The sequence below is a fragment of the Solea solea genome, chromosome 11 (assembly GCF_958295425.1).
Source record: "Solea solea chromosome 11, fSolSol10.1, whole genome shotgun sequence".
NCBI classification, from domain to species: Eukaryota; Metazoa; Chordata; class Actinopteri; order Pleuronectiformes; family Soleidae; genus Solea; species Solea solea.
Window position 1 is genome coordinate 13,454,889 of NC_081144.1, and position 53,319 is coordinate 13,508,207.

General features: G+C 40.0%; 3 protein-coding genes across 4 annotated transcripts; 2 read left to right on the forward strand and 1 right to left on the reverse strand.

Annotated features, from left to right (window-relative positions):
* Positions 1–16,029: 16,029 nt before the first annotated feature.
* gpr61 (G protein-coupled receptor 61) lies at positions 16,030–20,123 on the forward strand. Of its 2 annotated transcripts, none has more exons than XM_058641807.1 (2): positions 16,030–16,304; positions 17,981–20,123. In XM_058641807.1, exon 2 carries the CDS (start codon positions 18,236–18,238, stop codon positions 19,652–19,654), a length of 1,419 nt encoding a protein of 472 aa, XP_058497790.1. In that variant the 5' UTR covers positions 16,030–16,304; positions 17,981–18,235; the 3' UTR covers positions 19,655–20,123. The 2 variants fall into 2 exon arrangements, with proteins under 2 accessions (XP_058497790.1, XP_058497791.1); XM_058641808.1 differs by having other exon boundaries at positions 18,002–20,123.
* A 5,170-nt stretch (positions 20,124–25,293) lies between these two features.
* Positions 25,294–40,597, forward strand: gnai3 (guanine nucleotide binding protein (G protein), alpha inhibiting activity polypeptide 3). Its single transcript, XM_058642378.1, has 9 exons — positions 25,294–25,884; positions 32,362–32,404; positions 32,889–33,030; positions 33,118–33,275; positions 34,806–34,934; positions 36,273–36,402; positions 38,005–38,158; positions 38,796–39,003; positions 39,949–40,597. The coding sequence occupies exons 1-8, from the start codon at positions 25,767–25,769 to the stop codon at positions 38,984–38,986; spliced, it is 1,065 nt and encodes a 354-aa protein (XP_058498361.1). The 5' UTR covers positions 25,294–25,766; the 3' UTR covers positions 38,987–39,003; positions 39,949–40,597.
* Positions 40,598–42,337: 1,740 nt separating this feature from the next.
* On the reverse strand, positions 42,338–48,671 carry gnat2 (guanine nucleotide binding protein (G protein), alpha transducing activity polypeptide 2). Its single transcript, XM_058642379.1, has 9 exons — positions 48,566–48,671; positions 45,635–45,677; positions 45,092–45,233; positions 44,839–44,996; positions 44,601–44,729; positions 44,340–44,469; positions 44,091–44,244; positions 43,751–43,962; positions 42,338–43,139 (listed from the first exon to the last, which is right to left on the reverse strand). Exons 1-8 carry the CDS (start codon positions 48,669–48,671, stop codon positions 43,772–43,774), a joined length of 1,053 nt encoding a protein of 350 aa, XP_058498362.1. The 3' UTR covers positions 42,338–43,139; positions 43,751–43,771.
* Between the last annotated feature and the right edge of the window lie 4,648 nt (positions 48,672–53,319).

Sequence of the window (53,319 nt, forward strand, 5' to 3'; positions counted from 1 at the left end):
ACATTTACCCATTCACACATATTTATACAGTGACTCTACATCGCATGTGTCAAACTCAAGGCCTGTGGGGCCACGTCCGGCCCGCTAGATAATATGTCTTTCCTGCTCCTCCATTGACACACATATTAGTACCACACATCAAGTTACCTCACCTGTATCAGAAATAAATACATTAAATGTGCTTCATCCTATCTTTTAGCTTTTTACGTGTAGTGAAACGTATGAGTACAGCAAATTATTGGCTAAGATACTTAGATGACTAGATGACTTCAGGCCTGCATGAGCTCTTCTAAATGCGGCAGAGGAAAACAGGTACGATGGATGGAAATTACTATACATTACTATACTTCTGATTTCAGTGGGGAATCGTTCATAAATGTCAACAATATTTATGCACAATGGCAAAAAAACGTCTTTTAATACCACTAATATTTTAATCATGCACATGTGGCTTCTTCTTCTTTAATCTGGACTATCTGATTATAGTGCCTACAATGAATAACAAGACACATCTTTCATTTCAAATTTTATCCCTTTCTTTCTTTTAATCTATAAGCTTGCTTTGTTCTGAATGTTATATTATTTGTGCTCATCGACCCTCGACCAGTTTTTCATTTCAAACCCCTCTGTCATTGAGTATGACACCCCTGCTCTACATATTTATCTGTTCCCATGGTCATTTTATTGAATCACACCGAGACAAAATATAGAACAAAGCACAAGGCAGCATTAATTTGGTATTCATTTATCGGTTAATTAAAGTAGCTGCATTATAGTATTTTCTTCACCCTCTGTGGAGAAATTAGATAAACTCCAAATGATTATCTCCATCCTAAAACTACAAGTATTACATTATTGGTGCAACCTAGAAACACTGGTAAGTTCAACTGTAGTCAATCATGTCTGAAAAAGCAAAGCCAGAGTGGAAACTATAGCCTTTGTTGACTTACTGCTCACTGAGAGTTTACCCATTTAGCAGACACTGGGCATGACAAGCATGGCAGAGTATTAACTCAGTTGGAGCTGGAGTTGTTTTGAAAAGACGTGCTTGGACTGGCAAAACACATCATTGAAACAGAATGAACAGCAGGCAAAAATCCCTCAAAATCAGCTACATACAGTTGAAGTTTTTTTTTTTTTTTTTTTTAGCAACAGATAAGTCCTTTGAAATACATTAACCAAGACAAATGAAGTGGCTTAGACTCCTCATACACAGTGCTGCAGTAGCTCAGACTTAGCATGTAACAGGGGACAAAAATATGACATTAATTCTCAGACATGTGTTCCTTGAATCACATGCATGTACCTGGAGATGTTTCTGTCTAACTAGGCCATGAGTCAAATCCCAGGATATCAAGGTATGAATCAGTGTGACTGAACATCGTGTGAAACCTCTGTCTGACCAGAGCATTGTGGCACACTGACTCTTGTGGGATTGAGCTGAAAGTGATTTATGTGCTATTTGACTCCACTTCCTGCTGTGATAGGGATAGCGTTGCCTGGCAACTGCCTGCGGCCTTTCCTTTGACTGTTTTGTCTACGTGGTAAATGTGAGGTGGCCTTGCCATCTCTTCTTATCCATGCACCTGATAAGAAGGGGGTTTCTAGATGGATGTCTCTGGGTAAAAAAGAATTTTTACATAACCTAAAATATTTATTTGTTAAACGTGACAGAACCTTTTTTTTTTCCAGTCAAAAGCAGACATAAATCCTGACACCCTGACCGCTCATGTTTTTTCACAAATGACAACGTATGGAGTTACAACACACTCAGCACTTTAAAAGCCACTAGCCTCAGCTTATAAACACTATCAGTCAGATCTGCAGTGACGTCTTTATGGTGCCCAATCACAACAAATGTAAATGATGTTTACATACAGACACACTCTCTCTGTGCTCCACCTGGCGTCTCTGTTGGCACAGTAAACACACACACACACACACACACACACTTTTCTCTAGGCTGACTGGTTTGCACAACATACACAGGTTTGTTTTTGCCTGATTATTCTTAACAGTTTTTGTTGTATCCTGAAATGATTGTTTGGCCAAACAGTGGTTCATTTACATGTTTACATGAGTAGTTCAGGGACATCATTAACATTCACCTGCAGCTAGAGCCATGTCTGTGTCCACCAATTCCAATATCCACTCTGAAGGACTATACCGTATGTGCCAATATAGTCACGAGTTATTACTGGTGCCTGTAGAGGATTTTCATTGGAAACAGAGCAAAACAATGAGTTGAAACTCACTTTTAAACTCTTAATGCAGCCTGATTGACAGTTGCATCACTATAGTTCATATATTGTTTATAGGCAACTCCAGCTGTTTTTCTACACACGCCTAGATATGTTCATCAAAGTTTTCCTCATGTAAATGGACTCCACGGAGTGTGTATGCGTGTGTGTGTGTGTGTGTTTTACATCTTATCATGCAGATAAACATCAGGACAGCTTACACAACACATCTGACAGCATGTCTGACACAAGTAACCACAAGTTAGTGAGTCAAGTTTCTGCTCTCACAGTGTCACTGGCCCCTGGCTTGAAAAAAACAAAAACAAAACCCGGAGACATGCAGTAGCAATCTCAAGAGAAAAGAAGAAGAAGAAAAAAAAAGCTCACCATAATCTTTGTTTAGCCCATGTCTGGACTATTCTTGGTTTCCATGGCAACACATTTGGTTGTGTGTTTGATTTGAAGTGTGGGGATGAAACGAGGTCACGGAGCTTAAATAATCTCGTGGCCACAAATGCCCACACGGCTGGCACATGCCTCAATAATCTGGAAACGTCTTGTTCCTCCATCTCCAAAGCAACAGGCCGCGCTTCAGCCATGTGCCCCGTGATGACAGAGACCACTGCTCTAAATCATGGGTAAAGGGCTGCAGGTGTCAGCCCACACTGAGGCACAGAGAGCGTTAACAATGGATGTAATCAGGAGGCTGAGCACACATTGTTTTCTCTCACTAATTAAAGCTGTCACTAATGCAGTTACAAGCTTTGCTGGAATAAATGGGCATAATTAACCCTGTCAGGTGAAACTGCCAAGACAAGGACCCATTACTGATGTTTATAAAGCGTCACCTAGGCAATATTACATCTGCAAACAAATGTACCACACACACACACACACACACACACACACGAAGGATATAGTTTGGTGTTGTTGTTATTGATAGAGAGAATGAGAGAGGGAGACAATATGCCAATGGAAGACGAGGCATTTTCCACTCGGTACCACTAATTCCTTTTAATCCACTCCTTAGGGTAAAGATGCATTGTGGCTGTTGACAAAGGGAAGAGATGATGCTCGACTAATTAACTATGTGGGAAAACAGCGATAATCCCCTGTCTTTTCAGTACGAGCTGTGCTCCTGCACAAGGTGAGGTCACCTAGAGAAGGCAGAGGAGGAAAACACCAAACTGTCAATGATTCACTGCCTTACAAATGTTTGGCTTCCTCTGTCAGAAAACATTAAAACATGCCTCGTTGGACATGAGGATTCACGCGCTGCTGCTGCTGAGAAATTACAGCTGCAGTTTTAGCCCAAAGTGCATCGTGTTTATCAGCTGCCAGCCCACATGTGCATCTGGGTTTTCTCCGCATGTGCAATTTTCACTCAGTGTCTCTCATAAGTCCCTGAAAGAGGTGCAGCAGGTGAGGCAGCAGCAGTCAGCCCATTACGTGGCAAAGAGGACTTCCTTTCCCTTGCAAATGAATATGCACAACTTGGACTCCGTCCTGTTATTATTGCTTAGAGCCCATCGAGCCAAAGTGGGCAGCTAAAAGTACTGACCTGCAGGGCGTGTGTCCTGAGAAGCTCACTTTTCACTTTTAAGTGCCTTTGTCTGTGGCCAGTGTCACGAGGTCATCTCCACAACTCTCCAGTCAAACGGCAGTGATTGTGCCCCAGAGGGAAAAAAATAAAAAGGAATCAGCATTTTTGGATGTGGTGTACTGCAATGAGCCTGAGAGAAAAGCATGCAGAGAAGAATATGTATATATATATATATATATATATATATATATATAGTTCATTTAAAAACTACCTCAGCAGACCAAACAATACAATAAATATAAAAAGCAGTTAAGTCAGAAATAAAACATTGAGATAAGTGATTTTAAAATAAGCCACACATGCACAATAAAAAAAAAAAAACAATCTGGTCTGTAAAATAAGAAGGTGTCATTCTAAAATACACAGGATTTACCTTGGCCAATACAGGTGGGATATGTTTGCAGTTTTTTGTTCTAGAGAGGTAGTGGGGTCTTCACACTGGCAAAGAGTCTTAACTGAAGGTTTATTATATCACATACTATCATAATATTATATTCCCTGCAACCTGGATCCTGACGCATCAATGGCACAGTTGCAACAATCTAAAAGTCTAGATTGTCCAAATAAGATCATTTCAGTTTTGCCCTAGATGTTGTTGTTGGCATGATGTGATACACATGTTACTTAAGTGAAAAAAAACACACAGAGCAATAACAACATGGCAATAGTGTGGCAATCATTTTGTAAAACGAAATGATATTATGGTAATATCATTTTATTACAAGGTATTGCTGCAAACAATCCACCTACATGTTTTTTAAATTGGGCCGTTAACTAGTTCAAGATGCTCAAAGTATTCAAACTTGAAAGTGTTGTGCTCAATTTGGAGATTATTGCTTGTATTTTTCTTTTATTCTGGGTTTTAAATTTATTGAAAACCTATTCAAAGACACAAATGTTCTACTACTTACTGGTTTCCACATACGTCAACACAGAAACTTCATCAAACGTCAAAACGTTCATAAAAAGTGAAAGTTTCCTCACTCAGTTCGGCTCTTTAATGACCGTTGCAGATTTTTCACACTTACATGGACATTTCAGCCTATTCCAGAATTTGACATTGGAGTGTACTGTGGATGATTCACTTTTAGAGTGGATGACATGACACCCTAGAGTGGAGAGTTTGTTCAACTCTTTATAAAGTGTCTCTTCAACTTGCTCTCCAGTTTGTCTACGTTCATTAAATGTGACTGCAAAAGCACACTGGCTTACAGAGATTCAAGTGCATCTCCCTGAGTGAGAGGAGAACCATCCAACCTCTCCAGAGCAACATATAAACGGACTTCTCCTACTCTTGGGCAAAAACACAAAGGTCCCCAATTTGAACAACAATTTCTTAGCCATTTTTGACTCTATCTTCACAAAACCTGCACCAGGGTCCTCAGGCCAAGCTTTGTGACTCACACTGAAGACATTTCACTCCAGTCTTTGGTTTACAATGAGTAGTTTGGAAGCTGTGTCAGTGGCGCTCTCTGAGTAGTTTTTAATGGACCTGCTTTATTATATTTATTACATTATGGATGTTAGGCCTGTCATGGTAATGGATCTTTCACTGCTGTTCAACCCCATTCAAAAATAATATGATATTACCATAAATAATCAACCTAAGTATTATACTATTTACTCAAGTGGTAGCAAAAAAATGATTTATTCATAAAAGATACAGCGTTACACAACACTACAACAGCAGCAGCAAGAAAATTGTGCCTAACGTGCAATCATTTTTCTTCAAAAACTATGAGGAGCTAAATATAGAAACACAGCATTACACTGGGCTGAGGGCCATATATATATATACAGGAGAGGGCAGTAATTGAGAGTGAGTGGCTATTTCTCAGAGAGACGGAGGAACCTGAACAGACAAATCTGCTGCACCTTCACATAAAATGCTAATGAAATGTCCTCCAAACCATAAAGTAGGCAAACATGAATCATGAGCAGGGGGCAGAGAAAGAGAGGAGACGCAGAGCTGAAAGGGGAGATCATTGATTGTAGGAGAAGGGGAGGGTGGCACAGTGAGTGTGAGAGAGAGTTGGGCAGAGTGTCCTCCTTTAAGACAAGTGTCTAGTTGCATCATTAGATCAGGGGTGTTTACTCCGCGTGTCTTTATTTATTCAGTCTTAGGCTGTGAATAATGGAGTGGAGGATTCCTACTAACAGCAGGTGAAAACACAGTCAGATATGGGGCATCGATTCTCTATTTTTCCACAAGTGCAGTGTGTTATACACCTCGTCAATACACCATGCCACTGCCTCTAAAGATTTACCTATTACTGCAAATTCAAGCGTTGCTATTTTCCATTCCTGAACTCTGGGCCTTCACCGCGGCAGCCAAAACAAAACGGGACTGGTTGCATAAGGCGCACACCACACATATGAATGCACTGCAGTGACTCCAGTATTAGTGAGATATTAAATCCTCATTCTCACGCTGTCAGCATGTTGTTTGCACCATAGAATGATGCACTGCAGACAAAAAAAAAATATCCACTGCAACAGCAGCTCCAGACACGCACGGTGTTTGTGGTCATTATATAACGGCTGTTGATGCGGATGACAGAGACGAACGAGCGGGTTTCTTTGGTGCTGGAAGATGTATCTATTATTCAGGAGCGGCTTTGTGGGCTGCTCTGCTGCAGGACCCTCACCTCTGTGCACTGGACACTGCACTGAGATATAATCTGGGGTTGAGCACACGAAGAGAGAGAGAGAGAGAGAGAGCATGTCAGCTTCAATGATTCAAACAACATACCAACTCACAAACGGTCAAAAGATTCTGGCCAAATTGCGGTCAGGATGTCATTTGCTTTACATCCAACAATTACGTCCAAAAGTGTTTTGGCTGCGCATCAAATACTAAAGACAACAACAACTGAACAGCTGGCCAATCACCGTGTGACGTGGGTGTGAATGTCTGTCAGTTTCACAACATTCCAGGAATAACACTAATACTACGTTGTTGAGGCGAGGAGCTGCTGCTTTATTTCACCAGTCGTAGAGGCAGACTGGTCAGAGTAAACATTTTTTACCAAGCACATCCAGCTAAACTACAGCAACACCACCGTTCATTATGTTACACATTTCTCAAACTGTCACTAAGTCACCACAGAGTTGAGAAACACAACAGTATAAATACTGTAATATTATAATAAAAGCAGATATATCAGGGCAGCTTTACGTTAAGTTTAGAATACAGGACATCAATGTTGCTTCCTTGACTTGCATCTACATATCTAAATGCAGTACTCATTCCACCGCTTACAGCATTATTATTTTCTCCACTTATTAAATTCACTTTGCTTTCATGTTGTGATTCACTGGATGACTCACACACAAAGCCACACTGCTGCTGCTACTGGTGACATTACATCTCGTGGCCGTCCCGCTGTGTCATTAAAATGGCTGTGCATGGTCCAGGGGGAGTCCCACACACGACAACCAAAAAAAACCCCAGAATTAAGAGAAAGCGCCTGGTATCATCAGTGGATCATGGGAGGCAGAGGAGAGGAGAGTGCTGCTGTAAATTAAACAGATTTGTCTGGTGTCTGTAATAATCTGCCGCTTTGGGGAAAAGCCTTGTGTCGAGCTTTAAGGGATTTTAATGGCTCCGCTTCTCTTGCCGTTGTCTCTATTAATCACAGCCCTCTGCGGTGTCTAGTGAGCGGACATTTTCTTTAATGCCGGGTCATTAAGATGATTCCATCGTGTTTCGGTGTCACAGTGGGAAGGATGCCTCACTTGGCTTATGCTGTCAGAAGTAGACGTGTATTTTTCTCTTCTCAATAGATGTGCACAATGTTACTTTGCAGCTTCCAAATATTGTAGAACCGTTGCTTCATTTGTTCATTGTAAGTTGTACAGACTTTAATCCCATTTGACAGGCTTTGTGTTGAGGTTCCTTTGATACGCCAGTGGATACCTTTGCAATGGAGACACATGGATGAATGATTACTGTCAAAAATGCGAAGAAAACAGTAATTCTCGTTGTGGTGATTGACAAGGGCGATGACTGTTTTCCTAATTATTAAGTTATTATTGGAATTGTTATGTCTGTAGAATAAAAGGAGGGCAGATGAGTGTGTGTATAATTGTGCACACACATCTGTGACATTCTGGCATTCTGGAGTTTGATGAGAAAATGAATATCACGCAGATATTTTCATGACATTCATTTTACAATCCATTTTAAAATCCTGCTTTCTATGTACAAAGCCTTCAATGGTCTTACCCCATCTTACATCAGTGATCTTTGACATGCATATTAACCGTCACGATCACTGAGGTCTGCAGAAAAATCCCTTCTTGTGGTACCTGGGTTTTATATTTTTTTATTTATATGTTTTATATTTTTATTTTACTCTGTGTTTCATATTCTGTTTTTATTGTTGTATTGCTTTTATCCTGTCTATTTTATGTATTTTTGCGACATACAGCACTACAACTCTGTTTTTAAATGTGCTATGGAAATACATTTAGGTTGGATTGGAACAGACCTCAGAGCATCATTGATTGAACATTTAGAAAGAAAGCTGTCAAAGTAAATATAAAGGTTTCTAGGTCACTAACAAGTAAACTGGTGCATGTGCTGCTGTGGCATAACTTAAAACAAATTTAGTTTGTTGAAGTGTGGTTTTTGAGTGAGCTTGAAGGATAACTTGGCTGATTCAGGAGAGTTTTGTCACTCTCCTGAATGCTGACAGCTGCTTTACATTATTAAGTGAACAGCATCTGTCCCCCGCTCCTCGACTCTCTTTGGCTATAATGAGGATAGAAGATGTGCACGTGGAGAGAAAGTACAGAGGTAAGGGTTATAAGCAAAAAAGGAATGACTATATTTCTGCCAGCAGCAGTACTTTGTGTCCTGAGCCTCTGACAGAATCACATTTGAATCTTGCGCCTGAACGAGAAACGGACAAACTGCAATAAAAAAAAAGGAAAGTTGCTGCATCAATATTTCACTTCACCAGACCTCTGGCATTTGTAATGTTCTCATGAATATGTATGCCATGACTACTTCTGTCACCCCGTGTTCATTTGGGCAGTTACAGTGAGTAATGTCCTTTCGCCAGCTGTCAAACCACAGAGAACTACGTGGCCTTTTATATATTTTTAACGGCCCTGTATGAAAAGAAGTCACACAATTTTTTTTTAAACAATGGTTTTTAAATCAAAAGAAGTGGAAATGAGGTTAATTAAAGTTTTTTTTTTTACTTTTTCCACAGATGTGTATGAGGAAAAGTAGTTGAAAGGAAACATTAATGTGCTGAAGTTCCTTTTTGGGCCATAATCATGAGAATCACAAGCTCATTGACACTCACAAATAACGTGCTCACAGGATTCTCTGAGGTTAATTTAAGATAGAGGTTCGAGAGTTGTCATCGGTCACGAGTAACCACGCCCAACTGTGATGTCACAGGAACAGGTCATCACTGCCACTTTCCACTGGAGGTCAGCAGAAACAAGATTTTAAGGGGACGTAAAGTTTGGGATCTTTCCTCTGCTTTGACGCTGCCGTTTGCAAATGCTACGGTAACCCTGCGATGCAACTGCTGCTGGTTTAAGAAACATGTAGAAAATGTGAGCTCTGCTGCCTTTAAACCCTCATGTTTGAAAAACACTACAATCTCTGCAGGCTGAGCCTTAACAAGGTCAGATTCCAGACGCAAAACATCAACTCTGTACATTCTGTTCACATGATTGTGGGTGAAAACATTTTTCTTTTCTTTTTTTTAATATACATATACATATATTTGTTTTTACACATTTCAGTAAAATAAGTTAAATCAAGGAACAGGATTTATTGGGATTATGTAAATTGGACACTCTAAAGGGATACACCCACTCCTGTAATATCGTAAATAATACTAAAAACAAAATCTAAAGGATGAGCTGAAGAATATGTTAGCAGAGAGGAGTGCAACCCAGCGAGTGAAGGGAACATGACGGCCTTATCCCTGGTCCTGCCTGGATGATGCAGAGATTAATCGACTGACTGCCTGCACTGTTTGGTTGTTTTATTTATTTATATAATTCTTTTCACAAGGGGCTGTTATAAGTGGAGAGTGCCACGAGCTACATACTGAACTTTTGCCTCCGCATGAAGATTAGTCATGTGTTACACTTTCACAGCAACTGATCTACAGAATACATTGATACGGATACGGAAGATTTGCCATACAATAAGGACTTCTTCTAGAACAATATTAATGTGTGCAGTCACTGCAGCCAGTGAACACAAATGCTAAAACATAGTCACGACCCCATGATAGTATATCCAGCTGCTCTGTTTGGACAGCTGTCTTTGGACTTTTTGTTTCCTTGTTTCCCGTTTTATTTTTGAAGTTTTTCCTCGTGTGTAGTGTACCATGTCAGGTTTTTTTCAGTCCATGTCTTACTTTTCTTACGTTACGTTGCTTTATTAAAGCTTCTTTTTGTTCATTTTTGCAACTGCGTTTGGGTCCTCGTTGTCCCATTTTTTTTTTACATCGCCGACAAACACACAATACTTGTTTTCTTTATTCATTTAAAGATTCAGCGGGGTTTATTGGCAGACAAATAATATGCGTACGTTTGTATCACTTATATAATAAAAAATGGTTTGGTTTATGTTGTGCCTCTGTGATTCTACAGAAGCCTGAATAGAAAAACCAGCAGCAGAACAGCATCTGCTGCAGGGAGGGGTCAGCGATGAGAGATGTCTCTAAATCTTAGAAAGCTTAGTCTTACTTCACCCAAAAAACACTACATGAAGTGAACCGAGCACACTTTCAGTAGAGAATGATCCCACATATCAGATGGAAGTTTTAACAGTGCTGTTTGATATCAAGTGTTCCTATATTTCTTGGCAAATACAGTCCATCCATCTTTAAAGGGAACGGTTTGTCCTTCTAACAGATGGAGGTCATTTGCTGCAGCAAATCCCCTGTAGGCTATTTGTGACTCAACCGCAAGGACATCTCACTTCACTGCTCCAACAGCCAGGTACTAAAAAAAAATAAATCAGCTGAATATTCTTATTCATGAACACTGTCTTCTTTCTAAATAGTCTTTCAAAGAGAGTTTTACTTTTACTTATAGGCTGATTTCAGAAGCGAAGTCTATTTTCTTTATGTTTATAAGGCATTCAATGAGACGTTTCACTGATGACTCACAGTTGGTGAGTGAATAAAAAAACACTAAGTTAAAGGGAAGGCGAGAAATTCTCACAATAAAAAGTGTGAAAGTCATCAAGCATCTGTGGGCTACAGGCACTGTGTTGCATTTTCCCAGCTAGTGATTTAGAATTTGAGAAAGTGTACATCGAGTATGAGCATGCTAAAAAAAGAAACAAATACAATATGCTTTGACATATTACAGCAGGGCCATAGGAACCACAACATGAGGACATGTTATCTTCTTTTATAATTGTTCTTATTTAAGTCTTGGCTCATGTTCTGAGGGTCAGTGTGATGACACCTCTGACCAGAATGCTGCTACTCACCAGTGACGACGCAGCGAGTGCAGAGGAAGACAAAGCCAGTCTAGAACAGACAGAGAGTGTTAAAATGTGTCTCAAAAGGCACACACCAGTCACCATGACAGGTTTTCTCTGGCTGTGCACAAAGATTAGGTTGTCTCAGGACTTTCAGCAAACTGTACCAAACTGCATCCATCCTTTTATTGTTTAAAGACAGAATATGTAGCATTTCTGCAAATAATAATTAAAATATTGAAAAAACAATCAGATTATTGTTATACAAACTGTGGATTAGTCTACAGCGTCTTTGAGTGTCAAGTAAGACAGTGTCTTTGAGTGTCAAGAAAAGCGCTATAAAAATATGATGTATTATTATTATTATTATTACTTGCAATAGCCAAAACATTTCTTGTTATTATGGAGGTAAAGGAATGTTTTATTTTGGTCACATTTAAATGACATTGTTTATTTTACTGCCCCTGCTATAAGTTCCAGAGTCAACCCATATGAAATATGAGGGCGGAATATTAAAAAAAAAATCATGAAGTCTCAGGGGTTACCTCAGGGAAGTCAATCAGGAAGTAAAAGAAGTTCTTTTGAATTGACATCTATTGGAACATCACTATACATTTTCCTGAGGAGTTGATGGTGTCAATCACTAGTTTTAGCTCTTCTTCAACGGCACACAATGTCAATTTTGTAAATGACGTTCCCATTTAGAGGAAAATAAATGATTACGTACATGAGTGGACACCAGTGTGAGTGACAGCTGGTATCATCGTATTCAGAAAGCTTTTATCGTGTGTATTATCATAAATGGATGAGGACTACTTACTGCCATTTGCTGTGTGCAAATGCACAGGGGATGCTTTTTTTTATTATTGTTTTGATTAGGGTGGACGTTGTTCTCTGGGGAAGTGTGGGAGGACAAAACTAAAGCAGAGCTGATTGATCTCCTACCCTAGGCTACCCTTATGTTGACTGCAGCAATGTTGTCACCTGTATACGTTTGTTTATCAGCAGGACAATGCAAAAAGCACTGAATTAATTTGGACACTTTGCAGCTGATCCATATTTCTTTCTCCTGGGTCTGATTTATGTTGTTTTACACTTTGGCATAGGTTTGTTCTTTTCTGGTTTATAAATGTACTCGCAACTAGGCACCACAGGGGTGAAATATAATGATCTACACTAGCGGTTCTCAAAAATGTTTTCATACCAAGTATCACCAAGGAAAATATTGAGCTCTCCAAGTACCACCGATGATGACTGATATTAAAATAAATTGGCGTAAATAGGCCTGCCAAATTCAGCTACGGACATTTCACAGGAGGCACATTTATTACTTATAAAATAATTAATTGTGAACAGTTTTCAGTCACAGTCACACTTTAGAGCTATCATTAAAACTGTCTGCAAACAGTACAGTTCATTGATTTAACCACAAAAAGGCAACAGAACATTGGACTTCTGTTTCAACATAAACATTTCTATTGAAGTACCGCTTATTATTGTTATTGTATATTATTTATGAGAACACTTTGGTTAATTTGGTGTACGTGTCACGTGGGTTACACACTTTGAGAGCATAGATTTAAATGTTAAATAATGTGAACAACCGTCACCAGTGTTCCTGAGTCACAGGAGGTTCCTTTATGTCACTGATGACACCAGTGAAGCCCCGCGTAAAACAATTCAGCTCTGTATGAAATAAAGCTAAAGGAGTTTGCAGATCATGTTATCCCTGAGGGTTTGACATCAGCTCGAACATTATGTGCTGGGACAGTGAATTTGTGTGTCTGTCTGAGTGTGCATGCACACTGCTTCACTGCATCCTACATCAAACCATCAGACTCAAATGCACTGATGGAGCTTGTTCTTTGCCCCATTTTCCAGTCCAACTTATGTGGACAAAATGTACAGATACAATCTGAATTTAAATCTAAAATAATCAGTGCGTGGACATCATAACAGCAGCTTTGAAGTCCACCTCTGAGATTTCAGGTGTTGCAGTCACTTGTTAGATGTGAGAGCTCCCCCTACTGATTCTATATGAGATCACAAGAGAAAACCATAATAAGTCAGCAGCCGCATTAGAGTGTGAACCAGCTCACCTGTGCTCAGTTAAACAAGTGGAAAAAAAACAACGCCAACCAAAACATGGTTGCAAAACACATTAAAACGCCACTTCAAATGGCTGGTAATGTATCATGGTGTGTGTGAGAGTATGTGTGTTTCTGTGTTTGGTTTTTTTCTTTTTTTATTTGGGGGATTGAGTGATGAGGATGGAGGAGGTGCAGGGGGTGGGGAAGACCCGGGCAAGCAGGGAGGCTAAAGTCAGGGTTGCTACGGAAACCATTGTATTCCCCTACACTGTGATTGGTGGTATGAGCAAGTATCTGCTATTTCTGTCATTATTCAACACCTAAAGACATGAGCACAGAGCACAGTCTCTCTCTCTCTCTCCATATATGTGTATATATATGTATATATATATATATATATATATATATATATATATATATATATATATATATACATATATATGTGTAGACACACACACAAACATACACAAGTACACAGGTTCTTCTAATTATTTGGACAGAAAGCAATATCCCTTATCTTAACCATAACCAATTAATATCAAACCTTGAACACAGTTGAAATCTTACCCCTAAACTTAACTAGTTTCTCAACAATTAGGTTCTGCTGCCTCATCGGGACCATGTTTTGGGCCCCATGAGGACTACTGGCCCAGACAGTCAGTGTTTATGTCAGAAAAGGCCCTAGAGAGGTAGCAAATACAAGTACACACACACAAACAAACAAAGACCCTTTTATATTCAGTGTCAGTCTTTAAAACTCCTTTGTAGTGTCCTTATCTTCACATCAGCTGTTGTACCTAAAAACTGGCAAGCTTGGTTATTATTTTGTGGTTCATTCACCTTATTTTCAACATGAATATCTGATACCGCCTTCATTCCTCATCATATGAGTGAGCACACAGCTTCTGCCTTTGTAGATACTAACAGTACTACAGTATCTGGCTCAATAAAAGAACATATGTTCAATGTATCCATTGATTTATTAGTGAACAGAAGCAGTGACTCATGAACTAATCAGTGTGTGTGTGTGTGTGTGTGGAGCTGCACTTCCACTGATGAATGAATTCCTCAGGAAATACACAGCATGAAAGAGGTCACACACTGGTGTATGGAGCAGCTCCTGAGGGATCAACACTCATTTTCAGATGATCAGACTCCATGTTAAAAATAAAATTGGTTTCTAAACTAGACTTTTAGTAACTAAACTGTTACTAAAAGTCTAAGGATTGTGGGCAAATGACCAGAAACCCAAAAATAAAAAAAATAGAAAAATAAAATCATTCTTTGTTTTTTCCCCTGCTTTTCTCTTAAAGATCTACTGTAAACACTTTTGAATTCATAGTGTACTCTAATATCCAAAAACCAAGTTACTTAAAACAAAAGCACTGTTTTATCCATGATTTGTCCAAAACCCAATAATTTAGTACTTCTGCAATGATTCTGATCAATTTTCAGTCATCGGTTTAATCTTTTTCTCCAGCATTACACTTCTTGTTATGACTACTTAATAGTAGTCAGCTACTTGTGTGTTGTTCAGGTCTCAGAAAAAACAAAAACATTTAATGCAATAAACCCTGATTGACAAATAATCAAAATAATATGCAAATATCAAGTGGATACTGTATATATTCTGATAAAATTGTATTTTTACCTTTTATAGTCTTTATTACCTTTATCTTTACCGTCTATGCTGCAGTGACACTGTAAATGTCCCCATTGTGGGACTAATAAAGGACTTATCTTTTCATTTAGATCCTGTGTGACCTGATGCAGACTGTTGAGTCAAACCGCCTTGGTTCTTAAGATACACACACTGTTATTAAGGATTTTTACATTATTCTACATCCAAGTGCCTCTGGGACCTTTCTTTTTGACTGCCACTTATGCATAATAAGTACTTAACGATATCTGAATTGCATAATACGTTGGATCCTTCATCTCCCACACTCCTGTTGTAAACAATCTTATTCTTAAGGGTGAGAAACAGTTGAGTTTACGATGTGTGGACCAGGCTTTTGTAAATGTTAATCTCAGCTCATTAACATTAACCACTAGGGTTCTTTTCTTCTCCTTAAATCAATAATCCATCCTCGTGAGAGGGTTTTTCACCAGATTGAGCAACGACAAGCGAGGTCCTGGCGAGCTGAGAACAAGGAGACAGGGAACTGGACCAATGCTCTGGGACCTGATTTGACAGTAGATTTTTGCAGGTGAAAAGCAGAACAGGCTCTTCATATGGAGCACACATGCAGGCTGTGAAGCACTAAGACCCAGTGGAGAGTGAGGGAGACGAGGAGCAGTCTGTGTCCGCTTGCCGCCTGCCTGTCTGCTCTACACAGAACTGCAGTTGCCCTGGGCTCAGGCTGGATGATTGTATGTGCGTGTATGCGCGTTCCTGTGTGTGTGTGTGTGTGTCTCCAACCCTTTGCACATCACAAGCTGGAGGACAGAACCCCTGCTCCTCTTCATATAATCTGTTCTCTCCTGTTCCTGCTCCACCTCTAACACCACCTGGATCGAAGACCCGAGAGAGAGAGCAGTGAAAGAGGGAGTGTGTGTGTTGTGTTTTTGAAGGGGCGGGAGGTGGTGGTGGGGGGGTGGGGAGGTGCTCAACGTGATGACGAGATGAAAAGAGCCAGGTGAGGAGACACAGGCACATCCCTCTACTCTCTTTCCCCTCCCCTCCCTCTTTCTCTCCCTCTCTCTCTCTCTCTGTGACGTGGTATGTGTGTGTGTGTGTGTGTCTGCGTGTGTTTGCTGTGTGTGTGAACGGGAGAGAGAGAGCGAGATAGAGAGACAGAGAGAGAGAGAGACAGAGAGAGACAGAGAGAGAAACAGGTCGGCTTTCCTTCAGCATACTGTGAACCTGCAGAGGAGGCAGCAGCGCTCTCCAGACTGAGGTATGTCACCGACTCATCATCACACATCTCCACACACACCTGCCTGGTTAGAGAGCGTGTGTGTGTGTGTGTGAGGGATGCGTGCGCTGTTTGTTTTGTTGTTGTTTTTTTGTTGTATTTTTTATGCGGGGGAGTGGAAGTTAAGATGCTGGGAGGGTGGCACAAGGGTAAAAATCTGCTTCAAGAGGCAGAATCTTTTTTCCATGTTATCACACATCACAGTGTCTTCCACAGTGTCCATGTGTGAGGACAAGATTACTGCAAACAGATGCCTCCTGTTAGGTTCCTCTTTTCCAACTCCTGGTTGTCACTTGCATGTTGTTGAGGTGGAGTGAAAGTGCTTTGTAAAGAAAGGGACACTTGAACAACAACAACAGGCTAGTTTTCTCCATGCAGTAAACACAATATAGGGTCATATGTTTTCCAGTCAGCAGATAAAGACATTCTGCCGCAACCTTATATTCTCTGTGTGAATTCTTTGGCAGCTTCTGAGGCAGAACGTGAATATAATCTACTACTTTCATTGATTTGGTAACACCAAATGGGAGTATGGTTTTGCTATTTAAATGGTTCTTTTGGTATTCTACACCATCTTAGTATGGGTACTGCAAAACGGGATTCTGTGTGATTAAAAAGCCCTTGAGACTAAACCACTTCACTTCAGAGAATAGTGGTCATCATGTTTAGGTGGTCCTCAGAGTGTTTTCTGGACACCAGAGAGCAATAAAACAGTCCATGTTGAATGAGAGTAAGAATCTACAGAGTGCCGTGCCACAGTTGTTGTTACATCACAGCTCAAATGTCGTTTGCAGATTATTTAATTGGGGTGAAGGTGACTGTAACCCTTTGACCTATTTGGCAAAGGCCACCTACTTATGGCTGCGTCTGTCATGTGACGGTCATGCTCGCTGTGCGTACGCGGGCAGGAAAAGCACAGGCGCGTTGCAGTGGTGAAGCCAGTCACACTTGTGAAATGGAAAACTTGCACATGCAGGTGTGTAGCATATGGAAATGTACCAAAGGCTTCCTGCTCGCTCCACAGCTTTAACAGTGTGTGGGGTTGAGTCCAGGTGAGATTATGACAGTAAACATAGCACAGGAGCTCTCGACTAGACTTTTTTTTATTTTTTCTGCCACCACTTCTCTGGATTTAATAGGGTGACATTGGTTTTTATTTATAATCTGTATCTATGTTGCACTTTTCTTAATAAATTAGAACGTCATAGGAAAGCACATTCACAGGAATAATTAGCAATATGTTTGTTGATCTTTTCCTAAACATCTCACCAGACAACATGGAGCTATGTAATAATGTGTTTCTCGGTTAGTTCACACTTCCATATGTCCTCTCTGTTAAAGAGGACATATGGTCCACTCTGTGCTTTTAGCTTGTCCCTGGGGCTGCGGCTGCCCTGAAAACACACAACTGAAGATGCAGATGTCAAACATGTAGTAAATTATGACCCTGGCTACAAGTGAGTGCAGACTGCATCAAGTCTGGCAGCAGTTATCAGCAAAGCAAAGAGTGCCACATCTCACATCTGTATATGGGTGAAAAGTAGTGTTTTCACACTAGTGTTTCTCATCATTTAATGGCATTAATATACATATTCTATTTTTCTTTCTTTCTCTCTTTTAATAAGGTTGTTTTAAACGAATCATCTGTTTTTCAACAGGATTATCTCTTCTTTCCCCAGATACTTTCAACTGAAGGTCAAACTGGAGAGACGAGGTCACAAAAAGTTTCTACGTCTCCTCGGAATCAGTGAATTGTGTGCAGGGCATCTACTGAGGGCAGAGCCTTTGCAGCTCCAGCAACGATGAAAGACACCAACGCCTGAGCTTCTCAGCGACACCGTATGACAGGGGAGGATGGGTGATGGGCCCATGAAATTCAGCAGACTCTCTCCTCCTCCTTATGCCATCCTCTCATGGAGAATTCTGTCACACCAAGCTCCTCCTGGAACACTTCTCTCTCGGGGCTCCACACATTTCCAGCCTTACTGTATCCAAACAACTCTAACGTGACCTTGCCCATCAGAAGCATCCAGGGTAGGATAAATCTGAACCAGTCCTTGGCACTATGTGCTATGCTCATTATGGATGTGCTGGCAGTGGTAGGGAACTTGGCCGTGATAATTGTCATCACCAAAACTCCACAGCTACGTAAATTTGCTTTCGTTTTCCACCTCTGTGTGGTGGACCTGCTGGCAGCGCTGGTGTTGATGCCTCTGGGGATGGTATCAGATCGACTCCTGGTGGATGAGGCGCTGTGCCGGAGCTACCTCTGCTTGAGTGTGTGTCTAGTAAGTGCTGCCATCCTCACCATCTGTGCCATAAACGTGGAGCGCTACTACTACATTGTCCATCCGATGCGTCATGAGGTGAAGATGACAGTGGCGGTGGTGGTAGCAGTAGTGGTGGGAATCTGGATTAAAGCCATAGTCATGTCCTTGATACCTCTTGTGGGATGGCTGCTCCAAGGGAACCAGAGTCTGGGGTCTCTCCTCATTCCCGGGCAGAGACACTGCTCCCTCCACTGGACGGGAGGCAGGACCACACGCTTGCTTTTCATGGTCTTTTTTACATTTATTTATTTTCTATGCCCCATGATGATCATTCTAGTGGTCTACTGTAACATGTTCAAGGTGGCACGAGTAGCAGCCATGCAGCACGGCCCCCTTCCCACCTGGATGGACATGCCGCGACAACGGTCTGAGTCCAACAGCAGCTACTCCACCATGGAAGCCAGCCTCGGAGGAAGTTGTGCCCGTGCCACGCCTCAGAGGACCTTTAGTGGTGGGAAAGCTGCAGCTGTTTTGGTGGCAGTGGGAGGCCAGTTCCTCTGCTGTTGGCTGCCATATTTCTCCTTCCATCTCTATTCAGCTGTGGTTTCAACATCTCCGACCTCATTAGCCCAAATGGAGGATGTGGTCACATGGATTGGCTACTTCTGCTTCACCTCCAACCCCTTCTTCTATGGCTGCCTGAACCGGCAGATTCGCGAAGAGCTGACCCGCCACCTAGCCTGTTTCTTCAAGCGGGCTGGGCCGATTGAAGGGGAGCAGCTGCCCAGCCGCGAGGCCTCTATTGAGGAGAACTTTTTGCAGTTCCTTCAGGGCACCGCATGCAATCTGGAGCCCTGCAACTCTAACAGCAGAGACAGCCCAGAGGAGCCAGAGACTGAGGCCATTTATGACTCAGCTGTTCAGCAGAACATGCCAGCTGACTTCCATATCCCGGGACAGATCCTTGAGGCAACCTCAGAATTCCTTCAACAGCAACATCTGAACAATGATCTACATGGGTCAGAGAATGAGAACTGCTGCAAAACTGTACCAGAGGTGTAGCTGCCTCATATGTACCATCTCCTCTGCCATTCAGTGATCAAAGAAATATATTTATTTTTATTCATATTTTCCATAATGTGCTGAATAACACATCTTTGTTCATACTAAAACAGCGCTTTTAACCACAAAATACGGTATCTTCTCTGAAGAAAATGGAAGTTATATAAAGTTACATGTATAGCTTATATGAAAGCTATAAGTCCGGAGGCTTTTCAGAGAAGGACACAGCTGGATATATTGTGTGCATAATCTCCTTCAAATCCCTGTGACCAAGATGCAGCAGCATTACATTACATTACATGTTTCCTAGAGCTATACAGTGTGAGGCTGTTTTCTGTGTAATGTCATCAGATGGATACTAAACCCTTGTGTTAACCACAGTGCAGTTAAGTGACAAAGAGCTAATAGATATAACAAAGTGCTGGGACTCCAAGAGAGCAAATCCTTAGGGGCAACACAGTTTTCACAGTTTATGCCATTAAAAGTGTTGAAGCAAATGTCATTGCAACGTCCAGTTTAGTTTTTATATGTCTACATGTGTTAAATCACTCATTCACTAATATAGGTGTGATTTATCAGACATAAGGCAATAATGAACACTATAAAATGTGTCATGGCACATCAAACATGTATGCTCATTTTTTTGTTTCCCCTCAATTCAATTCAAGTGCTAAATATGCCCTGACTGACACCCCTTGACAATCAGATTTTCATTCATTGACTCTTGAAACACACAGTGTGTTATTACTTCACTTCAATTCACTTACGACTTCACTTCCCATTTAACCATAAAAAAGGATTTATTATAAAAAAATCAGAAGGTGGTTAAAGTAAACTATATTGTTGTAATTGTCATTGCCAGTCTGTTTAAGTAGCTTTTGTTCGTTCTGTTCTCATCGTGTTTGTGATCCTCATGCCACGAAGAAACCAATGCAAAAATATTCAGAGGTCCAATTCTCTCTTCAAGTGAAATATTCCTTGAATAGAAGCAGGATCACCTCCCAGCTGGTGTTGTTGGTGGTATTGCCAATAAACAGACTGACACATCAGTGTATTTTTAACATTTTCCAGGAATATCATTATCACATTTATCTGTCTTGTGTCTTGTCGTCTTGTGATTATCACTTCCTCACCGAAATCACCTCACAGCTCAACTTGTGATTCAACCCCGTTCGCTGAAAGAAGAGCATTGAGACTAGTTCATTGTGTGCCATTAAACCAGTGAGTGTTAAGGTTACAGCTACAGGACATTAAAACTGTCATTTTGTCGAAATGAGGCTCGATGCAGATTGTTTTCAGACCAGCCCCCTTAACCCCCGTGATGTCTGTGCAGTTTACAGGTAAACACAGGAGCAGTGCGAGTGCTCCTGAGTTTGTGCTATAAACAACCAGGCTTGTTGTGACCACACAGCACACAGGTGTGACAGTGCTTACACATGGCAAGATTTTGCCTTTGGCCTCCTTTAGCCACATATGGAACACTTTCTCTGATCTCAGGTGGAATACAGTTTGCACAAGTCGCACAGGCGGTGACAAATACGTTCCAAAGAAAATTGCAGGGCACAGATCTCGTACAAAATGCTTATTTGTCTCTTGTTTTACTCTTGCTCTTTCTTGCCTTCATCTATTTTGGACTGCCTCATACAAGACTGTTGATATGATCACAAGACACTCAACACAAGGCACCCAGGCAAGGTTCATGTTTTGCTGGGAGTCAGAACAAAAAAAAGGTCTCTTTGTTGGAGAGGCATAATGTTGACTGTTTTTTGTTTATAGATGGATTTGTCATGTCATCCTGCTTAAAGTGTATCTTCTGTGTCAAAAAAATGGTGCAGTGATGTTGGATCCAAATATACTTTAATGTACAAAAGGAGCACAAAACAAAATCACTGCCATAATCCCCAATTTTCTACAGGACCTATGTTTCTTTAGCAGTAGCTAGAAAGTATTCCTCATTGAACAATAATGACCACCTATTCTTTGTGTTAGAATGTTTTAATAAATTCTGTGATATTTCACACAATCTGGGGGTCATTACAAAACCCTTTACATTACGTGTATTATTCAATATGTTAAATTTCCATTACCATGGCAGCAAATGTGCTCTGACCCATCAGATTACATGCTGTAAAATCTACTTCTGCTGTCGTCGGGTGATGACGATGACGGAGAGATGAGCTACCCTGAAGGTACATTCAGGGACATTCATGAAAATACAGTTTTGTGCATCGGCCATTATTAATACAATCAATATGTTCATTGTCTTCGCTGTATCTCTTTTCGTACCTACGCTGAAAAGACTGTGTGGATTCTTTGTTATTATTGCCCTGTTTATTGGTTATCTATCTGTTGAAATTATTTAAAAACAGCAAGGAGATTAACTCCAGGTTGTTGTCTGTCGTAGTTAGCAGATATTTTCATACCAATAACTGCATCTATCACATGATGAAGCACACAAGTCTCTCTCTCTCTCTCTCGCTCCTATCTGCCAGCTGCCACCTCCTCTTTTCTGCCTCTGTGTGTGTGTATTTATTACTTCTTTAGTCTTTAGGACCCTTTCTGGCATAAACACTGACCTTATCAGGCCCAGTTCCCAAAATCTGGTCCTTAAGAGTATGGCATACTGTATAATTGTGGTTAGGTTAAGGTTCAGGTTAGGCAAAAAGCTGTGTTAGGCCAATGCAGAGTCCTACTAAACCTGTGTGTGTGCGTGTGTGCGTGTGTGCGTGTGTGTGCCACCAGGGGGTGCAGCATCACAGGGGTGCAGTGAAGCACTATGAACAGAATGAAAGAGGAATGACATTTGGAGTAAGACAGGATGTTGGAGCCTGTGTGTGTGTGCGTGTGTGTCTGTGTGTGTGCGTGTGTGGGTGTGTGTGTGTGTGTGTGTGTGTGTCTGTGAATGACACTGCTGTAATAAAACTAAATCGACCCACTGACACTGACAAAACCTGTTATTACAGCAATAATAATAATAATGATCCAATATGTGCAAAGATGAACCAAATCTAAGCCATTTTCCCTGACTGATTTTCAGACACATTAAATCTTTAATCAACTGAAAAAAAGAGCAGAGAGAAAATGTTGTTCAAATAAACAACACAAACATCTCAATAATATTTTACATATTCAGTATTTCTGGGCTGAAATATTGCTGGAAGTAAAGTTTCCCTAACCATAACCCAGTTAGGGTTAGGTTGTTTCTTTATCGGCAACAACCAAACAACCAAGCCTGCGTAACGCGAGGCCCAGCATCACTTTTCTGATTATCCTAATTTTCTTATGCTCTCCTGCACTGCTCCCCATCCAACAGAGTGACTCATAGCTTTCATGTCGAGCGGGGAGATCGCCTCCCGCAGCGCACACAAACGCTTCAAACAGCCTGACCTTTGTGCTTGGCATCAACACACCCAGTGAAAAGTGCTCAAGGACAGAGGCCACCATCACGTTACCCAGCCTGGAGGGTCAGTAGGTGCATGGTGCATTCATTCAGTGGGCAAGTTGTGTTCATATTGTCTCTTATCAACTAAAGCGATAAATTGTCTCAGAGGCCACTTTCAGCAGCGACCAGAGCAGCGACAAAAACAAAAGCACGTTTACCTTGAGACCGTCTGCACTGAAAAGCCTCTATCCCTGGATCACACATGACCACAATAATGTGAAAATCTCACTCACTTCCAAATCCTGGCTTCTCTGAAATCAGCTGTTGCCTTGGTAACCTGAGCTGATGACAGTGTGGAGGGGGGTTTGGCAGGAGAAGCAGCAGCGTGGATCTGTTTGGGAAACGGAGTTATAAAGTTATAAATGACTGTTTATTTGTGTACATGGTATGTGGACTTCAATTTCTAAATCTCCAGCTAAGATATGAAATGAGTTCTTTCTCATATACATTTACCATAGGTAATATATATCACCACAAACTAATAAGATAACTATCAGAAAGATAGTTGTAGGACACTTAAATAACAGTCATGTAAATTCTAATAATAATAATTCTAATAATAATCTTTATCGTCCAAAAGTGGAAATGTTGATGGTTAAAAAGACAAACAATACACAATAGACAAAATTAAATAAAATCATATACACACACACACACACACACACACACAAACACAGAGGCCAATAATTATGAGCGAGGTATTGAATTCATAATTACAAACTCAAAAAACGTTATTGCATTTGGTACAAAAGACTTCTTATAAAAGGGGTGTGTAGAATCAGACACAATTCTTTGTATTTTCAGTTTAACCTACTTTCAACAAATGCATCTTCATTGCTCTGTTCTTTCCCTGTAAACTTACTGGCCCTGTTGGGAATTCTAAACAGTCTGGTTTTGCTCTTTGATCTCAGGTGTCCACGCCATGAACATATTCTTAAATTGCCTTACATTACATGAACTTTCAGATACGGCACAAATGTTGCATTGCCTTTTTTTTTTTTTAAATATAGCTGTAAAACTGAAAGTGAAATCTAGAAATGTCCCTAAATATTCAAATTCTAATACTAACTTTAGCAACCTTTGCAAATGTCACTCATATTTAACTAGAAAGCTGGACCAGCTGGATCAATAAGACTTAAACCTTTCAAATGTCTGTAGTGTTCCGGTGCATGATGTACAAATGACAAAAACAATGCACATGTATATTCAGCATCTTGAGTGGAAATGTAATAAAGGAACAAAAGCCATTTAAAGACACCACATTGGGTCTGGAGTTTGAAAGTCCACATTTTTCACTTGGTAAATGTATAAAACTTGTTGTATTAATGCATTAATTAATTGTATTAATTTATAAATATTATTGGTAGTTGCTCCCCTGGTTTTAAACATGTTAAGTTGTAGAAGAGAGAGCAGTAGCTATGACAATATTAATAACAGCAAAAGTAAAACTCTCAAGTCCAGTTTAACATTCACGTCACTGAGTTTGTTTATGTTGCTCGACATTAGCATCACAATGCTAACTCACCTGGGCGTAGTTTGGCCTCGTGGCTGACGAAAAGTGCAACTCCCGCATGATGTCACGTGGCAGTGGTGTGGCCCTGATGGCTTTATCAACTCAGTGCCTGCAGTGCAGTACGCGTGTACATCCGTTGGGGGTGCTCTCACACCATACAACACAGCTGCTTGAGTGTGACGTAGAGGTGAAGGACTGAAGTGCGCAGATTCTCTTTAAACCACTGCTTCAGTAGTTGTTGAGACAACAAGGCCTTTGCTCGGCATCAGTTGTAGGATCCCAGGTGTGACTAATCAAATTAATGAGCATGACTGTGTTGGATTGAGCTTTCTCTGTTTCAGGGTTGCACTCGTCTTCACTGTGTCACACTGACCTGACTCACATGAGGCATTATTGTTAATGTGATGAGTGACACCTGACAGTCGTGCGTGGGTGATTACTGTGATACTACACAAAATATACCACTCACGAGTCGAAAACAACTAAATAAAACGCCTCATATTAATCCATGTTTATTGGTGCTTTGACCTGTTCTACAAGCTCTTATTCATTTATTTGTTTTACCTCAATTATTGTGTATTATTTGTTATTGAGCGCATCACACTGGCTTTCAGGTAGTTTAAACGGGACTGCATTTCCCATCAGCCCCTGCTGCTGCTGTGCGCAGGAGTTTCCCCCTCAGTGCAGTTTTCTTGGCACGGCGCTGGATCAGCTGGGCGAATACGCGACTGTGCTACGCCTTTCAGTCTTCAGGGGAAAACCTGTGGATTGCGGTCTGCTCTGAAAACTCTGAAGCAACTAGCAACTAGTTGCTACTAAGTTTCCTCCATTTTAGTTCGTTTTTTAACATTTTCCGTGCGTAAAAAGTCTGGATAAGTCGCGCAACAGGATTTAAAAAAAAAGTCAATTCGTGTTAGGCTTTTTTTTCTTGCTTAAAACTTGGAGTTAAATCACTTGTGGAGTGACAGACAACCGGGTGTGCGGACTGAAGCTGCGTGACCGTGGACTGACGAGCCTCCACTCACACCTCATTCACTCACCCACTCGCGCATTTTCACTGCGTATCTGCTGGGAAACGTTTTCCCTTCTCAACACATGAACTGCTGCGAGCAAAAACCCTGACAAGAAGAAGAAGAAGAAGAAGTGTGAGAGCAAACATGGGCTGCACCATCAGCGCCGAGGACAAGGCTGCAGTGGAGAGGAGTAAAATGATTGACAAGAACCTGCGGGAGGACAGAGATAAAACCTCCAGAGAAGTCAAGCTGCTTCTGCTCGGTAGGAACTCTGACACTTTTTGATTTACTGTACTCACTGTGTTGTGTCATGACGTGACTTCACTCTTCAGCTGCAGTTTCCTTCACTTTAAACACTCTTCTTCAATCAGTCAGACTTTAACTTTATAGCACTTTGCATACAAATGTAACTCAAACGTGTTTCAAGAAAACAAGATACAGAACTCTGTCAACAATGAAACAATGTAAATGGTGGTAATACAGTCAAGAAATACAACGTTGCACCAATGATGTAAAACAAACTGAAATATATACTATTAAAATTAAGAATAAGACAGAAGTATACACTAAAAAGATCAAATGAAAGAGTGAATAAAACAAGGTCAAAGTGAAATGATGTGTCAAATTTTAAAACAAACCTAAAATGTAAATAAATAAAACCGCAGTTCAAATCCAGGATAAAAAGATGAATCTTTCATTTTAAAAATATGGATACTCTATCTATGCTGCCCTCGGCTGTTCTTGGTTTAAGACAGATGTGGCTCATCTTTTCTCCACTGCCACAAACTGTAGGGAAGTAAACCAGATGTTGGTGGTGAGAGGCAGAGGCCAACTGCACCAGTACTTTGCTGCCGTTGCTTTGCTTTCTATTGGTATTGTTGAAATGTAGATCCGGTGTGAATGTTTGTTGACGTGCATTAATCACCTACAGTAACTGCCACAAAGCACACACTCTGTCACTCATGCAGGCACCTTTTTTTTTTTTGTACTTCAGCAGCAGCGAAACACTGACTGTTAACCAACACTATGAAGGACTTAACCACCAAGAAACTATGAGTCAAAGCTTTTTTTTCCTCTCAGTTGTGACACAGAAACCAGGCTAAGTACATGGATACATACACAGATCAGACCCAAGATTAACATCTTCGAGCTGTTTGTTAAGGGTTTATGGCCCAAAACTTCACTGTCTTACTTCTCTGTCCTTTGCTTAAAAAAAAACAAACCAACAGGAAATTAGTCATCAGTAGGATCTCACAGCAACACATCCATTTTACTCAGAAGATGTCAATAACAAAGTGGAGCTAAAAGAGAGTAAATGTATGTTGTTGTTTTTCGCCAGAAAAGACTCAAACTCCAGCAGCAACTTGTTAAAGCATCTGATGCTGGTTTTAGGAAATGTGGAGATTTTGTCAAATGTACTTATTTCATCACACACTGAAGCATAATGGTCTCTCAGCACAACAGTGGGCGTAGCAGTCTTTCATCTCCTTAGTCTGTAACAGGTAAATGTGTGTACTGTGCGATGGTGGTGCTTAATATTTAGTGTGTTACAATGTTTCCATGTGATACTTGTGCTAAATATGTTTCCCCACAAAGCGGCTTGAGAAAGATCCAAAGGGTCATTGTGTCATCAAGTGGGTCGAGAAATGAGAAAACACATTTGCAAATGCTTATTTTTCTCAAGTTCTTCACACAGTGAAAAGACAGCAGCGCTGCTCAAACACCATGACCACAAAATGGTCACAAGGCCTTGTAAACTAAAACAGCTGGGTACTAGCTGTAGACTGGATGTACAGACACATTTGCAGCTATAGAAAATTGTGTTCTATTAAAGTATTTTATGAAAACTGACCAGGGAGCGATAAAGGTCTTAAGTGCTACAGAACTGGGGGCATTTTGTGAAGCAGAGTGTTGATGTGTGGTCACTAAGATCAGTGCATCTACAGTCAGTGGTCAGTTGTGGATGCTGGACATAAATCACGATACTGAAGCTGAAGACATGTATCAACGGCTCAGTAATAAAGAAACCCTACATTTCACAGCAAACCAGAGAACTCAAATCAACTCAAACAGACAAATAACTGCCTGACTGACTAGACAGTGAAATAGAGATTGTGCTGCTATATTGAGTAGTGATTTATACTGATTACCCACAACATTAAAACTGGTAACTGGTTCAATGGTAGGGCTGTTATTTTTTTAAATTCTAATACAGTTTAATTCTAGTTCTTATTCAAATAAAAAAAAATGTAACACTTATACATGTTGGGAATAGTTGATATATTTAAGTTCTCCTTTTTGTGATATAACACAGAGAAGTTCATGTTAGACAGTGTTATGTTGCCATAACATAACACTTTTTAATTTAACAGTGAATATTTAAATGAGCCTTTTTGCACTTGTTGTACTTGACACTTGTCTGACACTCCCCTGCTGTGGTAACAAGTGAACTTACCCAATGTGGGACCAAGAAAAGTGTAATCTACACTAATCTAATTTGAGCTAATGTAATCTGATCTTTCAAAACACTCATGTTTGACACAGACATTCAAACATGAGCCACAGCATCGACATGAAAATGTTGAGAAATGTCGACCAGTGTTTTTCAAACCTGGAAATTATGATGTTCTCAAAACCTAAATGCTTCACTTTTAATGATTTCTTCGTTAAATGGAGCAAAGAAACCAGAAAATATTCACATTAAATAATCTGAAACAATCAAAAATCTTGTTTTAATAATGATTAATTTAGTCATCGATTAATTGAATAATTGTTTCAGCCCTAGATGAGTCTATACTTTTTATTTTAGCCTCTAATTAAATATGTTATACAAACAGCCTGAAATATACCTGAAATATGCCACTGTATTTAATTTGAGCAGTGAACATTTAATCAAAGAGAGGATTCTGAGTGCAGGTGCAGCCATTAAATGAAAGGGCAGCGTCATTACATCAATCTGTTGCAAGATAACGCACTGATGGCACGCAACATGATGCACATACTCTTTTGCATAAAATCGACTAAATCTGCACCATTGTAGTATCACCAATATCCCCAGGTCTAGTTAAGGTGATTTTTTTTTATAAAAATTGCATTGTTTTGTTGTTTGGGAGATGAATTAAACTGTAATTTACATAGTTGAGCCGTGGGTGCACCGACAGAAGTGAAACCTGCAGTCATGTCGGTGTTAGTATGCAGTACATGGTCCACGGTACAGCGATCGTGTGATAATCAATGTATTGCAAGACAATCGTATCATGATGTCTGTCAAAGTGAAAGAGCATAGAATTCAAATGTTAAGTGCAGGTTTTGGAGAAGTTCTTTTCACTGCTGTCTGCCATTATCCCACTGTCAACGTGCTTCCTCCACAGGGAGTCTTGAAGTAGTGAGTCAAATTGGCAGGGAATTCTGTTAAGAGCATCATATTTTCTAAATAATTAGAATAAAGCATATCAGTGAAATACTGCTGCATCTACATTTTTCCCCACCACGCACAGTCAGTGAGGTCTGAGATAAACCCTGATCTGTGAGGAGTTAATTCACTCACACATCATAATGCAGGCCATAATCTCATTGTTCATGGAAACATTCATTTTCAAGTCTTGACCACAGAGTTAAGGGGAGGGGGGGGGGCATTTTTCCAGTCAGTGCACACCACTCCCTGTCTGTGCTGGAGTGAGAGAGTTGTGGGGGAAAACAAAAAAAAAGAGTTCAGCTGCTGTTCTTTATGCGGAACCACAAAGCCTGAGACCTAACCCTCCCTCCCAGTGAAAACAGTCTTCAGTTTAACCACAAACAGTGTTTCATTAAACCAAAAACTGAACTTGAGATTCCTGTGAAATGAAGCTTGGTTTGGAGTCTGACTCCTGTGTAAAGTTGCTTTGTGAACTGGCAGCAGGACAAAGCGTGCTAATGAGCCAAGAAAGATGCCATGACTGAATGAGAGAACTGAGAAAAAGGGGATCTGCACAACCTATCCTCTACTCCCCGTCTGTGTGAGCAGGCGTAAAAATCTATTTCTGCTGCTGACGGCTTAACCTAAAAATGCATGGAATTAATTCTTTTTGGGCTGACCATCTGAGAACATTACTTCACTTTGAGCTTCCTCAATTCTTCACTGGCAGTGTGAATGTGTCCCATCACCTTATGTGGGGAATAACAGGATATTGAATGCCCTTTATTTGAAATATTGCAGTGAGACTATAGTTCCTGGATAAAAGAAAAAAAAGCAGGTATCCATATTTCAAATTGCAGGCTAGGAAAAGTCTTCATTGTGCAGTTCTTCATAATTACTGTTGTTGTATTCGGCAAAAAGAAGGCTCTACTGCCAGTGTCAACGCAACCAGGGTGTTTATGGAATTAAATACTATAATATTTAATATATAATATTTCAAATATTTGACTGCACTTGACATCCAATGCACATACATGTTTTAATGCCTCTTCTTCAAACCACAGCTCTGAAAGTCTGCTGATTTTACTGAGTCAAAGGTGAAACTGTGTCAAAGTACTAGTCCCCACCACAGAAAATGAATCCTGTGGCCAATGTGCCCTTTTTTTCTTTGTGAACTCATATACTGTGTCTGCAAAACTGTCGACTTTAGGCCTCAAACAATGCTGTTGATTTATTTTTTTTAAACCAATAAGACTAAAAGAAAGTCCGCTTATCCGCACTTTGCTCAGACCCACATAAGAAGTTTGAAGCGATGGTTCTTCTGTCCAAAGTCAACAAAACATACTTACCAGCATCCATGAAGCTCACTTATTAAATCATGACGCTGTATCTGTATGATAGTGATTGGAATGTTATTTGTAACACTTGCCAAAAAAAATCTTAGTGTGTCTTTCTTTAAATTTCAAACTAGTCCCTGAGTATTTATACATCTTCCCCTGAGCTTTGATATTTTTAAGTGCCAATGTCAACTCAATGCAACAGAGATGACCTTATGGAGACACAGGCCAAGGAATTAGTAAATCTATGATTTGAATTTTGTTTATGTTGGTAACTTTTACCTCCAGCTTCTTCTCTCACGCTTTTCTGTTCTTGGACTGTTTCATTTTTCAAGTTACATGTATAAAGCAAACAATAGACTGCAGTAGGTCATGTTTAGTCACTTTCAGCAGAGTTTGAGAAGCTGGTGGAGGGATCACATATGTGTTACAGCTGTCTGTCATAAATCTTAATGATTGTCCAAGGTATTTATTTAAAAGAGATGACAAAGCTTTCTGTGAGGAATCTTCCTGAAAGTGTTAGTTCCTCTGTACAGATCCACCGACGTGTGGGTGAATCTAGTCACAAGATCCTCGTCCCTGCACAGTTAAGTTTAAGTCAGATAGAGAATCGATCATTGTCATTTTAACAGCGTGATGTCTGGGTTTCCCTCTACTGTGGAAAAACAGACTGAGCCAGAAGCTTGAAAACTGTTTCCTGTTTGGTTGATGCTCTCATAGAATTACTTAAAGGTCAGGGACAGGATGTTGGTGCGACAGCGGCCCCAAATTCATAAAGGGCAATTTTCACAAATAATAAAACTAATAGACGTTATCGCAGAAAGGTCAAACCTGATAAAGTCTGAATATTTAACAAAAAAGATGGTCTGCGCTAACACAGGTTGATCTTCTCCGTATCTGATCTTTCTCTGGCACATCACATGAGTGCTCTCCCTCTTTATTTCTGATTGTACATTTGCTTGAAATAAAGTTTTTTATTCACAACCAAGGAAAATAAATAGACGGCAGCAGCCTCACAGCAACTCATCACTGACTATCTCAGTCTAAGATAAAATGCCAGCATGTTACATGACACTTTAAATGTGTCAAGCAACAGAAATCACTCTCATGTCATGTTATGTTATGCACCAGTAGAGTTTTCTTGTGTCAAGGTCATCATCATATTTGCCTCACAATATGACCGAGAGTCTAACTTAACTGTTTGGAGCCAAACGTCTTCTCCCTGTGTGTGTGTCGATTGTTTCAGCTGATGCAAATCCATCCTTTATAAAAAAAAAAAAAAAATAAGAGAAAGAAGCATAGATATAAATAAATAAACAAGCTAACTGTTCCGAGGCAACTGAAGTGGAGATGTGCGCATAAATGGACATGAAATATTTAGCTGGAACTTAAATGTTGCATGTCTTGTTAAGTGAATGTAGTCTTGTGGATTGTTGGTTGAGAACAACAAAGAAATAAGAAAATATTGAATGGCCACCAGGGGCAAAAAAAGTCTGTTTGAATGGGACAACTTGATTTATGAAGTCGGTCAACCTTTTCTTGAGAAGTTGATCGTCTCCATCACTAGTTACAGGTCTTCTTCAATAAAAACACGCTGTTGATTTTGTAAATTATGTTCCCAATCAGAGGAAATTAGATTTTGAGTGTGAAGTGCCAAACAAAGAACAAAGGTACACTTTACTATGTCCTGTTCATAAAACAATCCTATGCCACATCACACTTCTACACAAGGAAGTACCTCATGACTGTATATGCTCCTCAGGCTCCACTTAAATGTCAGTTCTTGAAATTCAGCACAAGGCAGTTGTTTTGTGGAGTGTTTTCATATAAACATAGAGCCCACTCTATGATTAAATGAGATTAAGTTTGAGCATTATAAAAAAAAAAAGAAGCTGACCCACTGTTCGTGTAAGAGGAGAAACTGTGGCGTGATGTGGTTGTGTTTTAGTTGGTGCTGTATATTTTACTGTATGATGCCTCATATAACTAAAGTGTCCTCCTTTTTCAGGAGCTGGGGAATCTGGGAAAAGCACAATCGTAAAGCAGATGAAGTAAGTTATAGACCTTGTAACGTGGTCATAAAAACGTGCACGCAACAATAAATCACATTTTTTTTGTTGTTGGGTTTTTTTTTCGGATCAAAGACAGGCTCACTGTCGCCCTGTTTTCAGTTGCATCCCTGTTGTCTGGGTTCAACAATGTGCCAGGAGTTGTGATTACAAACAGGGTTCATCGTTGTGTAAATGCTGTAGAAGCAGAGCTGGAGCCTCGTTTTGCTTCGCTCAGGCAGAGGAGGAAGCTCCCTTTTTCATAACATGTGAAACAATGACCACAGAGGCCAGCTGGAGCCTGGCAGGACCTGAATAGATTCCCCTGGTTCCCACATTCTGCATGCTCATTGAAGCTCAAATTCCTGCACTAATAGCAGAGAAACGTTTCTGTAATTTGTCCCACATTTGTTAGAGCAAATTTCCACACACTGTCAAATATTTATCTGGAGTGTAAACGCTTATATGGACTGTGTTTGTGTGTCAGAATCATTCATGAGGACGGCTACTCAGAAGAGGAGTGCAAGCAGTACAAAGTGGTGGTGTACAGTAACACCATCCAGTCCATCATGGCCATCATCAGGGCGATGGGCCGGTTAAAGATAGATTTTGGAGAAGCCACACGGGGGGTAATTCAGCTTCATTAAGTTTACATTAAAAGCCTCAACACACAAAACAGACGTACGATGAAATCACTTGTGGTCTTTGTTTTTCAGGACGATGCCCGTCAACTGTTTGCCCTGGCGAGCTCAGCGGAGGAAGGAGTGATGTCAGCAGAGCTGACCGGAGTAATTCGGAGGCTGTGGACAGACAGTGGCGTTCAGGCGTGCTTCGATCGCTCCCGAGAGTATCAGCTCAACGATTCCGCTGCATAGTGAGCACTTCACGTCTCTACACGCAGACCTTTACACACAGGCTTCACAGCCACAGGCTAATTAAATGAGTCAGTTTACAGATGACAGAGTTGAAGGAAAGGCATCAGCACATTTAATAGGGTGGTTTATTTTGACTTGAATTGGAGCTCAGAGTCTGTTTACAGGTGCTCTGCATTCAGCACAGGCAAAAAAAAAACCCACTGTGCTCAAGTGACATGACTTCTTTTAGTGTGTGTTATTGGGCTGATGGTTTGAAACTGTATGTTTGTGTATGTAACATTTAGGAGGGTTGATTTATAGAAATTGAATATTATACCATTAATTATGCTTGTCTTTTATATGTACATAGGCGATAGGTTTGTACTGTAGCAGATACAGTAAATGAAGAGAGAGTGGAGAGTAGCGTGAAAGAGTGTTTGCATCCTTTCTGGTATGTGTAGGCCACTGTAGTTTTTAGGGAGGAGTCATCCAGTACATTTCAGTAAGTATTACCCTCATGGACTTGTTAGTCTAGCAAAATGTTGAGTTGCATTATGGGTAATGTAGGCAGAAGGTTTTTGGGCAATGTAGAAATTGATAAACTGATATTTCTGGTGATCATTTAATGATTTTGTTTGAGATAATTTCACCGACTGATTCAAAGTATGTTTTCTTGATCAATCATGTGCCGTTTTACGGCAGAAAATAATTTGAACTTTCAAAAAAAATTCCAAATGGAAATGAAACTCTCTTTGATATTTGGTGAAGTTTGAAATTGTGTCATCCCTCTTCAAGTTTCTTGTAATAGTGTGTCTCTTGTTGTCATAAGGAGGTGACATAGCGCGGTTCCTCCATCCTGTCTGTAATTTCTCCCCGAGAACGAAAAAGGAGGAAATACTTGGCATGCCTTTCGTCGCTCTGTGTCAGCTTGTTGTGCTGTTCATGGGGTTTTTCTTTGGAACAAAAAAAAGAAACCGAAAGACAAAAGTTAAAATTGGAAAGTGTTTTGGTCACTGCTATTTAGACGTCACTTTAGTTTATGTCTCAAAGTAGTCCGTGTAGTCTAATCTGCAAAAACCAATTAGACGTGGATAAAGTCCAAGGTTTTCTGTTTCTGCGGTGTTGATATTAGTGTGAAGGACAAATTCTTTGTTTTGACAACAGCTAAGCTGTCGTGGCTCTCGGTGCACTTTGTTCATACTACGAGACGAGAGAAACCAGTGGAGTTAGCCTGTTTTTACTCAACTCAGAAGGAGCCAGTGTTTATCATCCACCAAAATATCAGCCCATATTTAGTATCATTTTGTGGAGTCCTGGGATATGCATCTGCAGGAACAAGCCCTCCACGTCACCAGTCACAAGTGTCTAAATGCATTTTGTCTCTTTGCAATACCTCATCACTTTACACGTTGCAAGTCTGGAAATCCCCTGGATATTTTCACTCTGTGCTGTTGACAACACTGCTCATTGTGCAGAGACTAGTTTACACGATCTGTAAAGTTTGTGCATTTGCTCTGGGATCATCCGAGTATATATTCTCTGTCTTTCAGCTACCTGAATGACTTGGACAGAATCTCTGAGCCGGGCTACGTCCCTACTCAGCAGGACGTGTTGCGCACTCGTGTGAAGACCACTGGCATCGTGGAAACTCACTTCACCTTCAAAGATCTCTACTTCAAGTTAGTACGGCTGCAGTTTTTCTGCCCAGGCCTCCTCTGCTCCTTGTGTTTGTGCCATTAAAATAACTTATTACGCTTTATAAGCAGTGAGAGCCCGAGCTGTTTTGTGTGTGTGGTCAGCATTTCATATCATTATGAAATGAACACAGTGATAGGAATTGTTTACATGATAACATCAAACCCCACCTCCACCCTCCCATCGCAGCCCCACACCCTCATAGACACAGACATGGTCTGTCAACTAAAAGCAGCCTCACCGTGAGTCACAGGCAAGTGTCAGGAAACACTATCATTAATAATGAGGGAACACTGAGGTTGGGTGAAAGTAAATGTGACAACACTGTGAACTCTGGACAGCTAAGATCGTTTCAGCATAATTATTCCTATTTTTTTTGTATTTGTTTTCCTGTGATCGTTTGTTTAAATGACCAAACAGCTTGTAAATTATGACAGGTTTATTATGACAAGTCTGACATGATATAAAAACCTTCAACGAAAAATGATTTAAAAGTGATTAAATCTCTATTTGAATTCACAGAGGCAGGTCATACAAAGCAAACATGGTTATTATCTCAGTGCCGGTAAATGGTAAATATGTTGTCACTGTAGAAGATAACAAAAATATCTTCTTCTTTTAGCATGAACAGAACATTGATATAACATAACACTGATAACTTGATAACATGTTACAGTAATTAACTGTTGTTTGTTATTGTAGCATGTTGTTTGTGTTTATCTAAATTATCTCAACCTTTCCATCATCACATCAGTTAATTGCGTAGTATTTCTTGATTGTGTTACTGTTACTTATCTCACATTTGATGTAATAATCCTGATTGTCAAGCCTCTTTTATACCTCACCTCTGCTGCTCTCTAATATAATGCACCTTTGCAGCAGCTAATGTAATTACACTACTTCAGTCCTCTTGTGTTATTTTGTTTAGCTCCTGTACTTATAAATATTGGTGAAACATTAACTGTAATAGCCTCCCCGTGCCTGACTGTGCAGACCCATAATAAACAGCTTAGGAGGATCCAGGATCTGGAAATGTGTAATCACTGAAGTGGTGTTGAATCCTCACAGAGCTGTGTTTGTGTGTGTGTGTGTGTGTGTGTGTGTGTGTGTTTCAGTCAAAAAGTTCCATTTAGATTTAGTTCACCTGAGGGCCTCAGCAGATGCTAACATGAGATTACAGAGTGAGGTCATCAGCATGCCGTGTGTGTGTGCACTCTTGCCCTAGATTTGCACACTCATTCTCATAAAAACACTGAAATTTAAATGAGATTAAAATGAAAATGCACATTCCCTATTACGTGTATGTGTGTGTGTGCTTTCAGGATGTTTGATGTTGGAGGTCAGCGCTCGGAGAGGAAGAAGTGGATCCATTGTTTTGAGGGAGTCACTTCAATCATTTTCTGTGTAGCGCTCAGCGACTACGACCTCGTCTTGGCTGAGGATGAGGAAATGGTAAACGATGGATTCACGGTCGCTACAGTTCACTTCTCTGTGTCCTTTAATACAAATGTGAATTTTTTAGGTTTTGTTCTGAAAAGTATAGTGGACAGTTGGTCGTTGTTTTTTTTGGACCACAGACATTTTTATATTTATTTAGTGTTTTTTTTAGAAGGGGACAGTGCATGTGAATGAACATTACAAGAATGTAAACACACCAAATTACAGCCAAAGGCTAGTTTCCATCTGTTGTCCCCAAAGATGTTAACAGAGGCAAAGATTAAAAACAAAAAACACAGATAAAGAAAAAACAGTACGGACCCCATACAGTACATCCATGTACACAGATCAGCTCGGTCCATCCACAATGACTGGGAATAGAGTGTTTTAGCTGAACGTCCCTAAAGACATCAACAACCAGGTGATAAGAATCATCTAACATTAGTTTTAACCAAAACATTAGTGTAAATGGTACAGGAAACTTCTGGGTACAGGAAACTTGTGGGAAAAAAGCACAAATGTTCCAACTTTATTGATGTATTTTAGTTTTTTGTTTGATAGGGACAGATACAGTTACACACTGACAGCTGCACAGTTATTAACAGATGTGCAAATATTTACAATAAAGAAGGATCTTTGTCGTTCGAGTGTCTCAGTAAAATATGACAGTGTGAGAGTGTGTTAGCTTTGCAGCTTGTGAGTGGCAACGACACGTTCTCCTTTTTTCAACACAAAGAAATGAAGAACATATTCACATTTAAGAACCTTAAACAATCGGAAATCTTGTTTTAATCATGAAAAAAGCTTCAAACCGATTATCAAAATAGTTGTCGATTAATTTAGTAATCGATTAATCGTTTCAGCTCTATATTATTTAATTTAACCTTTATTTAACCAGGCAAGTCATTAAGAACAACTTCTTATTTACAAAGGCAGCCTGGCAAAAAGGCAAAAGGAATATGAAAAGAACAGAACAAACAACTGTTAAAACAAACAACAGTCCATTTACAACACATTCACCACTGATATACAAGCATAGATATATTGAACATGGACAACAAATATTAGCAGCTGACGAGCAGGGGTGAAGGTATTTAGTGTGTCAGGAAACGGTCGCATGTGTCAGCAAAGATTTTAAAGTTATTAAAAGCTAACCTCGGGGGAGGATGACAGACCAAGTGCAGTATTTTGTTTTGGGTGCTTTCCGCAGAACAGCCGAGTTGTATAGTTTGCTTCAATTGACACAGGTGACAGACCAAGAAGAGCTTTGTAGAGGAGCATTAACCAGTGAATACTATGGCAGGTGTGTAAGGATGACACTACAGTCAATATAGTTTAGTTACTGTGTTGTAATTAGTGTACAATACTGATGAGAGTGTTGGTGTTTTATTGTTTGTGCCACACAGAGCCTTTCTATGCACTCCTTGACTTTAAAACCACAGCAGCCAAAAAGAATTTAGTTGTCTGTCATCATATTTCATACATCATCGACTTGTGTTATTTTCCTACTATGATGTGTCATAACGTTGTCTGTAAAAATAAATAAATAAATGGATACATAAATAAATAAATAAAAGGCCTGTGATGGTTAAGTTCACATCTGCTCTTCTTCCTCAGAACCGGATGCACGAGAGCATGAAGCTTTTTGACTCCATCTGCAACAACAAGTGGTTCACACGCACCTCCATCATCCTCTTCCTCAACAAGAAGGACTTGTTTGAAGAGAAGATCGGCAGGAGCCCGCTCACGATCTGCTACCCCGAGTACTCTGGTAAAAAAAATTATTAAAAAAAATCATTTTGTTCTCGTCTCCATGTGACGTTGCCAGGCTTTCTGTAGTGGCTTGTTGGATGTTTAGTTAACGGAGAGTAACTCTGGAACTCTGTGATTTGTGGACTTGATTTCTGCATCAAAGTCAGTTTTGAAAGCATTTTCTTTTTTTCCAGTTGGACAAAGGCTTATTGTTTTCCTGTAGCTGTTCTATCACATGTGAACTGCATCACCACAAAGTCCACATTCACTGCAAAGTAAACGCGATGTAGCTCAGCATGCCATCTTTTTAACTGCTTGTTGAATAATTTAACCTGGCTGTAATCCATGCTGAAGTTTGACAGTTGTATAAATCCTGAACAGACTTTTAACGTGATGTTTTCACACAGAATTTCACAGAAAAGGAGCCTGAAGCAACACCATGTGTTTCACAGTAAAAACAAACAAACAAACAAACAAACACAGAACCCATTGATATAAAGATAAACAGCTGTGTTTAAGTGAGATCATTTTTGTAGCAGTTGGAAACGAGCCACAGCTGATCACAGATACATTCTCGTGTGTTCAAACCGTACAGTTAAAAAAATAAGATGTTTATCGAGACGCTCAGTTATGACCGACTTCTTTTCCCTCTGTAGGTGGGCAGTCGTATGACGATACAGCATCTTATATCCAGTGCCAGTTTGAAGACCTAAATAAACGAAAGGACACAAAGGAGATCTACACACACTTCACTTGTGCCACAGACACCAAGAATGTGCAGTTTGTGTTTGACGCAGTGACTGACGTCATCATCAAGATTAACCTGAGGGAGATTGGGCTCTACTGAGGCTTCAGCCCCTGCAGGTCAGCACCCTCTCAGTTTATCTGCAGCCCTGGAGAAATGAGGCAATAGTAAAAAAAAATAAAATCTGTTCGTTACATCAGAGAGACAAGGGTCATTTTTGTAAAATGATCTTTCTCATGGGATGACTTTGGTCCTCGCATCCAATTATTATTGCAATAAAAATAACAATTACAATAACAATGGTTATATAATAAAAACCCAGAAGAAGACAAACTACATCATTTGATGCGTGACAACTCATGTGATCCTACGATCCCTCTGCGTCGTGCAGCAGCAGCAGCATTATCTCAGCCGTGTCACTGGACGGTCACAATACTGTTCCTAACGTAATAAGATCAAGTTCATGAGTGTCATCGCACACCCTGTGCACAGGGTGAAGTAGCTCAGGAAGTGCTGAAGTAATTGTGCAAGAAACATACGACATGGCTCAAATTGCTTAATGTTGGGTTCAAGAAAGTACAACATTATGGGAAGTACAAGGAAAAAAAACCTATGCAGACACAAGTGTTAACAAGCAGCTTATATGCTTATATTCAAACTTAAATTCACACCAGACAGGTGTCCCTTTAATATTTAACAACATGTTTTCTTGATATCTATAGAAAATTCTTACATTTTAAACATGTTTGTAATTTGAACTGAAACATGGTAGAGATACATGTCCGTGAATATATAACTGTCTCCAACTTCTTCTTTTTTTGGATCGCAGTACAATATGATGACATTGCAAGTTTTCTTGTGAACCCCAGGAAGAAAAGCTGTTAATGCAGTAGCTAATGCCGTATCCTGATAAACTGATTGATTTGAGTTTACTGCAACACATAGTTTAGCATGTGTGAACTAAGCCTGATTTAATAACTAGAAAGCATGTCATTTTAGGGCCACTTTATTCACACTGATGGAACATGTGATAATGAAAATGATTCTTCTTCTTCTTCCTGCAGGTGTCAGGAGAACTGTCGGCACGTCGGGGGTTTCTGGTTTGTCCTGATTGCAGGGAGCGAATAGGAAAGTAGGTGTTACTACAGACAGAGTTGATGGTCATGCAGCCCACGCTGACGTAATTTCAACCATATAGGGACATGCTACTGTGATCACTTTTGACTTAATATATTTTACAACGCAGAGCATACGACGAGGACTTGATAAGTCACGGAGGATTGTGAAATGAATCTCTGAAGGGCTGGCAGGTAAAGCCCCACTGATGCATTTCTATATTATTGTGTCTGTCGTCAGTACATGGACCAAGAGAGACTGTGTGTTTATCAAACGTCTTTCATAGCTGATATGAAATTTTCAATTGACTTGTTTGTGTTTCATCTTCTCTTAGCTCTAATTTGTTTCACCTGGCTAATATTGAACAGTAATGTTTGATAAAGTTTTTTATTATTATTATTTTTAGCTGCAATCATAGTGTTTTTCACTTTTTAATGTGTGAATGCCATAACTTGAAGAGTTTTTTTTGAGCAGTTTTCATGTATTTAACATATCATTTTGGGTCTGGGTGTAGTTAGCGAGAGGCTAATGAACTCAGTAGCAGCATTGCTGTCTGCTTAGGTAATTTAATTTGTAATTAAACCACTTGCTGTTTGACCATATTTTTTTTTATTATGATGCTTGATCACTGCAAATCCGTTTTGTTCTTTTTTTCACTAACTTGCTTCACTCACTGGAGGGAATCATTTACTCCTGTGCTGTCAGTAAAGACATATAAACACCTAAAACGTAAAAAAAAAAAAAAAAAAAGTGTTACAGCGTGACTTGGTTAGAGGCTGTATTTATGTTTTCATGCTGTCGCTCTCACAAAATACTCTAATCTGCTGCCGATGTTGATGATATGCTGGAGCGGAGCATAATTTGGGTTTCGCCCCCTGGTCGCCATACATATGGCTCACTTTGAATTTCTACAGTTGTATCGGTTTATTTAAACATTATTAAATGATGGCACAAAGCTGTCTCGCCTGTGTTCTCTTTGAAAGATGAAATCAATAACAAAATCCCAGTACAGCGACACTACAGACTAAAGACTAAAGAACATTCCAGCTTCCAGTTTTACTGTATGTCGTCTCAGTCGTATAAAACTCCACACATGTTTATTAAGTATTCAAGCGGTTATAAAAATACATTCAAATGAATGACTCTACTGTACGTGATGCATGTTGGGACATCTTAGTGCAGGTTAATTGATATTGCAGGTGATTCTGTTCATTTGTCTGCTTTACTAATTTCTTAAAAAGACCAAAACCAACTGTGTCATTCTGCACCAAAAACTGACTCCCACATGTTTAATTCCTTTTCTTGATTGTATGTGTTCCCCCTGAAGCAGAAGTAGTACATGAACTCCACTTACTGAACATTTTAAAAGCATCTCTCAAATGTAGAAGTTCCATTTCCAGATTGGCTTTGTTCACTGTAGTTTATAGCAAATGTATCTCAGGAGTAAAATGTTGTGATTTTATTTGTTTTTTGGCTTCAGGGAGTGTTAGTGGCAGCAGAGCAGTTCTGTGTCTGTGCTCACATTCACCAGAACAAAGGAGGAGACTCGGTGCAGCAATGTGGCTCACTGGTGTGTTTGTAATAATGACAACAATGACACAGAGCAATAATCTAAACCAGGCTTTGTGTGTTCAGGGGGAAGCTGAATCAATTTTGTTGTCGTTGTTCCTGTTGGGGTGGGCGCATGGCGGGCTGTGACTAGCACTGTTGCCTCACAGCAAGAAGGTGCATGTTCACGACTCAGTTTGAGTGAGCGCCTTCCTGTGTGGAGTTTGTGTGTGGGTTTTTCTCGGGTTCCCCGGTTTCCTCCCACAGTCCAAAAACATGCAGATTAGGCCAATTTGACACTGTAAATTGACTGTAGGTGTGAGAGTGTGAGTGGATGGTTGTTTGTCTCCATCTGGCCCTGTGACGGACCGGCGAACTGTCCAGGGTGTACCCTGCCTTTCGCCCTATATCAGCTGGGATTGGCTGCAGCTCCCCACAACCCTCATGTGGAGGTTAAAGCGGTAGGAGAAGAAGAAGAATATGCAGCTTTAAATTGGACAAAAACTTCAATGATATCATGTCAGCTCCACTCTCATTCTCAAAACAATTTGACAGGAATTCTCAACGTGCATATGAATCGCTGCTTTTATTTGTTTTGCTCCCTCAGTCGGTTTGTTGCTAATGAATTTCCACAGGCTGGTTTCCCCTCTGACCACAACAGGGAACTTATGTAACTGCAGCATTGTTCCCAGTGAGTCACAGCTGAGGGCCGCGAGTCAGTTGATGCTGACTGGCCTGTTTCTCTAATTTAATATGCATTACTTTCTGAATGACAGAGACACAGAGAAGTGAAGTTGATGCATCTTTATTTCATGCTTCTACTTTTCATAAGAAAGGACAAACTCGGTAGATTTCCATTCCATTGTCATAATAAAGCATCTTCCCACTAGTCTTTCTTTTATGTATTTAATCATAGGTTTATCGTTCAAAATAGAAGGAATTATCTACTCTTATATACAAAGTTCCTCTACCATGTTTGACCTTCTGAAAGTAATTCATCACATTTAAATGTTGAGTGAATTGAATAAATTAACACTATTTAAAGTAGATACATGTACAATTTTGTTTGTCATCTTGATATTTTGCAAGTGCTGGGGAAAATACCGTAATACTTTTTACACTTGCACAACATCAAGACCACAGAGACTAGTGTACTCAAAACAAAAACAAGGTTGCATGTTGCTATTCACAATATTAATATTTCCCCCTCTTATATTATTGTTTTATTCATTTTACGGCTTGGATTTTAATAATAAATATTAACTCACGAAATAGTAGTCAAAGGGAAGAAATGAGGATCAAACGAGCAACTATTTCATCTGCAGCAGCTTCTGCTGTTGCATAAATACTGTACTTCTTGTAGAAAGCGGTCTGTCCACAGCAACGATACAGTGACTTCATAGTTGTTTCAGCCCAGCTGGACGTGCACTGTGTTGCAGGGATGAGCTGGTGATGGAGATGGTGAGGAGCAGTCAAGGACGTGGCGTGAGAGTGATGGCATAAATGCAGCAAATGGAGGATCCTCTATGCTCCATCTGTACACTTCTCAGTCGATGCCGATATTTGAGGGGTTAAGGTAGGAAAGGACGTTCTGCAGCAAAAAAATAAGACATCAGACATTGAATATGCACAAATGAATATACAGCGCCCTGTTAAAGAGTAAATAGTGGCTTGTAAGAATTAGTGACATCTAATGGTGACATTGCAGAGTGTAACAAAGTGAGGAGTCCTCCACTCACTCCTCACTTCCCCAAGAGTGTCAGGGAACTATAGCTTACCAGAAAGAAAGCAATTCTCTGCTGTATAAACTTGGACGCATGAGATGATGGCTTTTGTAAAGCAAGGCCCTTGCCCAAAGTATATATAAGAGGTTTATTCTAAGGCTTGAAAAACCAAACAATAGACATTTTAAAGCAATGAAGCACTCATAGAGGCATACTTATCCATTTTCTGCCAATAAAATGACACATCAACTTATTTCGCAGCTTAGTAACTTATTTGATTCTGCGGTCATCAGCTGTCTCTAAATGCTAAAATGTCTCTTAGTTAGTTAGTGTTCACTTATGTTATGGCCATATATCTCATTTAGGAAAGGAAAAAGGAACATTTATTTTCAGTAAACAACCTAAATTGCACTGCAAAACTGCGAGGTCGGATGGAGCGAGAGCGTATTACTGTGCTGATGGCGTGATCACTGCTCACCTCTTTTCATCGTGCTGCTGCTTAGAAAAGACCGCAGTCTTTTAGGTTTTCTTTGATGATGATGTCTGTCACAGCGTTGAACACGATCTCAACGTTCTTTGTGTCCGTGGCACAGGTCAAGTGGGAGTAGATTTCTTTCACACCCTTCTTCATGTTCAGCTCCAGGAACTGTGCCTTGATGTAGTTGCTGGCATCCTCGTACGTGTTGGAACCTTAAAGAAATCAAACCAAAACCCTTGTCAGTAAATTGACATGACTTAAGCGTGATTAAATTACTTAATTTACATAAAGCCAGCGATCCACTCCTGCTGCTTCATGGATCTGCTCTGGTTGCTCTTACCATCGTAATCTGGGAAGCAGATGCTCAGATGGACTTTTTTGATCTTGTCCTCAAACAGATCCTTCTTGTTGAGGAAAAGCACGATGGAGGTCAGTGCAAAGAATCTGTGGTTGCAGATACTGTTGAATAGATGGAGGGACTCGTGCATGCGGTTCTGTAGGGTCAGAATTGAACCGGGTGAGCTTGAAGGTGACATAAGTCATATAAGTCATTCTTAAATAGATGGCAGATAGTTGACTCCCAACTCACCACTTCATCGTCCTCTACGAGCACCATGTCATATGCACTGAGAGCCCCACAGAAAATGATGCAGGTCACACCCTCAAAACAATGGATCCACTTCTTTCTCTCTGATCTCTGTCCACCCACGTCAAACATCCTGTTCACCACAGAAGGTCAGAGAGAACAAACTCAGTTTCGATAGCCTCTCCTGGACGTCACAGTGCCATAAAAGGCTAGGTTAGTGTTTGCTGTTGTCGGACTTTTGTTCAGGTGCCTCCTGTGTCTTACCTGAAGTGCAACTCTTTGCAGGCGAACTGTTCTTCGATGATACCAGTTGTTTTGACTCGAGATCGCAGCACGTCCTGCTCAGAGGGCAGGTAATCTGCCTTGCAGATTCGGTCCATTTCATTGAGGTAGCTGGTGATGGCAGAGCAAACAGTCAATCAGGCTTTACCTATGAACACTTGGCTGACTCATTAGCTTGACATGTAACCCCACTATGACACCAGTTCTAGTATGGACTCACTATCCAGCAGAGTCGTTGAGCTGGAACTCAGCAGCTCTATCGAAGGCGGCCTGCACACCAGAGTCTTTCCACAGCTTCTGGATAACATCAGCCAGCTCAGTTGGCATTGAGCCCTCCTCGATGGAGTCTGACAAGTTCTGCAACTTCTGTGCGTCTTCCTATGGTTGCATGCAAGCAGAGCAAAGATCCGTCAGCACCAACAATAATAGATCTGTTGATATAAAACATCATGACTGTATTTGTTGTTTTAGACCTGTGCAGAGGAAGCGCCAAAACCAATGCCAAGCATCTCCATGCCTCTGATGATGGCCAGAGCAGACTGTAGGATGTTGCCATAGATGATCGCTCTGAATTCCAGTTGTTCCTCTTTTGTGTAACCACCTTGATGCAGAATCCTGTGTAAAAGTGGACGAATAGAAGGTGTTTGTCAAATTTTGCTGTAATAACTACCTAGAAGTACTGGAATATTGTAGTAATTGTGCTCCGTTTGGATTCTCCATCATGTCAAAATGTCACACAGTGCCACCATGTGGTGAGTTTCTGACCTAACTGAGCTCTAACAATGTAAAACAAGTGCTGACGTAAGCTGGCGTTTGCACTGTTGACCTTCACAGGCTTCACCACAAGTGCGACGCACAGAGATGAGCGAGGCTTTGGCCTGCTGGCTTTGGGCTTGACCAATGAGATTAAATGAAGTCCAAGCTGCTCTCTGATTCCTCACCAGTGACGAGGAGTCGATGGTGCATATACAAGTATTTAACCAATATATTTTACAGTAACACATTGTACAACTCACTTCATTTGTTTTACAATGGTGCTTTTCCCTGATTCACCAGCGCCTGAAAGAGAAAACAACAAGTTTAGCTCCAACATCGTCACTGCTGTGTTTCTCTCTGACATCTAACTCAGCAGAGAGTCCGTAGGAGCCGTTACAGAATGTGCTGTGTGATGATACAATATTTTAAAAAGAGGTGCTCCGTTTCATTCATTTTCTGACAATGATGGACTTATCTTTAAATATCTTCACCTCATGGACACAGGCATTATCAGTCAAAGTCTTGATGACAAACTCAATCTAATTAGACATAAAATAACAAATATGTATATGTTCATGAAACGCAAATAGACTGTAAACACAGAAAATGATACAAGATATGCATATGAAACAAACATCCAGAGAGTTGCCGCTGAAGTTAGCATAGAGAGCATAAAGAGGGCAGATTATAATTCACAGTCATTTGTGTTCATGAGCCAAAGATTCAGCTGGTCTGTGAAATTAGGGTATATCGTAAAGTTCTGTGAAGTTGTCTTATGACAGTAAAACTGGCTAGAGGCTCCACTAAGAGGAAAAACACAGTCTCCTGGCAACATAACAACAAAACTCTCCCTTTTCTTGCTTCGCTATAAAGCTGTGGGTATTATAGAAGTGATTCATGTCAGATTATCCGCAGGTTGAATACACCGTGCTATAACAATGACACTGAGATCCAGGTGTTTTTGTTTGACGTCGCCGACCTCGTCACGAAACACCAGTTTAAGGATGTTAGAGTTAGGAGGAGAAATATTTCTTACTTTTAAAAAAAAACTGATTTGCCACAGTACACAGTGATGTACATTCAGTACAATTTCAGTGACGTCATTGAATGTGGTGGCTAACGAAACGCTTGCAGGCTGATCAGGCTCTTTCTCCGCAGCACTGTAAGCTTTCTCAGGCCGAGGGATTCATTTATCATGTCATAACCACAGCTGCTCGTTCCACCTACAGATTCACCGCTGATCATTCAAAGACTTCACTCATATGTGGCCTCGTTCGACCTTTTCAAGGGGAAACTGCTGGTTTTTCCCCTGTTAGGAGTCATTAGTAAGATATTAATCAGTTTGCTTTGCTCTTTTGAAAGGCAGTAATAACGGTGGTACTGTGACGGTATTAAAATTGGTTTTCATTAAGTGACCAAGTGATAATTACCTCCTGTGAGTTATTCGTTCACCTTGTGAGTGCTTAGGCCGTGGCAGTGACATTAAATCTGGGATTTAAACGGGGCTTCTATGTTTGTCCTGCAGGTGATACAACGGACACTTAGGATCCTTTTGCCGTTTTTCAGTATCAAGTTTAATGCAAACCTACACTTAATAGGTTTGCATGTAATAAACACTTAAGAAACCATCTCAGTTAATATGATAACAGTCGAGGACTAACTCAACATTTGCAGAGTAGTCAATTTGTACCAAACTATATTTAAGGCTTTAACTACGTACAAGGAGATAAATCTTCAAATCAGCTGCAAACCTGCAAACATGTCAATTTAAAAAATAACCCTTTAGTATTTAGGCTCACTACAAATGTTCTATCTTCTTTCATAAGAACAAACAGGAACAGCAAGCTACTTATTTGTTTACTGATTCTTACTGTCTTACTGCAGGAGAAACTAATCTGTAAATCTGTTTGAGGTCGATATCAGCATGTGAAAGTCAAAATCTGCACAATCCTTTACCACAGTAAATAATAATAATAGCCATTTATATGTTAAAAATGAATTGCAAGCATCACTAGTTCAAAAGAACAAATGACCTTTTCCTTCCTTTACCCATGCCTCCATTTGATAACATGGTTCTTTTTGTTTGTTTTTGTCACTTATCTAACTAAAGTCAGCAATAACCTCATCAAAATCAAAAAAACTTTTTACTGTATGTGCTTGTTGAGGGATCAACTGAGATCCTGCCAGGTGGATCTGCACTAAACCAGTTAGCTAATTGGATTGACACAGCGCTTCTGTGCTGTGATTCATTTAGACCAAAGACTATGATCTTTTAAGCACCAGTGTCCTTCCATTAGAGTGGAAAAGTCACTCTTAATTTTAACATGTAGATCATGTTGGTGCTGTGGTTCAAGCTCACTACATTTGACTATGTGTTTGCAGCTACTTAAAGATCAGTACTTTAGAAAAATGTCATCACAACGGTAAAAAAACAGCAACAAGCTCAAGTCTGCAGTATTTACATTATGCACAAGTTAACTATTCTAATCTAGTACTTGAGTTAAAATGATTATTCAATGATTATTTAATGTTATAAACTGTAATAAAAGTCTTGGAATAGTTAGTGATTTCTATGATCCTTGATCCTTAAATGATCTCTCTTGTTTCTCCCTGTGCTGCACTTACTTCACCCTGACTCATGTCCTTTGAGTTTAGCACAAGCTTAGACTGTCCTCCAGTCTTATAATATAATAAACTAATGTACGGGATTTATCCAGAAACAAATCATCCGCACAGAGAGGTGAACAGATGAGTCGCAGCAGTCGAACGTCACATCAGATGGTCCATGTCCAAGATTGAAGGAATATGTAGCAAACAAGTCAACAAACTCAAACTGAGACATCCATTTCTATGTTCTGATGGTTACGAGGCTACGAATGTTTACATTGATCCGTCAAATATTCATCAAAACCATTTACTTACATTTCAATAACCAATGAAAAGTGAGCAAAACTGTTAGAACTGAGTCATGTTGTTCCACCATGTGAATCTTAATCAGAATCAGAATCAGAATAGTTTATTCTGATTCTGATTCTGATCAGTAAGTGTGTAACCATCACTTACACCTTAACCTTAACTTAAACATCAGAGTTTGTACATCACTGAATAATTAATGATTAAACCTTTTTGAAGTATTAAACTATTGGACTAAATGGAAAAAACGTTGTGCCACAACTACCTAGTACACTTACCAAGCAGTAATAGCTTGACAGTTTTAGCGTCCTTATCAGCATCTTGCTGGAGTTGTTTTTCCAACTCCTTGGACTTTTTATCCTCGGCACTTGCTCCGGCACCCATCTCTGCCTCCGCAAACTCAAGATCCTCGATGATGGAAATTTTGACGGCTGTCTGTGAGTAGCTGCAGAGAAATTGGGTGCAGTACTAATCGTACTGAAAGGCGATTTCCGAGCGGAAGGGGATTGGGAGGGAGGTGCTTGAGCTTCCCTGGGTTTGCTGCCTTCCTTCTGGATGAGGTGATCAGAAAGACACTCTGAAGGATCAAATCAAATGTGTAGACTCTACTGGGCAAAGTTCCATACTTAAATCCTTAGCTTAAGCCCCTGACTTAGGAGTCACCTCTTCCTGATTGGCCAGTCAATCCAATTAGTCTAAAAAGGGCAATAGCAAGTGAGGTAAAAAAAAATAAAGAAAAGAGGGGAAAATAATGCACTCACACACTTGGGCACAGTTTTTAGCAACTCTTACACCCTTGCTCTGCAGTTTCTCCAGCTGTTTTATATATCATGAAAATGGTATTTCGTCATCAAAAAAACAACCTGTTGGTTTATGTTTTTTGTTTTTTTTTGTAAAAGTAGCCTCCGATTTTACAGTTTATATACAATTTAAAAAACTAAAACCATGATAAAACAGTTCCAGTTTACACACTGGACACTGCAGTCTGAACATAAGACAATATTGTCAAAAACAGTCAACTGTTCCTGCTATGATCTGCTCTGGATCACATCTGATGACCTGTATTCAGACAATGTCCCTAGACCTGAGCGAGGCATCAGTTAATCCTGCTCTTCTGAGGCCTTTTTCTTCCTCCTCTTCACTCAGACTCTAATCACAATATTCATCTTCGCTTTGGTCTTCGACACTCTTTGTCTGTGTTGAGCATTTTGGCCTCATGAGGATCTGGGATCTGCCATTTATTCCATTCAGTTTATATTCTCACTTTAGTTAACACGGACTTCCACCACTGCATCTCAATGAAATAAAAAAAAGGATGTTTATTAGCATAAATTGTTGTGCAGGTGTTTCTGGACTGTGTAGGTCTCTCTGTCCAGTGTCCACTGCTCCTGCTCTACTGTCTCCATGTCTGCTGGACTCCTGACTTTAGTGTCAGTCACATAGATGAAGCGTGGAGGGAGGCATTAAGGTCTCATAAACTTCTTATAGTTAAGACGTTTAAATCCAAGGTGGTGTGGTGTCTGCTAAATAAAGCTACTGTCACTGCACTGCAGTGTTCGACGGGGTCTCGTCACACATGACCTAAATGTGCTTTCTCAGGTCACATTATCTGTATAATCTTCAATGGCAGACAACATAGTGGAATCTATCAATCAGTCAGTGGATGTACAGTATAAGGACAGGAGTTACGCACAGGAAATGTGCTTGGGTGGAGTTTGTTTCCCACTCCTGCATGTTGGTGGACTACAACTAAGAGATACTGTATTTTAATTGATTGATCCAGTCAGAATTGTTGTAATCTGTATGTTTCATATTGTTTTGATCCAGTGAATTTGTCCAAAAGGAAACCCAGTGTTTAAAACCTTGATCTGCATGAGCTACCTTTTTTTTTTTGGTGTTTAACTTTTTGTTCAGTTGTTTTTTTATAGTCATTTAAAAACAATAAATAGGAAAGAGAGGCCACACCCAGCAGCATTTACTGCACATTACCACATACAAACACATAAATTGTGAATATCTGGCGTTGTTTTTTTTTCCATAATCTTTGTGTACTGTTTGTTTATGTATGTTTATAAGTTTCTAACTTGAGTATGTTTTACGTGGTACAGGTCGATTAGGACTTGGGGAAAGGGGGGTATCCAACTAGCCAGACAATCTGAGATCAAGTCCTGAGATATGAACTGAAGTCTCTCTACTCTAAGCATGCAGTGCTAATGGCCTGGGGCAGAGTGCTTTCTCGGGTTCTAAATCCCAGAATGTTTCCAAGCAGGCTAATAGTGATGGCCGACCAATCCCATTAGTGGTGGATGGTGCAGTTCCACTCTGTGCTCAGTCCTCACGTCTCCGATCTGTTGACGAGATTAACCGCAGAGCCTCAGATCAACCCAAGAGGCATGGGCTTAACACTTTATCTTTTTTGTTTTGGTGAAGGATGAGCATGAAAACATGTGGGAATACATTTTTGAAGCTCACTATTATACCCCAGTGTGCACTTTACTTCTACTACACTATTTTATCAGGAGAGGTCAAGATGAGGCTCACTGATGCTTTAGCAGCAACAGCAGTTTTTTATGCACTTCTATGTACAGTATATAGTCATATTATTCTTACAAAAATATGAATGCACTTGTCTTTGCTCCCATTTTCCATGAATGATTTCTTACATGGCTTATTTCTCTTAAGTTAGGATCATTTGTTCAAATCTGTGCTGTGAGCACTACACATTTACTACAGTAGTCCTTCCACCTGGCAGATGAGACGTATCCGGATGCTGAATAAAGTGCGTGATCATTGCACGGGTGAGTCTTGGACTGAGGCCACTCTGAAATGTGCAGTTTATCTTATAAACACACTCCTTAGGCACTGAACTATAGTATATACATAGAGAAACTGTCTGAATCTGGTATGACCACCATTTGCCTCATCTGGTGAGACCCATCTCCTTCATATAGACTTAATCAGATTAATGTGGAATATTGGTAAATTGGAACCCTCTCTTTTACTGTGACTAGTCTGAGGAACACCCGTGCAATAATCATGCTCTTTAATCTTCAATCAGCATATTGAACAGAGTTGTGTTTATATGAGTGTACATAAAGTTATCATAAAAACACAAAAACCCTCTTTAAAACATCCAAACAAGTAAATCTGCAGATCAGTAATCAAATACCACTGTTACATCAATTCAATTCCAACAGAACCGTAAGGTCATTTCTGTTTGACGCAGGTGAATGTGTGAGGTGTCGCAGTGTGTGTCGCTTTCTAAATCCTCTGGAAGCTCAGTTATAAGACGGTCCCCTCCCACTGATGAGCTCATGTGGTTTAGTCTACAAGCTTTTCCACAAGTCTGCAAAATAAATAAGTGAACTCCCACAGATGACGCAAGGAGAAACCGTGGTGACACCACAGCTACTGTTGCATTTGCACACACAGTGTCGTAATACTGACGCTAATCCTATTTCGCAAAAACAGCTTCTAATACCATCGGGCTAACGTTAACCATTTTTTCTGAACTGAACATCGTCCGTATTTCTGACTGAAGATTTGTGAAAGATTGATATAAATATAGATTGCAAATGCAAAGCTAATGTTGGTATATTAAAAAAAAACAGACAATTAACCACAAAGAGAGTGTTTTTAACGTCAAATGCATTTTTTTTTTTTGCTTTAATCAAATATCTTAAAGGCGGAGCATGTAAATCAAATTCTCTTTTCACAGTACATGTAGTTTTGCTATAGGAGGAAGTAATGTGTGCAAGGTCATACATTGTCCTGCAGCTGAAGAGGGATTAACCACAGACAGATTACGTTCACAGGTAATGAGTGAAAAGTAGTCAGAGGAAACCAGAGTGGACCTCAGATGAATTTCTTCATGGATTCAGTACATGAGACATTTCCACTCATTACAAGTGTAATACAGCAGAAGCTTTTTGTTCCACGTCTGTGGCTTTTAATCAGCAGGAAAACGCACAACACATTTGTGTGTTTAATTGCAGTTGTAAATTGTAGTATTTTCTTTGGACCCACTCACTCCCACTGTCATTAGACTGGTATATACTGACAAACAGACTGGATCAGTATTGTCCTTTTGATGGACATTCTATTATTTGCTTATCATATCTAATTGATATATGATGGAGGTCCCATATTGTTTGTCCATCCGAGTTTTAGAGCAAACGATATATGTAAATCTGCAAATACTTACAAGTTTACTCAACAAAATCCTCTGAAAAATCCTTGTACACTCTTTTATATATCTGGATGAAACATATTTTTTCAGCTGCACAGGAAAACAAAACTGAGCCTGGACACTTTGGGCCAGTTTTACAATAACGGCAGCAGTTTCTTTCAGGTGTACTATGCAACATCTATGGAGCCCCACATGGGACATTGAGGAAAAACAACAACACACAAATAATTTTTTATTTGAAAAAGAGAAAAATATTTATTGTCCTTTGCTTTCTGACTATTTTTCCCATTTATTTGCAGTGTAGGCAGTTTTAACTGTAAGGACTCGAGTCTTAGTTACATTTTGTGTGACCTTATCTCACTGAAGATTTATAGAGCTTTAAAATCTATTGATCCAAATCATTTTTTTTTTGCCAGGACCAGACGTCTTGGATTATTGCAGCTGAGTGTGATTGAACTTCTACTGCTCATTTTTTTTAATCACTATGCCTCCAGCCCCCAAAATCTGAACAAAAACATCTATCATCCTGTCGCAGTTTTTATTTCATCACATAAAAACATCAGTTCTGCTTTAGCAGTTCACTGTTTATTATACGTCAGAATTTTTCCTGCCTTTACTCATTATGTCCTTGTGAAACATTTAAGTTGAGTTAAGTTTAACCTTTTTGGTTTTTAGTTCACTGCCATTTGCCATTTTGGATGGGCTATGAATATGTGGTGTCTGAGATATGTATCATTAATACATATGGACATTTATATAATAAGTGGGGGTGTGTTTTTTCTTTCTTTTTTGTAATGGTTGTGTTTCTTAAATGATGTCTGTTTTTTCCCCTAACATTTTAAC

What these genes read in the sequence shown, in the direction of transcription:
- gpr61 (XM_058641807.1), top strand. Translation starts at nt 18,236, where the DNA reads ATGGAGAATTCTGTCACACCAAGCTCCTCCTGGAACACTTCTCTCTCG.
- gnai3 (XM_058642378.1), top strand. Translation starts at nt 25,767, where the DNA reads ATGGGCTGCACCATCAGCGCCGAGGACAAGGCTGCAGTGGAGAGGAGT. An exon ending in AGTCAAGCTGCTTCTGCTCG is followed by an intron (nt 25,885 to 32,361) that starts GTAGGAACTCTG and finishes CTCCTTTTTCAG; the next exon opens with GAGCTGGGGAATCTGGGAAA. An exon ending in CTCAACGATTCCGCTGCATA is followed by an intron (nt 33,276 to 34,805) that starts GTGAGCACTTCA and finishes TCTGTCTTTCAG; the next exon opens with CTACCTGAATGACTTGGACA.
- gnat2 (XM_058642379.1), bottom strand. Translation starts at nt 48,671, where the DNA reads ATGGGTGCCGGAGCAAGTGCCGAGGATAAAAAGTCCAAGGAGTTGGAA. An exon ending in TGTCAAGCTATTACTGCTTG is followed by an intron (nt 45,678 to 48,565) that starts GTAAGTGTACTA and finishes TTTCTCTTTCAG; the next exon opens with GCGCTGGTGAATCAGGGAAA. An exon ending in TGCAAAGAGTTGCACTTCAG is followed by an intron (nt 44,470 to 44,600) that starts GTAAGACACAGG and finishes TGTGGTGAACAG; the next exon opens with GATGTTTGACGTGGGTGGAC.